Source organism: Saccostrea echinata, unplaced genomic scaffold, assembly GCF_033153115.1.
Source record: "Saccostrea echinata isolate AGI-Se365-2 ecotype Australia unplaced genomic scaffold, CSIRO_AGI_Sech_v1 ptg000056l, whole genome shotgun sequence".
Lineage (NCBI taxonomy): Eukaryota > Metazoa > Mollusca > Bivalvia > Ostreida > Ostreidae > Saccostrea > Saccostrea echinata.
Genome location: NW_026889805.1, coordinates 17,591,337 through 17,663,425, shown reverse-complemented (window position 1 = coordinate 17,663,425; position 72,089 = coordinate 17,591,337). Strand labels below are relative to the sequence as shown.

The following is a 72,089-nucleotide window of genomic DNA, read 5'->3' as shown; positions in this document are numbered from 1 at the left end:
TTGATGTTACTGGGATTTCAACAACCTCGTAAAAGTCAGTATTTCGTAAATTTTATGGTCGTTATAATGACCTTGTTAGTAAATATAACCTATAATTGGGTCGTATTTTGGCTGACTTGTTTCATTACGATTGTTAGGCCTTTGTTTTTGTACTGATAGTTCCATCTATCTGCTCGATACATAGGGCTCACGGCGGGTGTGACCAGTCAACAGGGGATGCTTACTCCTCTTAAGCACCTGATCCCACCTCTTTAATTTCCAGAGATCCGTGTTTTATGCCCTCTTCACATGTTTGTATTGTTTTTGGATTTTTTGAGATTGATCACTGTTTGTTATCTTTACCTTTTACGTTTTGGGACATGAAAATATTAGTTACAGAGTATAATTCGTATGCTTAGTCTATTCATTGATATTTTTAAGAATGCATAATTTAAATATAATAATAATAATTATGAATGCCTCAGAGATGGCTTAACATTTATTTTTTGTACCTCACGAACTATAGTTTAGGGAAAAATCTTTTTTTTAAAGATAACCAAATATAATTTTAACATACAGATTTAATACATAGAGTAACAAAAATACATGCCGTGGGTGAGTGCCAATATCTATTTCAACAACTAGTATTTCCGTGTTCTTAATTACTGTAACATTATAACACTTTCTTAAAGATTTTCTTGTCACAATTTCAAAGAAGTAAAGTACATTTTTATGACTTTCTGTGTTTCATTTCTAACGTTGACTCCATGCAGAAATAATACATTCAACATAATTATGGATTGCAATAACTCTGTGAAAATTATTTCCTTTGCAAACCAATGAAAGTTATGAATTCGTTTTAATTGATTTATCATACTGGTTGGACAACACCTTTGGACATCAAGGGACCGTTTCTATGTAGATATAATGTTGGCCACACGACATAGCTGATCGTAGTTCCCCGTTTTGTAAATTCGTTGACGTGCTCATCAATTTTACTTTGTTCCTTTGGCCACCACAACTGCATAGGTGGATCTTGAATTGCAAATAGCCAGCAAATTCGTACACAGTTCTTTATGTAAGTCATTATTTCCGGTGATTCATCCCAGTCGTTCATCTTAATTTCCCTTTCATGGTCTTGTTGAAACATCTGAAAATCAGAGATTATATATTTTTTTTTTTAACTTAAAATCATCATAGCACAGAGGGAAATTAAAAAAATTGATTTGTTTACTTATTGTTTTCAAGAAATTAAAAATGAAATTCACTTACTCCAAAGAAATTGAAAATTTAAATATTTTAACATTTGGTATACCTCTTGTATGGCAGGAATGGCGTAGACGCCTGTTTCTCGTTGTATCTGACGGATTTTTGGGCGTAGTTTTTCCTCAACATTAGGTTCTACACTGGCCTACAACAATGAACGAGATAACATAGTAGATACAGAATTCTTTCTGTGATATGGCATCTCGTAACCGTTTTACTACTAATGTTTATATTTCACAGCTTGATAAATCATTCTACATGTAATAAAAGAAACATTCTCACACCTTCAATTTCGAAAGCAAAGGCATAATTTTTAACAAAATAAAATAATGAAATGTTTCTATACATGTAAAAGACAATAAAAATTTAATGAACGTTTAATTCCATTGACTGGATGCTAGAGTTGTATTGCTCATTACATTCAATGTTAGGTGAATTCCCACGGGATATACTAGTGTTTCTCGGATTTTTTCTCTGTGCTTCCTTGCTTCTTCAAGACAAAACTCATAAGCCATCTGTAAAAAAAAATACAATAAATATATAAAAATATTCAGTAGCCAAGTACTTTATTTTAGTGTTTCTCAGAACACAGACGCCTGAAACTTATCAATAAGCTACAAAAAAACTCAAAAATCCTACCCTTTTATATGTAAAAACACTATAGAGGGGTAGAATTTTCTGATCTAAGGTTATATTTGCAACTCAATGATAAAATATCAGGTATCTGTGCTCAGAAATAGAATTGTACTCGTACCCCAATTCGTAATGGTTCTGAATCCTTCAATATTCAATATAATATTTTGAATTCTTTGGTTTAACATTTAATTTTGTGATATCATGATAATTATAATAATATGAATTATTATTATAATATCACACATATGGCTGACCTTTAACATTTTACCAAGTTTCTTTACTATATCTTCTTCGTTTCTAAGCTGCCACTTTTTGTGTAGTACGTCATAAGCACTGGTCCACTCGTTGTCGTATAGTTCCTTGAAGTACTCCGCTAGTTTAGTTGGTCTGTTAATATCACTGAGATCCGCTATAGACGGATTGTTATCCCTCAGCTTCTCCCCAGCAACCTTGCTTAACCTGTTCATGTAATTGTTATACTAACAGATATATGTTTTTAAAAATTGGCAATGTACTTACATGTATACAGATTTTTTATTTATTATTTACTAGCACTACATCAAGTGAAAACGGATCAAGACAGACAGGTAGACGTCAACATTTTTTTTTCAAATCGCCTGTTTTTCAAATTTTATTTCATACCTGTTTTTAAGTTCGTTAATTTCTATGTCTTTCCGAGCCATTTCGTTACTAGTTTTTGAAGCCGTTGATTTTGCAGATCCTTTATATTCCGGATTTGGTCTGGCTTCAGAGGATTTTGCACTCCCTTTCTGTGAGCTCTGTGTATACAAGTAGAGTATAGAAACTCAGGTATTGTACAATATATTCATACCCGACACAATCCTAAAATAATATGTATGATCAACATTGTATATTTGTACATTGAGTTACTAGTGCATTAATAAGTTAGATGTTTGTTGTTAAATTACTACTTTGTTACAAATGCATGAATTTGAGCGATATTTAATTAATATCTCTTGATATTATTTTTCTTTTTCTTTAAATATTATTATGACAATAACAATTTGTTTAGTTTTTATTATACAATTATGGACTCTTTTGGTGATGAGTACGGTTTGATATTCACCAGAAAAATATGAATATTGATTTATTGACCGTGACGAACTTATTTTACATACATGCACACGTTCATCTGAGGTTTTGACTCTTGGTTCCAAAGACTTTTCAAACTCTGATAAAACCGTTAAATATCTAGGCATGATTTCATGTTGCTTCTTAAATCTAATCAATTCTTGTGGCTTTCTGGATTCTGCCAAATCAAGGAATTTGAGTAAATCTACCTGAAACAGAACATAAAGGAATATCTTGTGAGCACGTGTAAAAAGTGATAACATGTACGAGTACTACATATATTTTATTCTTACCTGGATATAGGCAGGTATAGACGACAGTGAATGGCATATAGCCGCCAGTTCTCGCTTTGCGTACTCTACATCAGAATCACTGAAATCGCTTGCGTAATAACTTCTGTTTTCTATGCAATCCACAACTTTCTTCAAATGGCGATATTTATCCTCCATCCTTTCTCATTCAGAAACAAAAAAAAAACAACAACAAAAAACAAAAAAAACAAACAAACAAACAAAAATCAGACAAAGTGAAACAGAAAGATGTCACTTGTCGCCATTAAATACTGAATATTTTTCCAATTTTTTTTACTCTGAACTTAGGTTGTTGTTGTTTTTTTATGTGCTGCTATTTAAATCAATAGATATTCATCTTCAATTGCTATCCTCTGTTATTCCCGCATCTAGAACAATATACGGAATATCAGTTTAAGATAGATATCTGTATTGATTTATGAAGACATAAAGTTTTGTTTATCACCCGAATCAAACTTTAACGTGTTTAAAAACCAAATGCTTGTAGGTACTGGGAATGGGTAGTCTTCAAGCCGAAGGCCATTATCTTTACAACATGCCTTTTTTAATTCATAAAATATTCACTGTATAAATGCATTTAATACATAACAAAGTTTCAAACTTCTATGATATATGCATTTTAATTCATCATTTGTTATATTAATGTTAACTAGGTTAAGCTTCTTTTACAGACTTACCTGTGGTCAGAATCTACTTCCTGTTTCGGTTTCACGAAATTTTCATGACAACGGCAAACAAAAACCAAGAGGCTCTGTAAGGGGGCTTATCCATAAATAAGATACAAGTGTTATTCATTTATTAATCTATTTTTTGAAGGTTATAAATACACGTACTATATATATAAAATTATATATCATGGACTGAACTTGAAGATAAAAAAAAAAAAAAAAAAAAAAAAAAAAAAAAAAAAACAACTTGCATCTAAACTTGTATCTATAGTTTCGAAGTATATATATAATATGATACATGTACATATTAACTATGCTTCACATGTAACTATACATTTTATTTCAATTCCCATCGACAATATAATCTGAGAACGTATAGATGACGTTACAGCTTTATACTTCGTATGACTGACGAATCACAATATTAATTAGTAATTAAATTACCCCCTTTTTTCCCTCTATATGTAACTAAAAATGATATTAATTCCTTGTTACATTATATAAAAGTTACAATCATCACAAAATAATGTTACGATTTATACGTACATGATAAATTATCTAAATTCTTTATGAATTGCTTTAAAAATACTAGCATCTATTTGTGTATACAAAATAGATGCCTTTATTTTACGAGAAAAGTATATTTGCAGGGACCTATATACTAGTATATATGTCCCTTGTACGTTGGCTTTTAAGAGTCGGGCTTGGATGACACAGCAAGTGTTGTCTATATAAAGGGTCGGGTTTGTTCTTCACATTCCTTTCTGCTGAACATTTCAAAGGTAAAGACGCATATCAAATGCTTGCAAAGAATACATCTAATTTTTGCTTTGTTATTTTAAAAAATCGTATAATTTTCCATTTATGAATTGTTTTTCAACCATTTTAAAGCTTTTATTACTGTTGATGTTTATTAAATAAGGCGGATGATGTTGGATTCAAATTTTTACGAAGCAGACGACGCACACGCGGTTATGCCAAAAAATAATTAATTTACCTTTGTATTGTTATTAAATGATCAAATATTGGTTATCAACATTAATTATTGTCTTTTTGTTTCATACTGCGTCGAAATCGGAAAATGCAAACCCAGAATAGGGGAACAACAATATGGAAACTCGGTCGGACCTTTTTGTGGACACAGTGAGGATGGGCCCCAATATAAGTCAAAGAAAAGAATCGCAAATAGTCTGTGTAACAGTTGGAAAACCAGACATTGAATATATGTATCATCACAATCCAATACATCAGATACATCCACCACCTTTGAAATACATGAATCAGTTGAATGTGTACATGTATCGTGATTAATCTTTGCCATTGTAGAATGAGACCAAAATATAAGCAATAGACTGCTTATACAGTGTATAGATATTGCTTCTAAAAAAATCATTGCTTAAAGTGTTACCTTTCAAGCTTATGGTGTAGAATTTATTTCTGTTTTTTTCTAAAGAAAGGGGGGGGGGGCTTACAAAAAAAAAAAAAACAAAAAAAAACTAAAAAAAAAAAAAAAAACTATTAAGTTTCAAACAAAAGTACCAGAAAGTCAAGTTGAAAACAAAATATATTTAGATATAACTAACCAGTTAATCCTACAAAATTATGTCACAATAAAATAATCTTTCAAAATACATTCAAATCATATTATAATTTTACCATAGAATTCTCTCTAAATAAGGACAAAAGACTTGCAGTTGCCTGGAATTGTTCAAAACTAAGGTCAAAATAATTCAATAGATTTTGCGTAGATGCTATTGTTAGGTGCACATTGTACAGCAGCCTTAACTTTGCCATATGTCCGGTTATATTAGTAGAATGTTCTGGACCTATTATATATTTATATTAGCTGGTTTCTATTTGTGAGAGGATTAAATTTAGTTTTTGTATAAATTCAGGTTCTAAGTAATATAACCGATACAATGTTCTGTGTCATTGTAAAAGTAGAACTTTGTGAATATTTCAAATCCAACTATTAGGCACTACTCACAACAGGGCTCAGACTAAACAATCTTTAGTATGTGATGTATTTAAATAAAAGGGAGAATCAAACCACCTATCTTGCCCAGAGAAGAGTATTGTTATATTTATTTAAATGCTCCAGGGCTTTCCTGGATTTCAGTGCTTTGTATTCATGAAATTTTAGACTAATGTTGTGAAAATTTAGGAGGCTCTGATATATAGGTAAGTCATAAGATCAGTTGCATATCAGTAGTTATTACAGATTTACACAGCTTCCAGCTCAATATATATGACTTGAAACAGGGGGATCTTAATTGTGTGGGGTCTGGGAGCAGTAAACCCCTAGAAAGGGCCTTTCTCAAATCTCGTATCTTTAGGTGCTCTCGTTGAGGATTCTATTTGCTAGCTATTAAATTGGAAAAAATGATCTTGTAATACAAAAAGTGGGGGGGGGGGATTTATCATTGTTTAACCACATAATTTATCAATCTCATTGATAAAGTTTGAATGAAAAGGAAAATACAAAATATTTTTAGATAAACATCCATTTTCTATTACTGGAATTAGGATATCTTTATGATCCTGTAGAGTGCAAATGAAATGTTGGAAATTGCAACATCTTGTACAAGAATTTTTTTGTGATCACTTATTTATGAATACATGTACATGTATACCTTAATGACCAATTATTAAATCAAAAAAGTCAATACAGTCAAACCTCATTGTCTTGAACTTATGGGACAAGAAATAACTTTCAATTGAGATATCGGATATTTGAGATGTCAAGGGTAAAATGCTCAAGGAGTAGGTGTCAATCTGGAGTAACCATGTAATTTAAGATTTCAGTCTTCCAAATACCAGTTAAAATTACAATTACTTCTGTAAAGCAATTAAAACTTATAGAACATTCATCCGATTGTATGTTGCAAAATGAATATATGGCTTTATTTTAATTATATTTAGTTGTCTTTAGACATCAGAAGTGACCCAAAGAAAGACTTTGTCAAGTACATGTACCTTAAATTCTTAATAATGTAGCAATTATTTCTCATAAGTCCTAGAAGGATGCTTAAATTTTGTAATCTTATAGAGATAATGCTGATTGTTTGACTTCGGGCATTGGGCTTACATTTTAAGGTGTTTGGATCTGAAAACTCCTTGCAAGTTGCTTATATTTTGTAATTTTGTACATGTATATAATGCTGATTCTAAGACTTCAGGGTGTGCATTTGGTTTACATTTTTAATGAGTTTGGTTTTGTTTTTAATCAGAACACCAGAAAAATATAATTTCCTTTTTTGGATCAAGTCCATATTGATAGTAGTACTAGTTATATTCAGGCTCATTGCATATGAAAATATATCTCCAATTGGTGTCATTAATAATCAAACATCTATACCTAAAAGAATTTTATACTTTGCTATGCATTTTGTACTACACTGGAACAATATGGTCATGCAGAGCTGTATAGAGTTCTGATGCGCATACATGTGTCACAGGCATTAATAATGTTTATTGAAAGACTCTTTATCAGAGGTAAAGGAATTAGCACATAAATAAAGATTAGTTGAGTATACTAGTATGACAAGCATCTGTAATGAAATTGCAGCCTAAAAATCACAGGTTCAAATTGGCACCGTCAAAGTGCAAGATATCTTCATTGCAGCTAAACTGGTTATTGGTAAGTATAAATTTGAATAAACTTGTTACATGTATCAGGTAATGTATCTTTTTCTAGGAATATCATTAAGACCAGCATATGTTTTCAAAATATCATTATAATTGACAGTTCTACAACCATTGGTAACCATCACTAAGTAGTGTGATCTATTCTTATAATTGTGTAATCCACATTTGTGTTGGGAATCTCCCAAGAAACTACATATTTGGGTATCAATAGGATTATAGTAAGATTCAACCTTGAAAATGGGAGTTTTTGAAATGTAATTAAGGATTTCAAATAGCTCTGCTTAAATTTGCTAATTAGAGAGTGAATGTCTCACCTTCGGTGACATGAAACTTGGTTCATCAAATAGCAGCATATACATTGGCTTTCCTAGCAATTTTCATGGATCGAGAATTATGCTATATGTAATGATAATGAATGAAACTCCCCCTATTTGGTTATAAATCTCCAGATATTTGTTTTTGATGAATTACAACCTATATATAAAACTTGCCTTGGCTAATGGACAATTCAAAACAAAATTAACAAGCAATGGTAAACTTCATGTAAATGCATTGCAAGGTGGCATATACATTTGTGAGGCAGGATAGTAGGGAAGTTTCTTTCTACAAGACCAAAGCTTTATTAGGCATTGAGGGAATAGGTGAGATACATGACATTATATATATATATATGATATCATATCACAATATCAAGTCTCGTTTAAAGTCATCATTTCGTAAGTTCTATGGTCGATACAATGACCTTGTCAGCAAAAAAAAAATCTATCACTAAGTCAAATGCTGACTGATGTTTTTCATACTTCCTGGTAGTTGTTAGACCATTTATATTATTTACACACTGAATTATCGACAGATTTTTCTGTTATTTCCCTGTCATGATAAGGACACAGCAGGTGTGACCGGTCGGCAGAGGATGCTCACTCCTCCAGGGCACCTGATCCCACCTCTATGTTTCAGAGGTTTCAGAGATGTTTGCTCTGCTCCACATATTTCATTGGCAAGTTTTGATTACTTAATGTGTTATAGCACCTTTCTTAATAGAGGGAAATTCAAAATTAATTCCAAGTCTGCTGAAGGATGAACACATCCATACATCAAGATGTGTGCAAGTACCCATTGGGGAGGGGGGTCTTGGGCAGTATTGGTCGTGGAACAGTTGACTTGTTTTGCTTCCCCCAATGTGTGGGGTGACTGCAATCTGTGCCAGCTTGCAGCCATGTGGCGTCTGCGCACACCAAGTCAACTGATAACTGAATATTTGTGTGAAACTTGTACTGAACTGTCACCTTGTTGATATGCTAATGCTAGTGTAAACTAAGCTAATAAGCTTACTCTTGGTGACAGTGATATATACTTTAGAGCTGTAATATATAGTACAAGTTTGAAATATGAAAAAGTTTGATATGTGAAGTTTGAGATGTTTGATCTATGAAGTTTGAGATATTTGATATATATTATGTACAAGATTTCATATGTGAAGTTGATATGATTGATATTTGAAGTTTGAGATATGACTTTGATTTTGAACAGTTTGTATGTTGATTTTGAACAGTTTGTATGTGTGCTGACCCTCCGCGTTAAACCCGGGACGGTTGGAATTTGAAACACATGGTGTTTGAATTTGGTGGGATTGCCCACTTGAAATGGCATCCCACAATGTTTGTATTTTCTTGTGCCACGGCCAATACTCGCCACAATAAATAAGTATAAATTCTATACTGAGTTTTGTGTTATTTTCTCTGTATAAATAATGCATTTTATTTTATGGGTTGTATTCAAGCATTTTTTTTAAAAATTAACACCATCAAAAGCTAAGGAAACGGCGTCATATTAGGATGAAATTGTATCATTTTGAAGCACCATATCAACCAAAATATCAGCACCAACTCCAAGTCAATTTATTCTCTCATACCATCTAGTGATACATGAGGTTCTATGTACAATATACTAGTAAACAAAGACAGCATACAAGTGAGAATGGCGATATAATTCAAGTGTTCTTTAAATAAAAGTAAACGATGAAATTTAATTATGATATTGTCCTCTAAATTTTTTTTTCAATTTAAATATGCATATGATCATAGTCATGTTGAATATTTTATTTGCTAAGATAAAGTATATCAGGAAAGACAATATTAAGAAAATAACTGCTCACAAACGCTAAAAAAAATTATTGTACGTATTTTATAGCTAGTCTGTTGTGGCGCTCTAGGGTGATGCTATTCTATTATAATTAGGAGGTAACATTTACCAGATATATCATTTGTAGTTAAAGTGTTTATTAGAATTATTTATATTTTAAGTTGTACTAATCTATTAACGGTTCATATCTAGCCATGTACATCAGTTTACCGTCATATTGGTGATTTTGTTACTTACATCCGTCCTGTCATTGATATAGCACATTCTTATTTTCGTATTGTTTTTTGCTTTATTTCACTAAGTAATGATAAAAATCACATTTCACCATTATTAAAGATTATCATACAAACACTAGATTTACAAATTATACATATCTTAATCTTTTTATTCACAAAGAATTAAAACATAGTACATGTAAAAAAAGAATAACTTCATTAAAACAGACCATTACATGGTTTATACACAATTCATAACAGATTATTATAACAGATATGTACCAAAATAAAACAACCTTTATATTTTTATTTGTATTAAACTGTGATCACAATTCATGAACCCGCATACGTAAGCAACATTGTGATGAAAAATTTGGTCTCGATCACTACCATACTCAGCCCCGTAGGAATGAGGGTGAGGGAGGGGCATATGCTTGTAGGGCATATTTTACGATATATTTATTGTCTATTAAGTATGGTCCTTACCCTTCCATTAGAGGTAGAAAAAGTATCACAGATAATATAAAGGAGCATCTCAAACTCCAAAATAGACATAGATAATATTTATAAAGAAACATCTCAAACTCCAAAATAGTCTTTTGGCACAAAAAAACTCACGTGAAAAATTTGTACAAAACCAAGTGCATTGTAGATATTTGTGAGATCTCAAAGCTTAAGTGTATGATAATTCCAAAAAATATACGATTTTCTGTAACATGCGATACAGAAAATTTGAATAATCTGTACATCACTGTTTCTGCGCATGTCTTACAGCTTTACATCTTCTGTACATTGGTCTACATTTAAATGTATGAAGAATGCAAGCAAATCACACAACAGAGACAAGCTTTTTTTTTATTCGACCGAAAGTAAATTTCTGAGATAAATTAAAAAAAAAGATTCGTTTTTCTGATATGTTTTGTATTCACGAAGATATTCAGAATTTAAAACAAAAATATTCAAACTTTCCTTTCAAATGGATAAACGTATCCTTTGCTAACAATTGGCCCTCTGCTGTGTAAGAACAAAACAGGCCATACTGATACTTTAACAACACTACCGTTAGTTTTATATAATTTATAATAGTCTTTATTTATTGCCTCCCCCTCTGTGGCCCACGTGATCACCATAGGCGGATCCTGTATGCACATTAACCACGTGACCTCTATACAGACGTCAATGTAAGCTAGAATTGGTTTTGGTAACTGGCGTGGCTCCAGCTGGAAGTTTTTTCTCAGCATTTGTTTTTTGAAGACCTGCAGCAAAATTTTATGTTACATTTACATGCATACTCTGATTGTACTATCAATGGAGTTTATCAATTTATATGTAGCTTGTTAAGAAATAATAATGGACGATTGCTCGGTTAAACTAAAAGCGAATTTCTCTAAATGTTATCAGATTAGTTTAAATTTACGGACAATAAAGTTACCTCTTGTAACTCTGGAACAGACTTCAGACCTGCTGCTTTTCTGAATTCCTTAGAATGTCTGTTACAAACTGATCGCAGCACTTTTCCTTGGCTTTCGTCAAGACGCACATCCACTGAACCAACTGACGACGTAAGATTGGTCTAAAATATAGTACTCCAGATATTAAACAATTTTCAGTCAAATGGTATTCCTTGAGTGAAAAAAAAATGATGCACTGTTCTTAAAATTGAAAATACCTTGCTGTTTAGAAGTAAGATGCAATGCTTACTGAATTGGACATGGAATTTCCATGGAAAGACGCCGGATGTAGAATGTGTCTCTCCATTGATAGCGACAAGTCGGACAGTTGAGTCTCTGAGGCCTTTTTGCAGAAGTCATACGCATACTGAAAGTATTTATATCTCTAAATGATTTTCTATTTAAAATTTATCTAAAATTTTCGAGAAATTTGAGTAATAGGCATTATTCAAGACATTTAAATTGAATATATAATCGCAATATTTGCTTTTCGGTCCTCATTGTACGCATTAAGTGGTTTAGTTCGTTATATTACCTACCCTAAGTATTCTCAGAAGAACCCGTAGACACTCCTCCTCTGTGTACCTGAGCTGAGTCTGGAAGGCATCATAGGCATCCGACCACTCCTCGTCATACAGACTTCCGAACTTCTCCCCAATCTTTGTTGGTCTGTTCTTGTCGCTCAAGTCAGCCATGTTTGGGTTACCTGCCAGCAGCTGTTTGCTAGCAAAACTACTTAATCTGTAAAACATGCACTCTTTTCTAGTAATCAAATTTATCATTATGGAGAAAACGGCCCTCCAACATCTACACTACAGGTTTTATGTCAGATCATGAATTTAAGCACTGTTACTCTTACCTGGTTGTGAGTTCCTCTATTTGCATCTCTTGCTGTTTAATTTTTTTGTGTAGACGATCGTACTCCTCTTTGGAGATAAAGATTGACCCGGACCGATGCTGACTTTTGTAAGCCTGAGAAGAGGGAGGTCTGGAAGCAGAGGTGATGCTTCTGTTTACATAGTTATCTTTACTTGATCCTTTAGTAATGCTGTTACTGAAATCCGGTTTGTTCGCTGAAGTATTGACGGCCTTGTATAGTGGTTTAGTTATGAAGTATTCTTGATGCACGGCTTTCATTGGTCCTCCTTTATTTGGAGCGTGATGGTTTGGAGTCGGTGTTTGTGGTTTACGTTTTACAAGAAGGGATCCACTCAGATTTTGTCTTATTTGTGGTTCTCTTGGGGAGCCATCGGCCTAAAGTTTTATTCAAAATAAAGAAAATATGTGCATTAAAAGATCAGTATGAAAATGTCTCAAACTTGTACTGAATATACAAACATTTACTATCACTTTTAGTTTTCATGTATATCAGTCATGTTATTTTGTATAGGATTTGATAACTCACAGACTGCTGAATTATTTCTTCATAAGCTCTTGCAGATCGCTGTAAAGCATTCAGTTCTCTCAGAGCATCATTAGAAAGATTCTTGACAGGAGTTTCCATTGATTTTTGTATGATATGAAACAGCTGGGGTCCCCACATTTGGTCTATGTGATAAGACGCTTTTGGCTGAGATTCGGATGTTTTCTGAAACTATATGTTATCTGTATCAACTGTTGTTACATGTAAGCCACTAGCATCCAAGATTAAAGGAAAGTTATTCAGGGTCAAGTATTAGTATATACATGTACCACTCAGTTTGCATCTCTTAACGTTGAGAATTGCATTTTTTTCGTGTCGAGATTTAATATTTATTACTAGTTATATGGTTCTGTCAATTTGTTTAAACTTACAGAATAGGCACGTCCTTCTCAAATGAGTATATATGACTATTGAAAACAAGGCTTGTAGTCAAGCCAATTAAAAAGTGTCTGAGAGAAACGAACGACAACTCTGCAAGGGAGATTAATGCAGCATCCGAAGCATGGTAGCGCACATTCATGCAAATTTTGTCCATGTAGAGCTTATAGCTATTTGGACACAGACTTGCCCTAAAATTATTACATGTAACCTGGTCAATCATGCGGTATAAATGTTGATCAGATCCAGAGTCCGAAGCACTATAGTGTACTTCGCTGGATGCATCATAAAGTCAAATTTGCTCACAATACAACTTATAGTTACTTTGGAATGGATCTCATTCGTAAAATTTGGTCATTCATCCGGAAAATGTAGACCAATATATCTGAAAGTTTGGTAGTGTGCATCCCTTGATGCATTATCTAAGCTTATGTTGCGGCTTAAGATTACTATGAAATGGACCTTCAATTTCATCTGGAAAATGTAGGTCAGATCCAGCACTCGAAAAAAGGTCTGCTATTATGCGTCCCTAGGCGCTTCATTCAAGTCAGTCTGGTCTGCGTAGGAAATTAATTTATTCTGGAATTAAAACTTTAACCGAGACGCCGACGGCGGGGATACAGCTCCGTTGAAGTGAGCTAATTATTGAGCACTGAAATTTTAAATGAATTGCTCCTGATTTTAATTTAATTTGTTCATGTCGGAATTGCAAATGTATCATTTTCACTTGAAAATATACCAACTCTTTTTGGATCTAATTGTTTAAGTTTCTTTTCCAATGCCATCAGTTCTGTATATTCCATTTTGGCCATCATAATCACGCTCTGCTCGACATGCTGTCCCATTCTACTCAGCAGTTTTTCTAGGTTAGTCCTGTAATGTTCCTCCAGTCCTGGGGGCTTGATGTCCACTGTTCCTTGACCGTATACTTTCTCGAGGGATCCATGTTTTGGTTGCTTAATTATGCGACCAAATGATGACCTCACAACTAAATTGTTGAAGATAATAAGAATATGTCAAAATAAATATAGTAAGATAATAAAACGTACAGGCGAGACCATTGAACGTACGCGCTAGATACCCAGGTTGAGATGCGAATTTGAGTGAATTTAAACTTGTTTTCAGAAGAACCATATGGCAAGAGTATACATTTTAAGTTACATTATCTAAAGGAAAATCCACCCATGCGACGAATCAAATGGTTGTTTTCTATGATAATTCAATTATACAAGGTCAGGTTCTAGAGATAGAATTGTGTATGATACATGTACATCGTATCCAAAGCTTACAATCTTTGCTCAATATTCAGAGATCGCAAGCTAAAAGAGTGAATTCAATTACGCGACAGTTTACGTTAGTGATTTGATTCTACTTTCGGTTTCACTTACCTTCAGCCATTTTGGTAGAAAGATGGAAAATGAACGCTAAAAGACTCAGCCTAAGTGGTTGTCTTTTTTATGAAAAAAATTATCTAGTTTAGTAAAAAAAAAAAATGTAAAAATCCAGGTTTAAATCAAAATTGACTATTCTTCTTTTTAATTCTACAGGTAGTTAGACCTGTTAAATGTCCATTAGCTTCGATAAACAATAGGAAATCAATACATGAGGTTCTATACGGGGTTGACTCAAAAGACGATTTGTAATCTCATACACCGTGGGTGTTTTGAAGGAGGAAAATTAAACGGTAAGAAAGGTAACTCGATCGATCTAACGTACTTAATTAACTTAAAATGGTTTGAATATTTGGTATATACATGTATCTGTATCTTTATTTGTCATACAAATATTTCAACAACAAAAATCTTACTTGAATTATTTATGGCCAAAAAAAAAAAAAATAAAATAAAATAAAATAAAATAAAACAAATAAACTTTACATTACATGTTTGTGGACTGATAATGATTGGCTTCTTGTTTACTACAAGATAATAATCATTAAAGTTGCATTATGAGTCAAAACCATGTGTTTCTTTTAAGAAAATTGTATCACAAAACAAAAGATTTCTGTGAAATATGAATATAGCGAAGTTTTGACAACTCAACTGCACTGTAAAGCAAGAAAAAAAACTGCAAAATATAAGTGCCGAAAAACAAATGTTGTATCTATCGCTTTGTTTTTATCGTCAATGTAAACAATGTCAAGGTCACGCGTCCTTTATTTTTAGCGTGAAACTTGTAAACAACATTGAATTGGGGCAAGCAGAAGTAAGCAATATGTTATGATCATCTTTTTTGAAGATTGTATCAAAATTCTCAGTCATCCACATTTATATCTATGGAATTGAAACCATGGTAAATTTTTCAACTTTTTAGCGCATGCGTACAATAAAGAGGAAGAGGTGAAGCAATATTTTTGTGATGGGTTATACCAAGATTTTTTTTACTCTTATTTTCTCCATTAAATTAGATTTTTTAGGTTCTGAAACCTGTAATTTTCTGAAACCTAATATCTTCAAGAACTGAACAAAATTAGCATTTGTCATGCAAAAATTCTACTGTTGTCAATTTTCCCGTTTGTCCGTCACAGTGTCACTTTAATAAAGTAACAAGTTCATCTATCTAAATAAGAAACGATTTTGTTGGCATAGCAAAAAGGAAACATTGAAAAAAGGCGTTAAAATCTGCCTACAACGCACATTTTCTGCTGATTATATTACTTGGACTCGGAGATACATGTATTTAGAAATATGCATGTATGCTGACGTTATTCGTCTTATGTTTTGGACGAAAATTTACCAAAATAATTTCATAGAAAACTTAGACACGAAGAAAGATATCTCGATTATTTTTATCTCATCTCGATTTATATTTATACCTCATAAAACCAGATCTAAATTTACTTATATACAAAACTTTTAAACGCAAGTTGTTTAGAAAAAGGCAGTCTTTTTCCACTTTAACTTTTAAGTTATACATTGTAGCTCCGTTAATAACCAGAATCCTTTCATCTTTGATATTATGCAATAAGACCGCATCCTGGCAGATTATTATCAGCCCCTCCCTTTGACAAAGGGGGGCAATTTTATGCCCCCGTATCGAAGATTCGGGGATGTATAGTTTTTGTCCTGTCCGTCCGTCTAGCTGTCTGTTTATCTGTTTGTTTCTTTGTCCGCAAAAACTTTAACATTGCTCATAACTTTTGATTGGTTGGAGAAATAGCTGAGCTTTCATATTTCACATGTGTATTCCTTGTGACAAGACCTTTCTTTGGGTACCATCATATTTGACCTTTTGACCTTTGAGTTTGACCCAGTTTTACAAAATTTTACCCAACTTTAAGCTTGGCCATAACTTTTGAACAGTTGGTGCTAGGGCTTTCATACTTCACATGTGTATTTCTTGTGACAAAACCTTTCTTTGGATACCAACAATTTTGACCCTTTGACCTTGACCTAGGAGTTTGACCTACTTTTGAAAAACTTTAACTTTGGCCATAACTTTTGAATAATTGATGCTAGGGCTTTCATACTTCACATGTGTAATCCTTATGACTAGTCCTTTCTTTGGATGCCAACAAACATATAGTCATATTTATAGGAAGCATCCTCAGGACGTGTAGATTGAAGTTAATTCAAATTATGACCCCCGGGGGAAGGATTGATCCACTATGGGCGGTCAAAGTTTTACACTTATATATATATATATATATATATATATATATATATATATATATATATATATATATATATATATATATATATATATATATATATATATATATATATATATCTTTAATAATCCTTTTCTCAAGAACAGCAAATCCATGGTTAGCCATGCCTGTACTTATATGGAAGTATCCTCGGATAGTGCATAATCAAGTCTGTTTAAATCATGACCCCACAATGGACGATCAAAATTTTACAAAGAAAAATCTTTTTCTCAAGAATAACAAAACCATGCTTAATCATATTTATATGTAAGTATCTTCAGGTAGTATAGATTCAAGTTTGTTCAAATTATGACCTTCGGATAGGGTGGGTTCAACGGGGGAAATCAAAGTTTTACATGGGAATATATAGGAAAAACTCTAAAAATCTTCTCAAGAACAGCAAAGTCATGATTATATAGCAATATTTTGTACGGAAGCATCCTCAGGTTGTGTAGATTCGATTTAATTCAAATCATGACTTCGGGGGTAGGGTGGGGTCACAATACATGTATGTTATCAAAGTTTTACATAGGAATATATGACTGGGAATTCTGCTGATGAAGAACACCAGGGCCATAGTGGCTCATGTGAGCTTATGGTCCATGGGCCTTTTAACCCAGCATTTTGATGCATGATATGAAAGTGTGTCATTAAGGCGTTTTGTACGTACGTGTATAGCTGTAACCTTTGAACTCAAAGAAAAACTACTTGCTTTTGGGCCTGGAAAACACTTTCGGGATAGATTCCTTTAATTTTTTAGTATAGCTTATTAGGAAATTTGCACATATGAACGTTATAACAGATATATGAATGTGTCCATTACCATTATTATGTTATATTTATTACCGACCTTTGAATCAAAACCAAGAGAGGACAAATGTTTTTCTGTACTGTGGAAAAAATTCTCTCTATCATTTACATTTGCGAGTGGAAAAAGAACACAAATCAAAACAAAAATTCGTAATTGATGCAAAAAATCTGTAACTCAAACAGAGCCTTATATGTATGGCATGTCAAACGTTGCAATATTCGATCTTTTCCATTTGCATTGTATAATTTTCCATTTGTATTGTATAATTTTTATTTGTATTGTATAATTTTCTATTTGTATTGTATAATTTTTCATTTGTATTGTATAATTTTTATTTGTATTCTATAATTTTCTATTTGTATTGTATAATTTTCATTTGTATTGTATAATTTTTATTTGTATTGTATAATTTTCCATTTGCATTGTATAATTTCTTATTTGTATTGTAAAATTTCTTATTTGTATGCGATAATTTTTCATTTGTATTGTATCCGCGGACTGTTTATTTGTTTCGTTACGAAGGATTTCATTGGTCAAGTTTCAGCCTGTATCGGGTTGAAGATGTTCCGGATGCTCAAAGCAAACTGGGCTCATATGTATTTGCTTGATTGATTGATTGATTATTGTTTAACGCCGAGTCGGTAATATTTCAGCCATATTTCGGCGGCATGTGTATTTGCGTGCATGTTAGACGGTCATTGGATTCTAAAAAGGGAGCGCTGGTAGATGGCAAATAAATAATCTGTCCTTAGAAATGCTGACTGAGAAAATAAATAAATTGACCTTGAGTGGTGGTAACTACCCCCACCCCCCAAAAAACTGAGTTTTCGGGTTTGGGCGGATTTTCTTCTTTTTGTTTTTCTCCTTGTCTCTGGTCATATTGGAAATAAATATTCTCTCCTGCGAGAGAATGAAAATAAATAATCGGATTCGACACCCCCCGAGAATCAAATGGTCGTCCCTTAGCATGCACCGCAAATAGAGGAGCCGAGTGTGTGTTTGTAGAGAGTGCGCGATCGGAATTGTGGGGAGGGTACCAGACTAAGTTTGTGATGGGCACCTGAGACCTTTATACAGACTAAATTTTATGACCAATGACATCCTTCGTAACGAAATAAATAAACAATCCTCGGATACAATACAAATGAAAAATTATCGCATACAAATAAGAAATTATACAATACAAATAAGAAATTATACAATGCAAATGGAAAATATAGAATACAAATGAAAAATTATACAATACAAATAAAAATTATACAATACAAATAAAAATTGTACAATACAAATGGAAAGTTATACAATACAAATGGAAAAGATCGAATATTGCAACGTTTGACATGCCATATATATGTGACTTTCCAAATCCAAAAAAAACCCCAAGTAAATTAAAAATAAATCCTTTTTATTGATAAATAATATGATTAAAACTATTTTTTAATTTTTTTTCACCATTTACAATTTTTCCAAGAATCTTGTATACTAAGCGTTGATAAAGGTGTATGTGGGACCGTAGCGGGAGCGACGAATTGCTTCTCTCATTGAGAAGCACTAGCCAAACTGAAGTAGACAGATAATGTAAACAGAAAATAATTATTTCTCACCTAAAATGCATGTGTAACACATTTTTTTTTATCACCGAAAGGCTTAATGTGATTGGTTGAGAGATACATGTAAGAAAAACAATCAAGATTGTATTTTTTTCCGAAAGACGTCGCTGCAGTCAACGTGCACGTAAGATATCGAATGAAATTTGTCGGGGGTCCAACGGCAACGACTTGAGTATTTTTAGCCGGCTATTGTTAGCCAGTTCAAACAGGAAGTGATTGAACAGACCCGCCAAATTAAATTAACGTGTAAAAAAGTAGTACTTACTCTCAGCCGCCGAAGAGACATAAAAACGTTTTATATAACAACCAAAATAAACATCAATAGTAAATATTTTGAAAATTTCAGTCTTTTGTAAAACAGAATACTTCACTGTAAGTTTTTTTTTTTTAAGGTCAATGTTGTCCTATCATGATTCTCTAAATGATTATACGAAAAAAAAACAGGGGCAGGAAACCAGGCTATAATCCATTTGTTTACTTTCGGTGTTGTCAGGTTAACTCTGACCCTGATTAATTAGGACCGTGATATAAGGTTCCCAAAAAACTTTGATATATTACTTACATTTATATTGATTTTTTTTTTAAATAAAGTATTCATGAATTTTGAAATCATTTTCAATAAGATGTCACTGAAGTTCTTATAATCGGATTTATGTAGTGAATACGTTATAAATCCATTTATCACAGCGCCCCACGTGGAAGGATGCGCGCGCAATATATGCGCAAGAATTTGTACATTCCATTCTCACACCATTTCCAAATGTTGCACGTTTAGGGTTTGCTGTGAATTTTTAAGAAAATTTAGAATATTGCACAATGACATTGTCAAAAGACTGTGGTGTACAAAGACGAGGTTTTTCTGATTGTTTGCACTAATTGTACCGTTAGTGTACTGGCTTCAACATGCTAGAGTTTTTGACTTCGCGCCGAAGGGCTGTAAGGAGCGTATGGACGTTAGCCGAGGCTCTTACTTGTAGGAGTATTGTTGCTGTAAATATTGACAAAGATGTCCACAACATCTATAGTCGCCAAAGCCAAACAAGGCATTACAAAATGGAGAGAGAGAATAACGTCAATACCAGCAATGAGGAGGACATGCATAATACTACTACACACAGCACAAACGGTATGTCATCTTGTATGCCTACATCAATTATTAGTATAATGTTTTCACTGTTGTATCAATTACATTTTTTAAAAAAAAAAAATGCACAAGAAAATACTAAATGTTCAGTTAATCGATCATTCTGTTAAAATCAGTGGGAAAAGGCAAAGAATAAGCTAATCATTACAATTGGTTTTATTGTATTTAGTAGAATCTAAATTTAAGCACACCCCTTCAACCACAGAGTTTAGAGCAATATAAATATAATTATGCACACGTTAAGATTGGGTTCCATAAAACTCCCATTGACTTGAATTAATTTAACCTCATACTCTTAAGATCACGCACTCGGCATCGTCGGTCATTGTTCCGATGTTGTAAGCGCCCGAGTATATACTTCATGGAGCCTTAATGTTATCGATATATGAGGCTATAATAATAAGACTAATTTATTTATTCACCAATCAATGAGCTTTGAAAGGGGGGCATATATATATATATAATTTATAAAAACAATACAATTACGTTTATAGCAAGTAATGGCTGCATTACGTGCAATATTAACCTGATCCTCACTTGTAATATTTAACTGTCCTCGCTAGCATCCCTCATACAATTGAAAGACTAGTGTTTTGATGCCAAATATCGTTACTTATTGTGTATATATGTGCACATTGTTATAAAATATGTATTTTAAGCTTGTCTTCCCTTCGATTAACATCTTCGTGTCCGTCCTCAACAAATCAGCAACCCCGGCCTGGGGAAACACTTTTTGAAACAGAAAACCTTAAATTTCGTTACTCCTAGGCATTCAATTAATAAACATCGGTCATTCTTTAGTAATATTAAACTACTTCCAATATTTATGCATGTCATGTTCCACCAAAGCAAGAATTAGGCGATGAGTTGAGAAATGGTTTTAATTTAATTTAGGGCGCATGGAGTGAAGAGCAAATTAATTAATTAATTAATTGAAATTAATTTCAGTAGATCTGTATCAAGACAAACTCAGTATATGTTGCTGAGTGAAATAGCTATGGGCGAATGGCTGTTCCTTTTTCCTTAACACCTCTATCAAAACTAGGCCCATAAATCATGGAGGGGGATCAATATCCACATAACAATAAACCCAAAAATTTTATAGATTGAGGGCCATAATCGGTATGATAGCACCATTGATAAGATCTTTACCTGGCAAAATGGATACAAAAAACAAAAAAAAAAAAAAACAAACAAACAAAAAAAAAAATCGTTTTTAGACTTTTGTCTAGAAAACCAGATGATTTTTTGCGTACTTGGCTTCGAATAACTACTATGTCAAACGCCTTCCATTTGTTGTTACACATCGTCACAAATAAATAAATAAATGAAGTGATTAATAAATTAATTAAACACAAATGAAATATTATCTTTTTTCAATCGTCAGGTCACAACCTGGTTCGAAATATGAAACGCATTTATTTATCTTGATGTCTTTCTGTTTTGCAAGTTCAGCTCACGCTAACATTTGCTCAAAATTGATGACACGTTTGGCGATTTTGGTCAGCATTGGGAATTCTTCAATGCGTTGAACATTTGTTCCCGTCATAAAAATTAATTCATCTGGGTTTGGAAATTGATACATGTCAAGTTTGTATTCTGACGAAAAGCTAATTAAACCTAAGATTTTGCTGATAGGAAGGGCCAATAAATCTTAAAAGTCACTTCAAATGAAATGCAATTCTTTCAGTGCCGTCTTACCGCGCTGTTACCAGCGTTCCCAGGATGCAATGATTGGCATAAAAAATGCAGCAACTTTTCATTTGTATAAAGACCATTTGTTTTTATGTCATTTAAATTTTGAATCACTTTATATTTATTTCTTTACGATATGGCTGATTAAGCAGTAATGTTCTTTAGCTGAGCGCGGTAAGCGCAGACGGAAGGCATACTGGCTGCGGGAAAGCCAGCATATCATTATACACCTATAATTGTGGTAAAGTTATTTTGGTTACGATTAGATCACACAACTTTATAAACAGACGTCAAAATATGTAAGATCTATACAGTTTGATTTGGTGTTTAGTATATTTATAAATGACTTATACACGTTTTTAGATTTTACCTTATTAAATTGAGATCTCCATCTTAGAATTACTTGATCACACTCACATGTTATCATCACGGAAGTACTATTTCATTTATCAATATTACTTACATATACAGTGTCAAATTTTACAATATACAAATACATGTATAGATTATTTAGTATGTATACACATAAATTGTTTGTACTGTTTGTAATTGTGGAAATCATGCTTGTTGTTTGTGATGCCTGATAGGGCCCTGATTTGGAAATAAAGAATCTTATCTACCATACTACCATCATCAATAAATAAATAAATAAATAAATAGATAAATAAATAAATAAATAAATAAATAAATAAATAAATAAATAGTGTATTCCATCTCATGTTCTCATTAATGTTAATATGTATCCAACAGTAGATAATTAACTATCATTTTTATACTAAGCACTTTAAGTTTAAACTCGGCACTGCATAAGTACAACCTCGTTATATAAAACGAGTACTTTCATCACATAGACGTTAAACTGCAAGGGGGAGGGGGGGGGGGGCAGTAGGGTAAAGAGACACAGTTACTCTCTGTATTGTTAATTATTAGTCATGCACCATTGTTTACGAATCAGAGCAAACATTCCTGGTAATTTATTATTTATATTAACCTTAAACTAGATGTGTTGCGTCTCAATATAAATATACGCACTATACATGTAAATTATATTCTTTTAGAACTTGAAAAGCTACTTACTTTCATGCGAATCAATTCAATTATTTGGAAGAGAACAATTTAAATGTTATCATTCATAGATTATAAACCCTGCAGTTCAATAGAATAAGAAAGACATTTGAACTTTTTCTCTAGATATTTGGTTCATCTGTTCATTTTAATCACAGGCTTCTATAGCAGTAGATTTTAGTATGTTGTAACAAAGCAAGAGAGGAATGTGCTAGAATGGTAGAATGGGGTTTCTAATCCGATATTCTATTGCGGGGCAAATGACCTTGGCTGTGTAAAGATATGCATTGTTAAAACTGCCGAATCCTTAAATAGTTCAGTAAAGTTAACTATAGGGTCGTTTCCAGATGTGATGGGAAGTTCGATCAGGAAAAAGATCGCAAAAGTAATTAACTCAGTTACCAAGCATAATTAATCTAGTTACAACAGAGGATATTTCATATATACAATTCGTCTGGCAGTAAGCTAAAATTTTTAAAAGCGGGCTTAAAAACATAGTGAACTGCCAACTTGATTTAATATTATCATTTATAGTAGTAGTAGTATCATTGATATATATTGTGGGGGTCACGGCTGGTTTTGTGAGTAGAGTGTTAAGCTACCCCCACGTTTGTGGCGGCGTGCATATTACATGAGTAACTATGCACGTTTGGCGGATTTAGCTTAACACAATTCATCTCGACTAGCGCCGCTGTGAACAGGGCGCGGCTGCAACATAATTATTTTGACAACTGGTCAATGGAAAACAATTGACAGAACATTGATTAATTGAAATATTGTTTGGCTTAAACATAAACTTACTACAATTCATTGAATTGAGTGAGTATTGATTGATTGAACATTGATTGATTGAACATTGATTGATTGAATATTGAAACATTGATTGATTGAACATTGATTGATTGAATATTGATTGATTGATTGAATATTGATTGATATTATTGAAAATGGATTGATTCATTGGACTGAAACTTTTTGATTGATTCAACTGAATATTCATTAATTGATTGGATATTCATTAATTGAATTGATAAATTTATTGATTGATTGATTGATTGAACTTGATATTGATTGATTCAATTGAATATTGATTGATTGATTGAATATTGTTTTATAAGGCTGGCGCACCGCAAAATTTGGAAAGCAAACGCCAGTCTTATAGTGTAAAAAATGACATGTGTACAGTTAATATTGATTGATTGATTGATTGATTGTTTGATTGTTTGCTTTGATTGGAGGTGTGCCAAAAACCAATTGGGTCGGCACCCACTGAACACATGTATCTTAAATAATTGATCTGCAACCAGCCGTGGCCATATGATGCCAAACTTAATAAATAGATAATTAAGAAATGGTGTCACTTGTTTTTTAGTGGTAGTCTGTGATAATCGGATTTATGTAGTGAATACGTTATAAATCCATTTATCACAGCGCCCCACGTGGAAGGATGCGCGCGCAATATATGCGCAAGAATTTGTACATTCCATTCTCACACCATTTCCAAATGTTGCACGTTTAGGGTTTGCTGTGAATTTTTAAGAAAATTTACCCGCCCTTCCACACCCCATATTACTTTGAGTTGTTTTCTGCGCCGAGTTCTTTTCATTTCAGAGAAAGAGGCATAAGGAGCCAAGCTGTCAATCATTCTAAGACCTTGCCTTAGTCACGACCGGCCAAAGCTGCCATTCCTTGCCATACAATGATGAATGCTATCGTGATGGACACTTCCAGGTACGAGAAGGAAGGACTTCGCTCACCCAATCGTATTGGCTTATTGACTCTAAACAGGGTGAAGCTGCAACACGATAACTATCGATCAAGGACTAGACAACACCCATCGTCACGGCTGGTCATCTTATTATGCGGACAATATTGTCTCTGTAATTGACAGAGCGAAGAGCCAGTTGGAGAGATACATCGAATAGCGCTTAACACAAATCATCTTGACACGCGTCGCTGTTAACAGGGCGCAGCTGCAACTTGATTATGTGGATGACTTATCGATGGAAAACAATTAATTGACTTGATAATTAACACAGAACATTGATTAATTTATTGAAATATTGTTTGGCTTAAACATAAACTTACTACAATTCATTGAATTGAGTGAGTATTGATTGATTGAACATTGATTGATTGAACATTGATTGATTGAATATTGAAACATTGATTGATTGAACATTGATTGATTGAATATTGATTGATTGATTGAATATTGATTGATATTATTGAAAATGGATTGATTCATTGGACTGAAACTTTTTGATTGATTCAACTGAATATTCATTAATTGATTGGATATTCATTAATTGAATTGATAAATTTATTGATTGATTGATTGATTGAACTTGATATTGATTGATTCAATTGAATATTGATTGATTGATTGAATATTGTTTTATAAGGCTGGCGCACCGCAAAATTTGGAAAGCAAACGCCAGTCTTATAGTGTAAAAAATGACATGTGTACAGTTAATATTGATTGATTGATTGATTGATTGTTTGATTGTTTGCTTTGATTGGAGGTGTGCCAAAAACCAATTGGGTCGGCACCCACTGAACACATGTATCTTAAATAATTGATCTGCAACCAGCCGTGGCCATATGATGCCAAACTTAATAAATAGATAATTAAGAAATGGTGTCACTTGTTTTTTAGTGGTAGTCTGTGATAATTTTTCTTTCTGGTTAATTAGCCGCTAGCAATAAAGTTTTTCTCTATGTTTATAGCTATGTTCGCGATTTTTTTAATCGGTTCCATTTAGCTCGAGATAACGAAGTTTGACTCTCATTCGTACCTGTAAATAAATGTTCATATGAACAACTTATTTTTTTTAAAGGGGTAATTTGAAGAATTTAATAGATTAATGAGAATCTGTACGATGTTACAATATGGTTAACTTTCGTTCGAAACACCATTTTGGTCCAAAATGATCAGATTCTGTCATGAGCAAATTTACTACACACCGCTAATTGGAACTCTTCTAACAAGGTGGTATTGTCATTTTTCATTAAAGTTTGTATGTAAATGTATATACTCAGTATAATATAGAAACACATTTTAAACTAGGTCCAAGGACTAAAATGTGCGTTTCTGGTTAAAAAAAAAAGAAGAAATTATTATAAGAAAATAATTATTATCATATACAGTTGAACTTCGTTATCTCGCACAATGACATCTCGAATTATACTGATATGTTGAAGTATTTTAAAGTCTCATCCACTTATTCTTTAAGTAATTTACATTCCATAAATCTACTTGGATACCTCGAAGTTTTTTTCGGGCCCATCGAGTTCTAGATAACGCGGTTTGTCTGTATTTTTAGCATGTAAGTAAAACAGTTTCTGATTGACGTGGATAGAATTTTCAGAGTGCCTTTTCATCTTTCAATCTAATAGCTATGTTGCAACCATAAAAATGGTTCAAACGTCAATGTTTAGTGCGTAGTTTTTTGAACGCCAATTTCAAGTTTAACACCAGTTAAAGGAGTTCAGTATTTCAGAAAATCTCTGAATGAAGGAAATTTGACGAGAAATATTCTACTTTGATGTGCTCTTATTTATTACCAATTTCATGGAAATATACAAAATATGCTATTAATGAAAATGTATCGACTTCTAAGTTTGTATCCTACAATACCCCTTCTCCTCAATTTATGGAGCAATTAATGACGAACCGTCCATAACTGACAATTCTAAATGAACGAAATCAACGTATCCATGAAACAAAATTGAATTTTTAGTTTCTTTTTCCCCCTTTTTCTGGTTGATGTGCACTTAAGCTAATAGATTCAATCGAAAAGTTTTTAAAATCATTTTTAAATAATATTTTTCATGCTTTAAATACTGCTTTCATATTATGCATTTGTTAGCAAATTATTTATGCTTTCCATAAAAATGCATTTTTTCAGTTGACACTGAATAATACAGCAGATACAACCGTAAACCACGAATCTGCCTTACCATTCAACTATTCGCTTAATACAGCATCTGCTTGTAGCAGCTGTTAAATACACAAGATATAAAGGGTGAAACGTCAGCATACATGTATTTTCAAGCAGATTCTCTAAATTCATCAAAAAAATAAATGAATCACAAGGATGGTCTGATTATAGGAACGTAGTCGTGCACTCATATTCAGCTCTCATTTGCACCTGTTATTGAAGTATCCATGGATTCCATATAAATCAAAGGTGTCTAACGGGAAAAGGTACGTATTGAAGCAAGTAGAAAAATTAAAAGGTCATGCACAATCATTAGGTTATTGTGGACTTAATAGTAATGCCTGCGTTTTGTATACTTGAGCAAACACGCTACTGATAAAAGAAGTGGCTTATAATTATTTGCACCCATCATTAAAAATCCACTAAGTTCGTACAAAAATACAGCCACGGAGCACAAATTACCACATAATTTTAGTTCTTCTCGTTTCTGCAGAAAAAATAGTACATTGAATGTATATTATGCATTATATTACCTATTTTCTGTAATTGCCTTTCGTGATCTAGATAAATTGGGATTTGTATATAACAAATTTTAGAATTAACCCGACCGGGTGTAATTACACTTGAAAAAATGAATTAAAGTGTTACAATTATGATTTTAATAACCGCGTGTCATAATTATATACTTTAAATGTCAAATGTAATAAAATAAACATACTCGTGTCTCCCAGCTATCCTCTTACCGACATAATCAGGATTTTTTTTTTTCGTAGTTTGGCTACAACAAAAAGAAATTTACGGTCTTAGCGTGGGCTAATTGCTGCAGTCGGCAAAACGCAGAACTTCTAAATAGGCAAGAAGACAAGATAGTCATCGGTGTAAAATATCACCTCAAAACTGATTTTTGAACAAAATGATTTACCTGTCTTTTCTTAAGACTTCTTTTTCAACTTTATGAATTAAATTAAAATCAGTGGTTTTAAGAGCCAAGGATGCAACCGTTAATAAACATCGAACGGCGCAGGGGGTCTGGGACACAGGGAGAACCTTAATGATCTAAAAAGAAAGAGGTTAGATCGTTTATATTTCTTTTCTAAAATTTTATGAGATTCTTTTATGAAATTTTTTGTGAGGGTTAAGAAAATGGTCTCTAGATTAAATTATTTATTCTTGATAAGACCCCTTGGGTATTTTGTTATTTGAAATGTAAAATAGGGATAACGCTTCTTTTCGATTTAAAGAATCGATTTAAAAACTTGATTTATAGGTATGCAATATTCAATTATATCCCTATCAATTACAATAAACCAATCTCTCATTTTTTTAATCGCTAGAGCTTGTCAAAAATCCTTTGAGAGAGAGAGAGAGAGAGATGTTTCAAGATTAACATTTCAGATAGATTCAAACAGTGTGCAGGTAATACAAGTATAATTGAAGTCAAAAGAATTTAAAAAAAGTTTTGGGTATTAAAAAAAAGTATACGTAAACGTATATATATTTTTTACATAGATATGATAATGTACTAGATTCCATCTGTAAACAAAGTCTGATTTAGTTTTGATTTTTTTCTCCACTTATTTGTATTGATTCAGAATTTAAGTTCACGAAACATTTAATACAAGTTGAAATACAATGCAGAGTGAACCATTATATGAAAAATGAAATCAAAAGTTAATTTTCCCCATACTGAAAGAATGATAAACTTCTTTCAAACAGGTTAAGTCATAGATGGAAGCAATAATTGCATTTGACTGAATGCATTTTAGTAAATGTTCCACATCAAATAATTATCATATAGCGTCATGCGCAACATCATCAAAGGCCTTATAATAGCAGCAAAAAAAGAAAATCATGAATTATGGATTTTTCTACTGCTCGATTAATTTTATTTAAAAGCCGTGTGACTTGGTGTGTTTCTATTGGGTTCTAGTCTATAAGGAAGGCGGAGCCTCGGAAGTAAACAGGTCACTTTTAAAAATTAAACCTTTTAAATAACACACTGAAGCTACTTATCAGATGATAGCGTGAAAAAGACGTCCGATTTTCCTGCTAACTGAAAAAGAAAAAAACACGACGAGTGCTATGTTTTGTTTCTAGTGAAAATGATTAAGCATTATTTTACGGATAGTCAAGTTTGCAGAATTTATCTGGAGGGAATCGGACAAAAGGTGTGAGAATCCCCCAGACTCGGGACGATTACGTCGGATTAGGACAAATCTAAAGAACATCGATCGAAAAACATTGATCAACTCCGCTACAGATCTATACCATTTTTAATTACAAACGGATTAAAGCGTCAAAAGATGATTTATTTAGGCATGGAAATGAGATTATTTCTTGTAAACGAAATAAATTGACTCGTATTGCGGTTCTTCATTAATTCTGCGTCTATTCCACGAGATTGGACATTACGGGTGCCAGCTATTGATGTGTAACGTAAACGGTTAGTTCAATTTATTGGAACCTCGACTGTTTCTGAATATGATAAGAGACACTTGGAGCTTCATCGTCTTTCATAACAGGTGTGCATCGTGATACTCGAGTCTGCAGGTTTATGTTCGGCAACATGAAAGGTTTTCTGTGCTACATATTGGTGTTGCTTTTTCTAGAAGTGCACGGTTTGGAAGTGACTTACGATCTTGCAGAAGAATCGGGAAGTCGAGTGCTGGTTGGAAATATAGCAGCTGATTCTGGGCTAGCTAACAATGTCAACAGTCTAACATACAGTCTCCTACAGGCAGGATACCCTGCGGCAAGGTCATTCATTATTACAGAGACTCAGGGTGAACTGTACACAAACGCAACGATAGATCGCGACAGCATTTGTGAATTTCAAGATCAATGTGTGCTCAATCTGGTAGCTGTTGCCTCCAATTCTGATACTGGAGATTTCCACAAGATTAAAATATACGTCAATGTTATAGATATAAATGACAACTCTCCTATATTTCCAAAGACCGTTGTCAGTTTTCAAATAATAGAAGACACCGCTATCAATTTTACGTATTCTCTAGAAGGCGCCGTGGATTTAGATACCGGTATCAACTCGGTGAAAAGGTACGAAATCCCACTGCACGATTCACCATTTCAAGCTGTGGCAGACAAATTTCCTGATGGTCGTTCCATGTTAAAACTCATCCTCAAACAAACATTAGATCGCGAAACAAACCCTACTCATCAGTTTCGAGTGCTGGCTTATGACGGTGGGAGTCCACCAAACACAGGTACACTGACGGTGAACATTTCAGTGGGGGATATCAATGATAATTATCCGATATTCTCTAAACCCTCTTATAACGTTACTATAATGGATGACCTTCCAGAAGACTCTTTGGTAGTGAAAACTTTTGCAAGAGATAAAGACGAAGGACCCAACGGGGAAGTGCAATACAGACTACAAGTGCGCCAATCTGAGGACATATTTCAAACTTTTTACATGAATTCAACATCGGGCGAGATCTTTCTCAAGAAATCGCTCATATCCGGTTCTCAAGAAAGCTATAAGATTCTTATAGAGGCAATTGACAAGGGCAATCAGCCCCTGATATCAAAATCACAAGTCTTTGTGCGCGTGCAAGATAATCACAATAACTTTCCGGTGATCAATGTCAATGTTTTATCTGGAACTGATACTGCTGAGGTCTCAGAACACGCCAGTCAGGGGACCGTGGTGGCACATATAGCAGTTAAAGACCCCGATACAGGGGCAAATGGTCTAGTAACTTGTGATGTTATCAGTCAGTATTTTAAAATTCAAAAGTTCGAAGAAAACGAGTATAAAGTCGTGGTCTTTGCGTCATTAAATCGGGAAATGAGGGATAGTTATGAAGTGACTGTGAGTTGTAACGACGCCGGCAGCCCACCCAGAGAAACTAATTCAACTTTCCCCGTCATTGTTGTAGATGAAAATGACAGTCCTCCAAGATTTGACAGACAAATATATTATGCGACTATATCTGAAAATAATAATGTAAATATCAGTCTACTCACAGTGTCTGCAACAGATGATGATATTGGGGTTAACGCAGAAATTAAATTTTCTGTATCAAATGAAGTGAAAGACGATATAAACATCAATGAAAATACTGGAGTTTTGATTTTAAACAAAGCATTAGATAGAGAACAGCAAAGTCAGATATCATTTTATGTTTTTGCGACTGACTCTGGAAATGTTCCATTAACCGGAACTGCTACAGTGATAATCACAGTCAAAGACGAGAACGATAATACACCAACGTATCCGGAGGACGTCTGGAAATTCGCAGTACCAGAAAATTTAGCTGCGCCCAAAGTAATAGGATTCGTTACAGCATTTGACAAGGACGAGGGAATCAATTCAGAAGTGAGGCATTATCTGATGTCGTCCAATGGTCACGAGTCTCCTCCCTTCGAGATGAAAGAAAACGGAACCGTGATGGTAACCCGATCCCTCGATCGTGAAACTGTTGCTTTGTATGACTTACAAATAATGGCTATGGACAAAGGATCCCCTGCAAGGACGGGGTATGCTTTCCTAAAGATCACTGTGGAGGATAAGAACGACAATAAACCTGTGTTCACCTTCCCCAGCGAAGCAAATCGCTCCATCACAGTTCCATTATCAACCGCCAAAAACAAGGAGGTGGCTACTTTAGCCGCCAATGACAAAGATGTAGATATGAATGCACAATTGAAATACTATACAGATGATCAAAACATGACTGAAATTTTTATTATAAACAGTGCAAGCGGCGAAGTTATACTCGCGCGCTCATTAGACTCGGATGACCTTGGCCTGTATGTGTTTAAGGTCAAAGTTCAAGATTCAGGGGATGAACATTTAACTGCAGAAGAAACTTTACTCATAAATGTGATAGCAGACTCGGTTGCAGACGATTCCAATTTTTCTCGATATTATGTGATAGCTATCAGTATGTCGACAGTGACATTTGTGTTAGCCATTGTGATAATAGTAGCTATATATTTGTTACGAAAAGTTGATAATAAACGGAGGAGATATGATAGTGGTCACTCGTCTATTACCATAGTAACCAAGGAAGCGGAGAACCCGGATGTGTATGAAAACTCGCCACCTCTCCATAAAGAGGTCTTTTATCCACCTGGGTACGACCTGGGCAGCCGACAATTCTTCCCCATTGATCGATCAATTTCAGTCCAGGTATAACGATGATAATCAAATCAACATTTGATATTGCAATTTATTTCTCATCATTTCAGTTGATTTTCCTCCTCTTTTTTCCTCAAATTTTCTTAATAATCTGACTTGTCTCTCATTCAATTTTATTCGTTTCTTTTTAGTTGATTTATTCATTATAGATAATATCAAGTAATTGTTGCTACCTTGAAGTTTGCTCTTTGGTTTTCCCCCTTTTGATATTTATCCTATCACTTTACCCGAGTTTTAAATGGACAAAAAGAAATGCTGTAAGTTTGTGTGTAGTTTATTCACAACATGTCAGTTCTGCAATGGATGCCACTCACGCAAGCATTAGGGACAAGCTCTATAGACCAATATGACGACGTTATACTGCTTAGGGTTAATTTAGCGGGGTGTTCGTTTAGTGGTCACCTTGGGAGCCTGCTGTCGCGTTTGTCCAAACGGAGCCTTTCAGTTCAATTAATAGTGATGTAATTATCAGTTAAGTCAACACGAAAAAGCCCTGTCCAATCAAATAAAAATTATTCTTTATCCTGATTTTAATCTTTGCCGTTTTCTTAGTGACGCATAGAAAAATGACACTTTGAAAAGATTTCAGTTCCTGTCGATTCAAAGAAAACATTCACTTTCAACCTATTATATCTCGTAATCTTTGTATTCACAACATTAATATGGTTCGGCACCAAGAAATCTGTTTTAAATCTTATTAAGTTGTATTGAAATTTTTTTTTATTGCTACGACTAGATTTTCTCAAAATGTGCTGTACTTTTACAATGGTAATAAACAATGTCTCCTGATTAACTTTAAAAAAAATTAAGAAATCAATAATTCAAAATTAGATGTTTTCTTTCTATATTTTCCTTAAATGTCCAGGTACTATTGGATTGGAAAGAATATGCTTTTTTAACAGAATTTAAGAATTTGAGTCTAATTGTCTATCGATCTGCGACACAAGACACTATTAAATTCAAATTAACGTCAAAAGGAGCATTTAAAAATAATAAAATATATCTTCTATTACAAGTATGAATAACTGTGCAATTCGCCTCGTCATGTAATTATCTTCTCGAATATTTTCAAGAATGAGCACGAAAACTTTTTTCATTAAGTAAATTGCGTCTGTCATAATCCATGAGTTTAAAAAAATGTAAAAAATATTTTAAAAAATAAACAGTATAATATATTTTATTCATTCCTATTGTGTTGTGTAGATTCCACCAACAATTCCGGAAGCGGACCCTCTTCCCAAAATTCCGAGTGACCCGACTTTATGGGAAGGATGTGAAAGCGTGAACGAAAACGAGAGAAACAGGAACCAACTAATGACCCTACAATACCACCAATCCCTGATGAGGATACAGAGCGTCAAACGCTCAAATTCGGTATAAAGTTCTCATCTTCTGAAGTAGATCATCTCACACAAACCAAAATAATATTTTCTTTGAGTAATATAATTTAATTTCTTAAAATTGTTCGAGACAAAAGGTAATCACTATAATATATTTTAAGTAAAACTACTTACATGTATATTTTAGGCAAAAATAGTAAAGGAGGAGGATCGTTGATTTTACAGAAAATTCATTGGCTGACAAAAAAATAAATTATTTCTATACAACATTATTGTAACATTTATTGAGACTAGCATTTTTGTAAATGCCTGCGAACATTCTGCAGAATTGCATAAAGTTTTTAACTAAACAATTAATAATTCTGTTATTTTAAGCTATGCTTTAGTATGAAACATTCAGTGATTTATTCGCATTTAACACCGTTTACAAAAGCTTAATTTTTTCAAAAGCAAAATCTGAGGGTAAATATTAATTGACACGGAATTATTTATCTTGATCTTGCGGTTTCCGGATATTTGCAATTAGTGTTAGAGTTGTTTGTGAATTTGATTAGACTTATTTCAAGAGAGCCAAAGTTTTAAGCGAACAAAACAAATTGAATATCATGCCCGTAGCGGATTTTGGTAATGGATGTATGTTTATTTTATTTTAACACATGCATTAAGTTTATGAACACGATATGAATATCATTTAAATTTTGAATTAGACAATGGATCCAATACTGCGGGTACTCGATATACAATATTTTTCATCTTGTAGTGCAAATACTATTTTTTCATGGTTCAATCTATTGTTAATCTTATCCGTGACCTTAATCTATTTTGTATTTCTTTTTGTAGACAATTTGACGGATTGGCAGTTGAACCACAGAAAGTTTTAATTAGATATACCTTTTCGCTTTGGGCTGCTCTTTCACAAGAAACAAACTAACAGTGAATACATTAACAAGGAGATTACTTGACTGTGTAAATATGGCGAGAAACTGAGAAAAATCTCACTGTAAATATTGATTCACCTGTTTTTACAAACTGATACCAAAGTTATACAGGGAACAAAAGCTTCTTATGCGGATGAAAACGGAAGCCGATCTTGTGTAAGCACGCGACGAATCAGGCCGATGAAGGACGAATAATGACGAATCAACACAGCCTGGAGATACCGCAGCCAGCATTAATCGTAAGTTTACAAGGATTGTGAATTTTAAGTGCAAAGTGAAAACGCTTTTAAGGGATAATCGCTGAGGTCTGTGTCAACCTTTTTACTCTTTGGAATTAACATGAAGGAACTCAAGTGTTAAGTAAATCACACTTGATCGCAAAAACATAAACGACACGAATTTAGACCATATTTAAAAACAAAAATACATGTTAACACATGCCTTTGCATTGAAAATTACTTCTGTTTGAAATTACTTCAACATTTGTAATAAGTCCTTGGTTGTTCATTAAATTGCCCAAGGAAAGTTTTGATGTAAATTCAGAACCTTTCATACACTTCAAGGGTACTAATTAAATACTTCAGAATTTAATTTCCCCCTTTTATTCATGTAAGAGATCAGTTAATGGTAAATAAAATGTATAGTAAAGCTCGAATGGTAGGTGATTGTTAAGATTTCATTTTGTTGGTTTTTTCATCATGATTATACTCATTATTGTATTGAATGTTTAAAACAAGTGTTGTTTTCAGAAATTGTCATCTGATATTAATCTGTTGTCATAAACCCCAAACTTTCAATAAATATTGGCTTAAAAGCGTGCATTTAACCCATTTATACAATACTAAATACAATTGCTAGACTTATTTCGGCGATTTAATTCCCTTTCTTTTTAAATATTCTACAAGTCCCCTGGTTCGTTGGTGTACTTATTGACACGAAATTAATTTCACTGAACTTTTATTCAACTGCCAATCTAAGTGGTATTATATTAAGCATGTTTTTTTTTTCTCCTACAGGTCGAACGGATGAAAATGGCAAATGTATCCCGAAGTTCTAAATCTTCGAAAAGCCCCCGTATTGACAATTTTGGCTTTCAGTGCAGCAAGCAAATGAAGCAAGTTTCCAGTAACTAGACCATTATCTTTTCCGTTTACTTGTAAATGATGTGCCAAAGGCTCAGGGTTAACCCCTTAATGGATGGAAATAGAGATTTTATTGCAATAATTGAGACATTTTTCATGAAATTACGTTTGTTTGTATGATAGGGCGAGATTTAAAATTTTGATTACTTATTGTATTGTTATGTTAATATGGTGCTACAAGATGTTATGAAATTAGATTAAACATTAAAAAAATGTCTGTCTGATGCTTTTTGTTAGAGTCTATATGAACTACATCAGGTTAGTGTATTCCTAGACTCTACGTTAATGAAAAAGACATATGCATTGCACAAAATGACACTCCCATCGCACTCCTTGTCACTGAGAGTTCTAGACTGCGCGCCAAATTAGGTCCACCAAATTATGGATACTATTGAATATCCAAATTCTTTCAATCTGTGGTTTAATGACAGAAATAGTTATAAGGACCATGATTTCTATACATGGACATCAGAAAATGTTCTGTTAGCTATAAAGGCTGTCTTTAGTTCGACTGAACATTTAACATACTAAATGTACATTTCCTAAAACCAACAACTTTAAATGAACATGAAATATTACTGTGTATTCTCTGAAAAGGTTGTAATTATCTAGCAAATGAGCACGAACACGCTAGCTCGTAAAAACTGTTTTATTCCGCTCAATACAAGTGGTACAAAAGCGTGCTCATTACACTGATTAGTGAACAGGTTCGGTGGTCTTTTCACTGCTTGATCTCTGAAAATTCTGTGACATTAGCCTGAGATGAATTACAGAGTAGACAGTAAAAGAAAACGTCGGCCCCGTAGGCTTGTTATTTTTTTCGCGTAATGTACATTCTCAAGTAACCGTATATTTCTTGTATTGATACCTTTAAAAATCTTGAAATAAACAGCTTAATGGGAACTGATCAGATGGTTTATGCAATTTCAAGTTCATTTTGAGAAGATAACCCAATGACTCGATTTAGAATTTGAATATAAAACTTGATATCCGGTTTTGTATTTCGAACATTTTTAAACTCATTCTTAGAACACAACATGTGACAAAAACGCTTTTTTTATTGCTTTTTCAAAGGCCTTTTTTGGCAAAATCATACAAATTTTCCGTTATATTGAAATACAAGATATAACAAATATGGATACGCTGTAAACAGCAGGTGTAACAGACACTTACGTTACTGTGTGTCCTTTTACGCAAATATTTACTTCTGGAATACTGTTTCAGAATTTCCATGCATAATACATTATTAAACGATCTAATAGCATCAGAAGTCAAAACAGGGAGTTTATGACTTCCAACAAAAGGTATAATGACCATGTTTAACGAATGGGATTTTTATTTAGTGTGAATAGTCACTGATTGATAAAATAATAGCTACATCTTGTAGAAGATGAACTGGTTTCTGCATGGTATTGGTTTTCTATACAGTGCTCAACATGAGGTCAGTTTGATGTGGAACTCTTGGACAGTAAGTGTCCTCGGGAGTTTTTGATGTTGACCGAGGACTGATGACCGTCGCAGATAGTGCCATGATATCTGTACCAAACACGTTTTAATGTTTGACCATCGACGCTATCAGGAATAAATTGAATTTATTACGGTGTTTAATACTGTGTGGCGGGCGCCCTATCAAACAGCAATTTACTTTTCAGCGTTAATGGCGCGGCACGCTCCGAGTGTCGCCAAAAGTTGCTCGAAAAGTTTTGTTGTAAATTATAGATTTGATGTGTAAACGGGGGAAATATGTTTGTTTGATTATAAGAGTCAAGATTTAAATGCGCAAATGGTATTTTATCAGTTCAACATTTAAATTTTTAAAACATGTGCTTAGAATTCAGGAACATCCCTGTGATTTGTGTACTTGCAATGTAAATATTAGGGTGTACGAATCATCATATGAAAACACACCTACATTACCTATAATTACCTTTACAAAATTTTTAAACATAATCTCAGCTTTGAAAAATAATTACGTGGATGCAACTAATATATTTTGCGTATATTCTTTGAATTTTAATTTTTTTTTTTTTTTTGCAAACAAAGGCTTGCTTCATTGACGACCTAGTTTCTCAACCACCTGTAAGATGGTACAATGTATAACCCATTTCATCGAAATTGTATTCTACATGGGGTAAATAGTAAGCCTACGGACAAAGTGCTTCCAAACTTGTGTCAACAGACAACATTTCTTATTATTTCCCCTTTTTTTGTATTACAAGAGTCTTTACACTCCCCAAAATCTGTTAATCTTTGTTAAAAAGAGATGTTGAAAAGCGCATTGTTTGCTTTCCACTGCAGGGCTGACAATTCAGAATACTGTCGAAGTAAAATATTATACAGAAATTGAGTGATTTAGACTTCAGATGTTGCTCAGAGAAGTGCTCAATTGAACCTAAATAGAAAAAGGGTGTCTCTTTTATCTTTTCTTTCTGACGAACCAACACAAGGCTAGATTATGTATGAGAACTTGTTTATTTTAACTCTGTTTTTTGTTGACTTCCATTGGCAAGAAACCAGATATTTGAGAGAAGATTTTAAAAAAGAGTAATACACTTCAGAACTCTCCGTCAAAACTTTTATGTAATTATGTAATTTTAAAACCCACAATCTCAAATGCACGGCTATGAATTATGCTAATCAAAACTTATATCCTTGTGAATATTGCATTTCATGTACATAAGAAATTAAAATTTCCTCAGACCCGGAAAATGAAAACTCAGTCATCTGATTGTTTAGATTTCTTCCTTTTGAAAAAAAGCAAATATTTCCTATATCATTAATCATTTAAAATGCAGAATAAAGAAAAAAATAATTAGAGGGAATTAAGGACTCTCTCTCTCTCTCTTACATTACAAGCATTACAAAATGTAAATTTTCACACACACACACCCTCTCTCCCTCACACACACACAATGGTTATAGAAATTGGTTTTTGGTCTCCAGAGAAACAATCTGCCCTTTGAATCAAATTGAAACTCGATTTCCTATAAAGCCATTTCAAAGTGCAGTGGGTTTGTGTAAAGTGTTTACTTCGATCATATTAAGGTCCAAACTGGATGAAAATGTGCTGAATTACATTTACAAGTAAAAATAATTAGCAATTAACACAAGTTGTGTACACTGTTATGTTGTAATTTTTAAATTTTAGCGGGTGGTAGAAAGTACAAAAATGAAAATATGAAAATTTTTCATAATAATATTTTAACATTTACTACCAATAAATTAAAAAATATGTAATTATTTGACCATTATTTATTAATGGATAATTTATTTATTGAGAGGGTGGTAGTATAGAAAAAAATGCAGTTTTGAAGTTATTTCATAGAATCATTTCTTCATGCACGTATGTGTTTATTTATTAAATTTATTCATTTTATAAAGCATTTTATCACATGACTGTTTACTCCTTTATACAGTGGATATAGCTCAAAGGAAATTGTTTTTATATCCACGACTGTGTCAGACGTCGCAATAGTTTTTTTTTAATTTAATCAAGTCAAATATTGTGGATTTATAAAATCATATAAAAGAGTGTAAAACATGGGATAGCTAAGTGGAAAAACATGTGATAAAAAGAATCTCCCATGGTTTGTGGTTAGATATAAGTTTTTATCCAATGAGTTGTGTGTGTTTTATCCCCTCGCCAAGGCTCGGAGATAAAAACACATAACTCGTCGGATAAAAAAATCATATCCAACCACAAACCATGGGAGATCCTATATATATAAAGTTATACGAGTAGATATAAACGTCGATTACATGCACGGATCTAGAGGGGATCGGGGGTTCCGCCCCCCCCCCCCCTCCCCCCCCCCCCCCCCGGAATTAGTGGAGTTGTTAAATGTACGTAGTAAAGTAACTAAAAATGCCCCCCCCCCCCCCGAAAACGCGGACCTTTCGTAAGATGGTGGGAAGAGTCCTACATATGAAGTGGAACCCCCACCCTTTCCCCTGGAAGAAATCCTGGATCTGGATCAGATTGCCAATGGTTATATCTAAGGTAGATAATGTATTTCTTGGAGCAACGTTTCTTTTCTTACCTTTTCTTTCCCTGAGAGTTATCTCGCATGCTATTTGTTATTACTCAAAGTCTTTTAGAATATAAGGAAAGTATAAAGAACTGCGAAAGATAGTATTGTTCTCCCGCCTACCTCCAAGTCAATTTTCAAAAGTTAAGATATTCGAATGATTTTAATATTTATATTGATATTTATATGGATTTTCATAAAACATCACTTCTTTGGGAAAACAACGAGAGATAACTCTAAAATTTTGGTAAAACTCGTGTTTTTCACTATAGAAATCAAAGGAAAACGGAAAATATTTTTAAAACATCTTTCCCCCCCGTGAAACAAAAATTCCTTTTTACGGGTAATATGGACTGCCATTTCACACACTCATACCAAAGCTTTTTGTGTTTCACGGGGGGAACATATGTTTATATACAAAAAACGACAAAAATGCTTATTTTTTTCAGCAATTTCCAAGTGCTTTACAACTGAAACATTATATTTTACTAATAAATATGCTTAATTTTGTATGCATAAAACATAAGAAAAAGATCTAAGAAACATTAATTCATATCCAAGACTATTTCAGAATATGGTGATGCTTTATAGCCCGATTTCAGTGGAAAATATCGTCTACCCCCCTTATTTCAAGAGCTGGAATTAGGGATATTTTACTATTTAGCACTGGAATTAAAATAATTCATCAGTTACCATTGAACTGTTCTTTGTATTAAACAAAGATTTTATGGCCAAATTGTCATCAATATTGAATTAAATGGTTGTAAAATGTAGGCGGGAATCGGGAGTTACCGTGCGTAGTTCTTGCTGAAACTCAACTAATACAAATGTTGATGGCGTACACTAGTAGAGAATTCTGTTTTAGACACCGCTTGCACATTTTTAGACAAAATCTGCTTTTTAATATACGAGCTTTAGGTCTTTTTAAAGGCTACAGAGAATGGACGTCTCTTCACTTTTGTTCAAACATTTATTAAACATTCTGGTAGATTTATCTTGTTAGTATTGACAATTACATACATTAGTATATGTACATGTACAAAATCACATGTATCTATATATCTACAAAATGCACCGATTTAAATTACATACAGGGAGAGGGCGTATAGTAAGTTTTCAGAACGTGTGCCAAATCTCTTTGTAATTATGAATTACAATAATATATGTTCAAACCAAAAGGCTTAGCTACCTTTGTAGGAATTTCAGAGGACCAAAGACCACAACATTTATTCGAATACTACACAAAAGGTTGTACATCACATTATTTTAAAATTGTAACTTTGGTGTTCTTACTAATGTCTCAATTCTCAGATAGGAACCCACGAATTATTTCCAATAATACTTTTCAACAAAAAGAACATAGACTCTATAATGTGAGATTTTTTGCAGTAAGTTTTGATATTTTGTGTCATGTTAGCTTTAAAACACTTACATTAATATCTAAAACCTAGAAATAGCGAATTACAACAAATAGTATATTTTAATTTTAGTGTCTTTTAGTGTAGCAGCGCGACACGTAGAGATCACTTTATCCAGCGTCTGTCTATCTGTCTGTCTGTCAAACGTTATATCTCAAGGAATGTAAGAGATTTCACATGAAAAAAAAAACCCCGTCGTAATCGGTATTCCACAATGCATCGCGTAGACTGACGACTGTTGTAAAATCTTTTTGGACGATTGGTGGAAACTGTATTAATACTAAAATGATGAATGATCATTTCTTATAATTTCAATTTCATTATCCATTTGAGGATTAGGGAAGTATCTTTCATTGTCAGATTCTATTGTAGTCTTACTATACATGGATGTTTTTTTTTCTTTGCAGATAAATGAACTATAACGCTAGTAGCAAATAAACAGCTGACCATTAGATTTATTTACATCTTTTACGAAGCTATAAAGCAGGCTACACTGCGTTCCTTGGAACACTCTAGATGTTTTACTGCCTGTTTACATCCCCTTCAGAAGTTTGGAAGAGTATATTATAACTGAATTCTTGTTCCTTTTCATCAGTTCCGAAATCTTTTAGTCTTCGAATGAACCAAATGAATAAGGAATTCAATATACATGTACTGACCAAGTACATGCAATCACTTTATAAAAAGAAAGCATGTATGAGCTTAGTTTACAGCATTACAAAATTTATAGAAATTTCAATGGAAATAATCACACGTTTGCCCTTTTCGAATGAGCCTCATGTAAAATTATTCGCAAAAAATTACTGATTATATGTCCTCTTAAGACTTTATCAAAATATAGTTTGAATCGAACTTTTGAACAATTTTGGTCACACTCAACGTCACACTCGATGCACTCAATGTCACTCAAAGATATCCAAGAACTGGCCGCGGTCAGCTACAATGTGTATGGTTTTTATCCCTGCTGTGGCCCTACCTTAGACCTTCATTTTGATTCAACTTATTAAGGATCTGCTATTTTAAAGAATAAATTTATATTATTCCCATGAAAAAATATTTCCTCACTCTTTGTGGGCCCGCCGTAGATCTGATGGTTTCGATGTGAGTAGAATCAACACCTACACAGACATTAATGTATGTTGTACGTGTACGTGACTTAGTATTTGACAATTTTGACCCTGTTCTTCTTGAGAGAAAACAAATTCGAGAAAACAAATTAAAAACGCTCCTGTATTTTCCTATACGCAAACTTTATCTCCCTTTATGGCTCCATCCTAGCCCTGGGAGTTAGGAATTTAACAAACTTGAACCAAAACCAATGGAATGCTTTCATATCATTTTGACTATTATATGTAGTTCTGTTGTTCTTGAGGGTATATTTTACGTTTTTCCTGATCTGTTCCTATTTAGATCTTTGACTTCTTTTTGCAGTCCCATACAAGTCTAATTGACTAATCATTATTGTGGCCTCACCCTGTTACCTAAGATTTTTTTTATTTCATATCTTATATACATATACCATCTGAAGAAACATATTTACAAGACACCCCCCCCCATTATTATTCTTTAACCCTGGTACCATTATTTGTACAAATTTGTATTCGATTGTATTCGAAAAGGGAGGTTTTGTCTTTTTTTAGATGACCCTATCCTATTGTCTAGTCATAACACCAGATTTTCTATTTTAATAAAAATTTGTGGGAAGACACTATTTTTACTATTTCTTAATGATCCCCCTTGAATGGACATCTGTTCTTATTCGTACAGATAAGGTTTTTTGTCATCAAAGGACACTTTGAATTTGTTTGGGATAGGCTCAGTGGTTCTATAAAGGTCAGAATTAATGTAAAAAGTTAACATTTCATCAGAAGTCAGACGATCAGATTTTTTTTTTTTGGGGGGGGGGGGTAAGGCGAGCTTAAAAAACACAAGCAATAGTTCTTTTCGCTGTCATTCTTTATGTGTGTATTAGATAAGTTGTGCATGGACTTTTTTTTTTTAATTAGAAGTGTATAACTCAAACTGAAATCATGCTTTGGTATGAGCTGGGAAATCAAAATTAATTGGATGAGTTGGGATATTTGTCATTAACCCCCCCCCCCCCGCCCCCAACCAATTAGAATAAAACGACTCGAACCTTACAAAATATGCAAAATGGCATGTTACAAGAGAATTAATGGGTCTAGGATGTAGCTGACTGGGTAACCAAACTTTATTCGCAAGCGATTTTTTACAAATGAAGTACATTACAGTGTATAATTTCAAAATTCAGTTTTTTTTTTCATATAATCGCCTTAAAGTGCAATCAAAATAAAATGCATATAAATTTGTCCATATTAAAGAGGTTTAGCACACCTATGTGTACGTACGCTTACATGTACGTGTAATTATTGTAATTATACGTGAAGATTATAAGTTAGAATGACACGTACATGTTTACATTGCATGTTCTATTCTTGTTTAGAAATGGTAAACCTCGAGTGTACTACGAAATTCATATATCCCACGCACATGCACCTTGATCATAAATATATCATGTACAGTTGTACATGTATATAAAATATATCATTTGTAATATCCTATAAAATCAAGTGCCCTTGTTTTATTATCTTTTTATATACAATTCAAAATAAAATTTGTGCAATTCTAAAAGTTCTAATTCTATTACACTTCAATAGATATTTTTGTTTAATTCCCTGGATAATAAAATGTATTTTTACTTCTATACATAACGGATTCGTTGACATTTTACGAAACGCGAATGTTGAGTGTTCCTTTTCAACGTACTGGTCATTTCTGGTATAAATTTGGTTATCATGGCCCTATTATATCTTTATGGCTTAACGCCTCAATCTGCGATTCAATTTTCACATTCATGGGCAAAATAACGCATCCCTTTTGCCATTTTACGGACATTATCCACGGATAATGGCGACTGAATATGGAAATAGAAATGGCCAGTATCAAATTAATTTCACAGTCTCTTTCAGTTGCGTGTCACATGGCTGTTTTAATGCATGCAAATTCACTCTTATCTCGAAGAGCAAATCTGCAATTTTCCCCTCTATCTGGAATAAACAGACGCCAATCTAATATTCCTCGAAGGACTCTGTGTCGGGATCGTAAAATGAAATAAATTCGTTTTGTGAGATTGACGTGATGTTATTCCAAGATATGAACCACGTGCCCCTCAAACTCCTTCTTTAGTAAATAAAAAGGCTGTCCATAATCAATGTATGAAAGAGCCACTTTGAAAATCTGAAATTAGAGAAATCAGATTTTAATGCATTTATTATTTGCCTTATATTGTATAATACCGAGTAACGGCATTGTCGATGACAAGTATGGAAACTTGTTAAGTTTACATGAATTATGCAGAAGTGTTACATACATGTAGATGTAGATGAAAAAACAATATTAGCCTAATGTATTTATTCACGATCATTCGGTGCATTTGCAATGAATTTAAAGAATACAAACGTCACTTTATGTATGCTCACTTTTTATTAATGGTAACTGCTTTGGGGTTTCAATTTCAGAAGATCTGGGGAAAACACAAAAGAATATTACGACTCCTGATAAAACAGACAGTTTGTCATCCGGTTCTTCCTTTGTCTTCTGGTGGATTATATTGAAGAAATACCATCTGCCTTTGCCCTGAGACAGGACTTAGTTCCATTAAAAACGCATTAGATTCTATCGTTTTAAATGACACAGAACAAATGATATGGAATCTTACATACTTTCAACTGTATGCTTGGAGAAGTGCATCTCTACTTTCAATCATGGAAGATTCTCGCCATGTGATGTAATTTTTAGAATAAAGTGATAAGACTATGACTTTATTTCTATAAGATTTCAGTAACGTACTGTTGTCTTTTTCACATTCCGCATGTGTATAGATTCTTACTTCTGTGTTTTAATGTAGGAAATAAGTTGATGTACCACGGCCATTTTTTACCATGCAAAGTAACCTCTCCTACTTCAGTTACCATTTTAAAGCCGGAATACAAGAATAACTTTTCACTTCATTACGTAAATCGAGTGAAGAATGATTGATTTTTTTTATTTAGATGAACTTTTTGTGGATTAACATCGGAAAAAAGCTATCTAATATAAAGCATCACTCCAGTGTATATGTCACAGAAAATATCAGTCACGTTAAATAGGCCAATGGGAGCAAATCAAAGGCCCCTGTGAACTCCAGCCACTTTATTTTTATGCAATTTACTGATTAAACTAAAAAAATAATATACAGAAGTCATGTTCCTTTCCTCATCAATGTGCATTTTATGAACTTTATCTATATTTTAAGCTAATATTCTAGATGTAAGAGATAATCTTGTACGTACGGCACTGCTGGCTGTTTTTGATGCAGTTATTGTAATTAATTCCGCTACGTTATAAATCATATTAACCCAGAGGACAAGCTTGTTACGGTATCCAATATTAATTTAATTACACAGCAGTGGGATATTATTTACTATCATTATAAACATCAATTCGAAAAATAGATGTTTTGATCACGGCAATGAGGTTCCTAATGAATTCCCATTGGGGTGACGGTGGCACCGGGATATTGAATAGGGTTGCCTTTGATTTGAATTCAGCGAGAAAATACATTAAAAGCTACCATATGATCAGTAAATACATTATCAATGACAGCTGTCTAAAACTGAGTAAGAAAAAAAGGAATAAAAAAAAACCCACTTCGGTATTTCCCGCCAAAATTACGCCTAGTCTACCTGTTGGCATGGATACCCAGCAGATGACACGTGCAATTCCCCATCGGGAAGGGAAATTGGAAAGAAATACACAGCGTCAAAAACGAGTTTTATCTATTTTCCTGCGATGAACATGAATTTGCGGCTTAATGTGTCCGATAAAAATATCCAAGGGTTACATTTTATGATTTTAAATTGCGTTAATGAAAAATTGGTTGCGAATATCTTGACTTTAAAAGCCATGAAACAACTTTCGTGTATATTGTAATGAAACTTGAGCTTTTCATATTTTTAATTCAATTCATTTTCTTTATGTATATATGTTAAATATGTGATTTTAAAATATTGAACAATGAATAATATTAATTTTATCAATAATTAATACTAGAGTTTCTCAATTACAATATATTTGTGGTTTTTTTTGGAGGCCATGTATTCCAACAATCCTTTGGAATTCTAATAAAGCAAAATTTATTAAAAAACTTCTACATGAAAAGAAGTCTATTGTTGTAGCCTTCAATTCAACATTATATCAACGACGTTTTATCAATAAAAATATTTATTTTCATTCCTACGTTGATTTGATATATCCCTTTAATCTCGAAACAAAAAATACCACAAAGGTTGACACATCTTTTACATATTTCCGTATTATACATATTTTACATTATACATGTATTATACACATTATTATATATACATATTACGTTTGGATATTTATTAGAGAAAGGCATGGATGGCGAACTGATATAATTTACTTTATGATAAACGTGATAACTTCAAGATTTCTATCGTCAATTTCCCTTATTATTTCTATAGAGGATATTCAATGTTTTGTAGTTGGATATGGATTTTATTTCACGAGTGGGACAGGATTTTTTTTTTTAATATTTTCACGAGTGCAACTTTATCAACTTTATTCTGTTCATTGATTTCCCTTTGCCTCTGTCTTTTCTTAACACAGTGTCATAGGCTGTGACATCATAGTTGAGTGGTTGAGACATAATAGCTTAGCAATTGTGAGATTGAAAATATTGTAACATAGCAACGTATTTGGGAAGAAATTGGCAGTTTTAGTCTCTATCAAGATGATCTAGTTACTATCTTTATCTTATGACAGGCCAGAAATGATTTTTTTACTAACTTTGATATCCATTCACACTGTGACAGAATATCACTTTGGTATCCTTTCACACTGTGACAGAATATCACTTTCATTCAATAAATAAATCACAGTATTTCACTGTTGAAAATGTAATAATTAGCAATATACCATTATCACCTGCATGTTATTTTTACATTGAATTTCCCACGGATTTTTTTCCGTTTACCCGATCATGAAAAGGGGCACACGGAAGTGCGACCGGTCGACAGGGAATGCTTACTCCTCCATGGCAACTGATCCCACCTCAGTTTTCAGAGGTCCGTGTTGGCTCTGCTCAAAATTTTATCTCTTAAATGGACTTTTGAGCATGATCACTGCTCGTTATCTTCACATTTTATTACATAAAAATTACAAAAATAGCCATTTGATTTTTAAAATTTTAATAAATTATTTATCAATTTATTCTGTTCATGATTTTCTTAAACTTTGAAAAATTCATAGATTAATGTTCCATGCAATTCCTCTAATCCTCTTTTGCAAGTCTAAGAGCAAAATATGGAATATGGATAGTCTCGTTTACTTTTTCACTTTGTCAAATCAGTTTTCTTTCTTTTGACGTTCATTTTATCAGAGACAAAGAGACATAAGTAACAGCTGTTATACATGTATTATTTATGTCACTGAATTTATAATCTTCTGAGGTACATCTAAATTTCACTCCAATAAAAATGTAGTCGTAAGAATTATCGTCATTAACACTGATCACACATGTATTCTTATAAATTAACCACTTCTACTCTTAAGATATTTTCTACATTGACATGTATACAATAACAAGATGAACATGTCAAATACTAAGTTTTAAGTTATATTAATTTCACTGTATTACGTTGTCGTTAACCTTAGATTTTTAAACAGATGAAACTTTTTTTAATTCTCATTTTCAGTTAATTAAGGAATGAATTCATTAGCTACCCTAGTTATACTGGTATAACCTGGGTTGGGACAGAGAAAAAAAAGAGAAATTTGACACTCAATGGAACAGGTGGAACCAACTATTTCTGTAACTCTCTCTCCTGTAAGTCTATATTTACACAATTCTATTATAGAAGAAAAATGGATATTTTGTGTAAAATGTGTTGAAAAAATAATTTTAAATTATAATACGAGGGTTGTTCGGAAAGTTTGTGGACTTCTGTCATATCTTTTTTATTTAACGTCATATTATATCCAAATTTGGTAGAAATATTTTAACAATAAATTCAAATGATTTGTATTGAAAAATTTTAAAATATTTTGATTTTATTTTAAACTTATTAAGAGTTAAAAACTGCAAAAATTGGCTCGCGGAGCAAGTCAAAATTTAGTAATTTACAAACATTACACTAATTAATTTCTGTAGTCATATCCTCTGTAAAATGGCTGAAAATGAAAATAAATCTAGACCATCAAATTAAGAATTGTTACGTGGTTTCATATTCCAAATTATGACTTAATAGTTTACTTCATGGAAAAGAAATCAATTTCTGAAGATAAGTAGTTCTCCTTGAAGAAGGCGAAAAAGGTTTCGTCGTAGAACGTCACGGAGCAGCACTTTACGATACAATTTTCTGTTGTACTCTGGAAAACGTCAGAATAAAATCTGAAAATGTTGTAAGAAACATGAAATATCTCAAAAGCGGGTCATGCATATGTGTGTGTAAATGGCCCAGGCGGTATTTGAATAAAAGAGACTCTCTATCAGACGAGGACGATCTGTAAGAAAACGGATTATCTGTAAAGAATCAACCCAAAAACGTTCAACTAGTAACGTCTTGGAAAGAAAAAGGTATTTCACGGTTGCTGGTCTTGTGAAAGCATAGTTAAGCGGTAAAAAAAGAAAACATTGACAATCAAAATTATGCTACTGGAAAAATTGTTAACAAAATGAATTTCAAATGATAGAGAAACGTTTTAAATGAGTAGATATTGGACCAGACTGTGTGAAATGTATAGGGGGAATATTTTGAGAACCTCATGATGCTATATTTTTGACGTTATAATATTATCTAGTTTGCTCTGGGGTTACCAAACATGCTGACTTTAAAATAAAGTAAATTGATTTCTATTAAATCGAATGGAATGAAACTTCACACATCAACAAAATAAATATTTTTACATATGATAATATGCTTATATTAAATTTCTTGAAAGTAGTATAACGAGGATTGACATTGTCCACGAACTTTTCGAACAACCCTCGTAATACAGCTCTACAGACCAACCACTTGCTTTCTGGACTTCATCAGAAGTGTTTTAAAATGAGGATACCGTCAGAATGTGTTAATAAAACGGGGCTTTGTTAAAATCACTATGTAGTGTTGATGTTATGTCATCTGTAATAAGAGTGAACTGGGATACAAATGGTAAAAGAAAAATTCAAAACATGTAGTCAGTTCCGTATATATTGTAGCCATTGAAACTAAAAATATGAATTCCATCCTCTTTGTTACCAATGCACAGCTTGGATTCATATTCTCATGCATGTCCACGTATAAGTCCATTTTCAATCAAATCAAACATTGTTTTATATAATTTTATTAGTGTTCATTGACATTTCTATGTACATATACATAATACTGAATAAATAAAATATGTATTATCTCCTTTTTCCTGAAATGAAAGACACTGGCAAAATAACGCATGTTCATGTACATCTTTAGATGATTGGTCAAATTCATTGATGACCCTCCTTCGTTTCCGGTTCGATACCCAGTCACGTGCATTCCGATTCCGCATCCGACCACATGACCGTCGTTGACCAACAAAGAACGTCGGTCGTGAGGTAGATAACGGGTGCACACCTGAAAAGAGCACAAAAGATCACACATATTAGTACACTCATGCATAATTTCATTCGTATTGATGTGTGTTTCATCGAATTCAGATTCAGTGATGCAATTATGTACAAAAGAAACATTAAGAATCTTCGACGGCCGTATTGAATTGCGGGAAATAATGCCGGTAGACATCATCAATCACAAGACATGCACGTCTAGTCTTCTGAGCGATTGTCTGGATTACCTCTAACCCTTTTAACTTCAACTAACATCTCTTTATCACAACACAGTTATTAAATAGCTCTCAAGAAAATATCAATAGTCGACTTTTTAAGAAAAAAAGTCTATTGAAAAAGAAGTCTTTTGTCTTCCATTTTGACTCCTCCCCTCGGGGTTTTTTCAATTGTGTTTTATAAACAGATATTGATTTCATCTGAAGACAGGAGAGCTTTGAGATTGAGATGATTCCACAAAACCATGTCAGTTATTCTAAATATTACATCTTTGTGCAGGTAGAAAAAAATGTCCGGGATTTCTAATTTATAGTCTCAGCATTCAGACGTGTTAATAACAAAAATTCAATACAGATGCAGATTGGACACCTTCATTATTTTTTTTTTTCAAGTCAAGTATAATTCTTACCTTGATTATATGTTGCTGGCTGTCGGCAAGGATCGATGTTTAATACATATTATCCTGGTTTGGATGGTAATTTTTCCTATACGCTTCCACGTCTCAGTATTTCTAGGTGATTTGTTGTCATATCGATGTTTATTTTTTTGTAAACATTTTCCCAATTTTTCAGTTTTGAAGCAATCCACACTTCTGCGGAATGGGAACTGCTTTGTTACATACAGATAACTAATGCTGATCCATACAATGTATAAATATTTTTTAAAAAGTTTTTTTGATGCTACACTTTAAATAAACACTTTTTTTCCAAAAATAAAAAAAAATCAGAAAAATCCAATGTCCAAGCAGCCGTCATATCATCTACAAAATTCAAAAAAGAAAATCATGTAGAAAACACAATCAAAATAAAAATCAAAGGCTGTCGGACGCTGGGAATTTGAATATCTGTTATTTTTGAAGAAAAATGGAAGCATGCTTTGAATATTAGTACTTCCACACTGACAAATTAATCGGTTTCCAAAATCTTAGCAAAATATCCACATTCAGCATTTTTAAAGATTAGAAAACCAATAAAACCATGTAGGTATTTTGATTTAGAAGCACACTTTGTGAATATTCAATTTTAATGAACATTTGGACATTTTATCTTGTTAATGCGAGTACATATAGTTTAGAAATGTTTAAGGTTTATAAATTGCATATGGAATAAAAATTTTACTAAGTGCATGTTATAATAAAACTAAAATGGGGATATATTCATGCAAATCTGCCAAATCAGAAATCGTGTATGACAAATTACATTTGTTTATTTTCAGTTATGTAAATGTGACAGATGTTGAAACCTTTATGATTTCACCTGTCTTTGCTAGTAACCTGGTATCTCCTTCACACTTTTGACCTGTCAAACTACATTTACCAAGTAAATATGAACCTAAATCGACCGGCAGATAAAAATTGTTTTCAGTGGTTATGGGCTGGACAAAATGGGATTATATTTCGATATGCCTCGGTCGATTAATGGACATTTGTTTGGAGAGGCGAAAATGATTTAAAAATCAGAAAGGATGGCACTTCACCAAACAAAAGTGCTAAACGGTCTACAAAATGGTTCGATAAAGGAATCCAATTTCTTTCTTTATTGGCTTTTATGAGGAATTATTTTTTTTATATTTCGGCCTATCTCGTTAGGATTAAGGTACCCTTTACCATGTAGACTAGGGATTATAAATGTTTTACATGTTCTGCTACTTCAAAGTGTTGTCTAATTTGTTCTAGTTCCATTTCACAACCGAATATCATGCACCAATTTAAGCAATAAGCACTCAATAACTAAGAATTCGAATTTACTCTTCTTGTTCTTTTGAACATATTGTCAATAAAGAGCTATTAATTTAATTTCATGTTTACATTTTAAATGTTCTTTTCCAGTGTTAACTGATTCCGATAATGACTTATGAAAATATTTTGATATTGAATATCAATGTTTGAATAACACTGACAGAAAGTGGTGGAGAGCTGTAATTAACCCTGACTGAGTGGCTAAACTGTTTTCTTACCACGTCAGAGTTCGGTGTCCACTGCGTATTCTCGCTGTCAGATGCCCATTCTATTTGGTTCTTGCTATAAAGGTTCGGAATCTGCCTTTTCCTCTGTAATGAGGAATAGAGGTCATTATTTGGGTAAAAGGTTTCCCCAGCTTCGCTTGCAGCCCAGTCCCAAATAACTACGTCATCAGATACAACTTCCGGCTCTTGGGGACTTCTACTCAACTGAAAAAAAATTATTTTGAACCATTAAACTTATTTATCCAATAGAGTACAAATGAGTTGACCTTTAGTGCATAGTACAAAATTAAACAATTAACAAACTAATTTTTGAACAACAAACATTAGTAAAAGGTAGCAAGGGACACTGCATAGGAACAATTTAATTTTGTTGTATTTCTCATACAAATTTCATTTGATATAATTAGGACTATTCCTGAAAATACAAAAAATGTTAAAATCTAAAACAGTGACACGTGCAAATAAAATTTGGTTGCATGATCTTTAACGATTAAACATTAAATGAATCGTAGGGCTTAAAAAAACAAATTTTGCTCAGCTGGTAAATCATTCATGGTACTTTGCTGAAATACTGGAATACAAACCAGACTTGCAGACCATAGAAAGAAAAATGTGGAACCAAAGTTTACAACCAGTCGTTGTATTCAGGGCATATTGGCTGTTCACGAGCTTGAATTTCATGGACCGGCTCCATTAACAACAGAAAATCGAAGTTGAAAAACTGATTTTAAATATTTATTTATGTACTGTCGGAAATGTATCATTTGTGTCCATTTTGATAACGATTTAAAAATATTCTAATGATTTGTTTAGGTTTAAAGGCAATGACAAATGTTAAAGAATTGACTGAAAAGGCAGAATTGGATTGCAAACAATTCAGAAAAAAACTGTAAAATCTTTATAATAGATATTTTATTCCCTTTCGTTTGCTAATTTTCTGTTATATCACCAGGTGGCAAGTTATTGTACCAAAATAATGAAAGGCCTTTGTAACAGATTTTCTTGATACAAGTCATGTTCGCCAATAGGTTTTGGCAAATCGGCAATTCATGTACTCTGTGTATTTTACACAATCTCTCTATATGAACCTAATTAGTGGAGTATTTGTTCAGGGGCTGGTTTATAATTCACTGGGCGCGATAAAACACATCCTTGTTAGTGCGGACAAGTCTTGGCGCTTGCGTCGGACGCAACTTCACGTGATGTTTTTACGACTCATCACATGGTGCCTTGTAGTTCCGCAAAATAGATAATCCTTGTAAAACACGCTGTAACAACACGTGCTCGCCATTAACTCTCACCAGCTTTCTAATGACTTATTAATTACAATATTCGATTTCAGAGGTTGTCTTTTTTCGAAGGATTTTGCGTGTGTCACATTATGAGAATGCGAATTAGCGTGAAATGCGTGCGGCTGATCGAATCGAAATGCGCAGGCACCCAGGAAAGAGATAATACAAATATCCACCTGCTGAGTGAGAATGCACTTTCAATAACGTTCTGTTTGTGCCAATGAAAAATTACTTATTTTAAAAAAAATCAATTTGACAGGAAAAAAATAAGTGGGAAAGACCTAAAGTTCTTCGGGAACAAATATAGCCGCTTCGAGTCACGAAAAGTATTTGGTAAATGGGGGTTTGTATCGGTTGACACATATTGAAACCAATACTTGGTGTGCATGTTTAAGTAAAGTTTTTACACTCTATGCCTCTTGCATGTCGTACATTCTTAAGGGTTTTTGACACTTTTTTGACACCACTCAATAATTTAACATTAAATTAACAAAGATATAAGTAAGAAGCCAGCAAAATCCTTTTAATTTCATTTGTAATTATTGTTACGAGATATTGATTCTGTATTAAATGGTTTAAGTTATATTATTTTTTTCTCATATTGAGTGATACGAAGATAATATTCCACAATACGCTTTAATGATAAGAAAGGATTTCCCCAAGTCAATAGAATTTTACACTTCAGTTGTAATTCTATGGCGAACCAGTTTAACACACACGATGGTTGATCATGTGGAATGGAATAATACATGTAGCTAACATGAGAGAAAAAAAGAAGACATACATTAAAGGAACCCAGTGGCTTAATCAATGAACGATGTTCAATTCTTCATTTCTTTTTATGGCAAGACCCAGTATTCAGTATTTAGATAAGCCTTTTGATCCTATTTTGTATGTAGAATTTTATAACACAGAATGTGGAGTTTATTTTCTGCTTTGAAGTATAAGTACAAAGTGTACAGAGACCAAAATAAAAGTAGAGGATAAATATAATAAAAAGTTCCATTAAATCAAGATACATTTATTATTACTCTCTGAACTAACAACTGAAATAATTTTCAGCTTAAAGTAAGCTATGGCGCTGAAGAGTTTAAAACCGGCTGAAAGATCCGTGTCAAAACGCAACAGCGCAGCATGAAACTTTCTTGAATTTGCCGGAAAGGATTTTATTTTGTTGACAACTTTCTTAAAACTTCGACATTTGAATGTTTTTGTTGCTTAAATACACATAACGAACTCTCATTCGGTACTCTGTCGAATATACATGTAGAATTTCTCCGTATATTTTAAGATACTTATGTACTATAATATCCGATTACATCGTAATCCGACGTCATAAATCGCATTTGACACAAAAACTCTTAACAAGATTTTTGCAAACATCATTATCCAATTCCTGAAAGTGTTCTTTTATTTAATTCAATTTATACTGACTTTTTTTTGTGGCGATAAATGCTTGAGAAAATCCCAAGGTAGTCAATACCTTTAAATTAACTTTTAACTCCATGAATAGCAGCATGGCATTCAGGGTGACAAAATGCACTAATAAATGATATATTGGTTCTTATCGTCCAATTTTATTTGATGTTTTTGTGTGTAGATTGTGAGAGATAATGTATGGCATACAAAAGGGTATTATACAAAGCTTCTCTCGGGTACAAGTTCCTGGGAACTTAGCCTTACATTTATTTCTAAAATTTTGTTTACAAAAATTTTGTGCTTTTTAATTTAGTGCAATAATAAATTTTCTCAAGCCGACATTTGAATGCTAAAATTGTGCTTCAAATTTATGTACAATTTTTTAAATCAAATCTCATTTACCCTTATTACCCTTAAACAAGAAAACCGGAATTCCAGGCGTTAGTCATTACCTTTTGAAGATCATCAATGTCTTGATTAAACGTACAGTATATCCTTTACTCTGCCTCGCCTTTCTTAACAAATATGAGATTTGTTATCGACTTATATCATTCAAAAACCATGTTTAAACATGGGTTGGGACTCATCTGGGTACATGATTTCTTTTTCCTTCCTTACATTTTGATTAGAAATTTTCAAAATCGTCTTTTCTACATAGAGAGAGAGAGAGAGAGAGAGAGATTTTAACCATTCTGTCTCTGTTTTTCCTCACCTTTTCTCTACCTTTTGACGTTTCTTGAAAGGAAACCTGTTTTTCGCGTGGTTTCCATGCTGGTTTTGCGACACTTGGTTGAATGTATGTCTTGCTGAACCTGTCGTTCATCCGGATTTCGCTGTGACTAAGGTCTGTTTCCAACGTCGAATTTGACGTCACACTTCCGTTGGAAGTGTCGGCTTTCTGGCGGTCCCGTCTTCTGACATAACAGATGGCAAGGATGATGATAGCAGACAACACGACAGTCACACAGCCGATAGCTATGGCGATTGCATAATATTTTATGGACTCCTCCTTCGGCAGTCGGTGGGCAGAGTTTGATTGTGTAGAAATTTTAATTCCAAACGCCCTGATGGCTTCCCTTGAAGGTTTGCCATTATCACGGGCAATAATGAAGAAGTTCAGGACACCAACATCGCTGATTCTTAAGTCGCGCCTTAATGACAGCTGACCAGAGCTGTTTTGAAGAGAAAATATGTCAGTGGTGACATTGTCCCCATCAAGAATATAATTAACTCGAGAATTGTCCCCCTCGTCTTGGTCCGTGGCTTGTATGTTCATAATTACGCTATTTTCTGTTGAAGTATAAGGAATCTCCAAAAATGGAGTGTCGATAGAAGGAAATTGGATTACTGGCGTGTTATCATTGACATCTTGTACATGAATCGTAAGGTTAACAGTAGAATTAAGGGAAGGGGATCCATGATCATAAGCTACGAGCTTTATCCGATACCTATCAGTTTCTTCTCTGTTTAATAATCCAGAAGTGAAAATAGATCCGTTTGCAAGGAACATGAAAGGTAAAGAATTGTCCCCGCCGATTGATGAAGAAGAGAGGGAAATTTTTCCATTCAAACCAGTGTCATAGTCAAAAACGCCTAATGACCCTATCATCGTGTTAACTGAAATGTCTTCAGGAACCCAGTATTCAAGCTTTTTGGATTGGAAAATTGGCTTATTGTCGTTGATATCAGCAACGCTAATTTTAAATATTGCACTTCCAGTTAATAATGGCGAGCCATTATCAGTAGCCCTGATTTGAAGTTCAATTTCTGGCGACGTTTCTCTGTCTAACGAATGATTAAGAAATATTGCACCACTTTCTTTATCAATATCAAACCACCGAGAAAAAATTGTGCTATTTTCAATGCTGTATGAAATGTTTTTGGTATTATCTGCATCTTGAGCCTGAACTTGGCCTACGTTAATGGGGATTGGGTTATTTTCTGTGACTGTCATTTCATAAACACTTTTGGTGAATAATGGCGGATTGTCGTTCGAATCTAATACATGAACAGTAAACTCTGTAGTCACATTAAGGGGAGGGGAACCAGAATCACTACATCTTATAATAACCTGATGCACTGACTTCTTTTCTCTATCTAATGCTTTATCTAAAACTACATTAAATTCAGCACTGTTGTCGTATTTTTTTAATTTAAAATTGTCATCGTTTATTGCACATTCCACTTGGCCATTAGGACCAGTATCTGGGTCCTTCACAGAAATTAAAGCTAAAACGGTTCCTATTGCGGAGTTTTCAAACATATCTAGAGAGCTTCCACCGCTAGGAAAAATATTGAGTATAACTTGAGGGGCAGTGTTTTGTGTATCTAAAACGGTGACAAATACGGGCACCTGCGAGATTAAAGGATTTGTGGCATTGTCAGAAGCCTCCACAATGATTTCATAGTTTGCTTTTCTTTCCTCTATTAAATTTTTGATTACTTTTAATTCCCCTGTTGTTGCTTCTACTTTGAAGGTTCTGTGAATGATATCAGCTTGATGGTCGCTTAATCTGTAGATTACATGGCCGTTCTCACCTGAGTCCTTGTCTGTTGCACTGACCCTCAGTACTCTCGTTAGAGGCACTACATCCTCCGGGATAGAAATATTGTACATTGTCCTCTCAAATACTGGGGGATTATCATTGATATCACCAATAACAATGTTTAAGGTCAGTGTACCCGTTTTGGCCGGCTGTCCGCCGTCTTCGGCAAGAATAAGAAGGTTGTAATTATTCTTAGTTTCTCGATCTAATTTTCCTGTAACGATTAATTGCAACTGAGATCTTCCATTAGCATAATATTCTGCTGTTAAGTTAAAAGGAACTTTTTCTGGCAATAATCGATACTTCTGAATGCCGTTACTTCCGGAGTCCAGATCCTCGGCACCCATAAGCGGCGTTGCTGCCCCCAGAACGGATGCCTCGGAGACAATTTGCTGCACAACCGGATTTGGAAACTTCGGAGCATTGTCATTTATGTCGTTCACTGTGACTGATATGGAAACTTTATGAAAAAAGGAACCACTACCCAAGGACTGAGCAATAACGTCAAATTTAAGAACACAAGTGGTTAAATATTTGCAGACCACATCTCTGTCAATTGATTTACTAGCGAACAATGCACTGGTCTTGTCGTTGATTGTGAACCAATTTGCGTCCTTGTTACCGGTGTAAAGTATGTTGTATTGAACATCTGGAACATCAGTCGTACTTACGAGGTCTTTTAAGCTTGCATCCTCTGCCACTTTTCCTAGAAAATAATCAGGTTGATTTTCTTCTTCTATAGAATAAAACACTTCTCTAGAGGACACGCATGTGCTCAGAGCTAACAAGACCTGAACGAGGCTGAGGAGGATCATTATTAGACTTCATATCCATGGAAAATTTTCCCAACTTCTGACTCCAGTCCCTTTTTCGACTTCTGCAAAACAGACATGATTCTTTACACTCATTCACACCATTAACTTGTTCAAAAAAGGGATTATTTACACTTTGAAAATTTTCAATGCACAATTTGAAAATTATTGTGAATATATTTGAGAAATAAAAAATTTAACAAAGAAAGGACCATGATACCTGCATGGATCGCTGAGTGTTATCCATAAACTGTCGTCTGCTTACACTTGACTTGCGATGACTTTCATTTGTAGATCTTCGAGGTGTTGAATAGGTACATTATTATTCCATTTCATTACATTTGTCAGGCAATAAATGCACGGTTATCCCTACATGCTTAGAACCTCTGAATATACACGAGTCCTAGTCGCTTTTGTTCTTAGTAATCATATAGACAAATATTAGTGTGTCTTCACCTACTTGCAATGGTTAGACGACCGGTGTATATAAGGCCTATACTGACGGTCTCTCTTTTTACACAAGCCCTTTAATAATCGTTTTTGTGTCAGAGGCGAATTTTAGACAAAAACCATCATACATTGTGTGTTCTTCATTCCAGTAAATATTTACACAATATCACATGAATTATGTCCGACTCTTCAAAAAAATATAAAAGCATTAATTTGTTTCCCACAAAATAGACGAGTATGGTGAGTAACTCCGCCCATTATTATCATACCAACCAATGAGTGTGACTGTTATATTGATGTTGTAGCAAGGGCAGCGGTCTGTATAATAGAATTTTGAAATTGAAAGGAAGTGTACTGAGACACGACTCTGAAATGGGGTGTTTTATAAGGTATAAAGAGCACTCGTCATTAGCGGCGATTTATGTATGTAAATAATACCTTTGTGGACGTCCGAAATCACTGTGTGGCTATCGACTGAAAGTCTTAATTCGAAAATTAATCATCTTTTCCTAGATTTTTATCACAGATTTTAATGGGAACTCGACACATTCAAAAGGAAGTAATTGTATACTTTAATTGGTATTGATTATCAAATAACGTGATAAATATACAATTCAGAATTTTTGTTTTTCCTGCCTCTCGGGGAAGTATTTTTCTTTTCATTTTTATACAGGGATTTTATATCTGAAAGAATCTAAGTGTGAAGTAGACTTAGCACGTATTGATTGAAGGCTGCATACTATCTTCTTTGGGGGCCTTGCATTTCAAAAATCAATGTAAATGCAGTAGCAGTTATGTGTATACATTGATTAATATAGGATGATTGTAACTGAGCGCATGTATAGGAAAATATAATAACTTTCGGTACATGTACTTCAATGAAAAGAAAAAACTCACAATATTCACAAGGAAAATAGTTATAGAATTGTAAGCACGATGTTTCTGAACAGCAAATAGATGTTTAATCTGAAATTTAATAAGAAGGGTGATGCCTATTCAGGACATTTCATTTATTCAGAATTTTAATTTTTCTTTTTTAACTATTTTATATATTTATCATGAAGTCATCGCAGATGTCTGCTTCTATGCAACTGTCCATGATTTGCCCAGATGTACTTATACAAGAGGATCCAAAACATGCATCATTAGATTCACCTGTCTTCAGCACGCAATAGGCCCCCATTAACGTTAATCCGTTACGAGATATATTAACTCTGGTTCATTAATCAAGATGTCGTTACGAAAGAACAATGGGATTATCCGACCCCATTGTATCTGGGTTTAACTAATTCCCGTAAACAACTCCATGCGTCAGGATGTCAAATATTTAGTCATCATATTTACACGAAAGTGCTTCTGAATTTTGACGTGTTATCACTATAAAACTCACCGTAACAAATTGCTATGCATTCTATGTGTGAACCTTTGCCACTGTGTTTTGCAACTCGGAGTCTGTCGTGAGAATTTAAGACTTAATTTAGAAAGGATTATAGCATTGTCAAAGTTCTACAGAAACTGATCATGAGATGAGAGAATAAGACAATTTGAAAAAGCACTTATTATAAAATAATTATAATTAATAAACAAGTAAATGAATTGTTTGAATAGAAATTGAAAGATTAACCAGAGTAAGTCTTTCAGAAAAATTATGTGTATCCTTATTTTTTCGATGGCTGCGACATCCATAATAATTGATTAATATATGATAATGAATTTTATTATATAGTCTATAAATAGCCCCTATATAATCTATACAAACGCAAACGGTTCATAACACTACATATTCACTGGTTTTGAAGCCGTATTCACCGGAGGGTCAGTGCGCGTGCAGCGGCATTGTGACGTCACAATCAATACCCAAACGTTGAAAACAATATGGTTACAACGGCCGGAGCCAGCTGTGTGTCTGAGCAGGAAAAATGTTAGGCAAGCCTATCGCATGATTATTTTTCCAAACATTTCGATATCTTACACACAGCGAAATGAAATCACGAAAGTTATAAGTTGTAATCTGCTTTTTTTTTTTTATTGTTATTATTTTACGACAGAGGTTCGTTAATGAAAAAAAGGTATCGGCATGCAGCCTCCAATGTCTTATTTATTCAAATCCGGACTATATAATAAAACAATTATGGACTCTTTTACTGGTGAATATGGTTTGTTATTCACCAGAAAAATATCATTGTATAATATTCCATATTATTGTATTATTAAATCATATATAAACAGTAAGTGTACAAGCATGATTTTGAAAAAAATCTCTCTTATCTACATGTCTAAAGTAGAATTGATGACTTCGATTTTCTCTTTTCCAGATGACCGAGACATGACAATTTATTCAGTATGCATGTATTACCTCTAAAATCAATAATGTATCAAAATCTTTAATTTTATATATTCTTATATGTTATCTGATGGTGGATTTTTTTTTGCGACTGTATGGAAAGGATAACTTGGCGATTAATATGACTGTGAAAATAACGAAATCGGACATGAAATTTGTCTAGAGGAAATATGAAAGATATCTTTTCTAAAGAATCAGTACCCTGCATTATATAGACTTGTCGATACATCACTCAGCCTATAGTGAACAAGGGTTGCCTTTTTACGGATGTTAAGCTAGGAACATCTAAGACAAAGAAAAGGAAGCAATCAAAGACTAGTGCTGTAAATTCTTTATAAGGTGGTTGGTAGATTATCTTACTATATTGATTCAGGGGTGAACTACGGAGTGCCCTCGTGTCACATTTTATGTTTTACATAACAAACCTATAATCCGCCGTAACGCCTAATGTAGAACTCCACAATGCTCTCCGCTTATAGAAATTGGACATGAATAATATTTATATTCTGGGGATTGGGGCCACGAACTCGAGCTGGTCACAGACGACTTTTTGTCGAGAAAGGACTGTGTGTAATCTTATTACAAAGTCGATAGTATTTGTCACTAACACGATAATCTGATTACAAAATAACTGTTTGGCCGATAATCCCCATCCAAAATTACAATCCTACTTTTATTCGCTTTTTGAGTTCCCCAGAAAGGATCTTAGAAAGAAAACAACTTCAGGTTGTCCGAAGTTTATAAACATATTTAGCAATGCTTATGCTATAAGTCAGTATCATGTTCTATATATATATATATATATATATATATATATATATATATATATATATATATATATATATATATATAACTCTGATTTAAGGACTAGGGAGACCAGACCATTATATATGGCTTAAGGAGACAATATACAAATTTTTTAAATTTGCTTTTTTCTAAAAAGAAATACCAGATCAAAGATCTATAGAACACCATTTAGTCGACTCTTGCTTTATTTTTTCATAATAAATGCCTCCTAAAAATATATGAAAAAAATGGTCTCCTTAATATTTTATGTTTCTCTCATATGACTTAAGGAGACCAGTGTATATTTTTTATAAATATAACTTGTGGTTTAAGTAGACCATTTTTCTTTCATAGTAATTTCACTTATTATGCATTAATAAACATATTGTTTCCAACCAGAATAGTTGCGGATGGTCATTAGTCAAGGTCAGCAGAAAGATATTTGTGCTAATGTGACTCAACATGATCAGTACAAAACTTTGAATTAAACTAAAGTCATTGCACAAGTGACTTAAATAGAGAGTAGTTGCCCCAGTGGCGCAGCGGTTAGAGCGTCTGCTCTAGAGTAGCAAAGTAAGGAGTTGATCCTTACGTCGCAGGTTCAAATCCCACTGTGGGATGGGGAGACCGGTCCTTCAGATGAGACCGTATAAATCGAGGTCCTGTGTCGCAGAAGGTGCTGGCACGAAAAAAATCCCTCGATGCTCAATGGCCGTAAGTGCCGATATAGGACAAAATTTGCAGATCTCCACCGGCATGTGGTGGTGTCTCCATTTGAGTGAAAAAATCTTGAGAGGAATGTTAAACAACATACAATCAATCAATATATAGAGAGTATAAGCCCAGAGTAGCTTGTTCTGATATCCACATTTAACTCTCAATGCTGTCGCCCACGTGGTGCAGTGGAAAGAGCCAATGCTCTAGAGTCGTGGAGTTAGTTGATCCTTTTCTCACATGTTTGAATCCCACTGTGGGACGTAGAGACCGGTCCTTCGTACAAACAGAGGTCCAGTGTCGCAGTAGATGCTGGCATGAAAAAGATCCCTCACTGCCCATTGGCCCTGAGTGCCGAGCATAGCTCATTTGCAGCTCTCCATCGGCAAGTGTTGGCATCTCCATATGAGTGAAAAATTCTCCAGAGGGACGTTAAACAACAAACAAACTCTCAATGCCCAAAACAGTTTAACCTAAATGTGAATGCAGACATAGATTATTCTTTAGACCAAGTATAGTATACTCCATATTGTTTTGTTGAGGACACAAAGTTCACAGTGGACATCAAGTAGTTTTTCCTGCTATTTTTACCAAGCTTCTTTTAAACCATATAGTCACTTAGTGCATTCGCTTTCCAACTAATTGATGAAGTTCTGACCTATGCCTATATTTGTTTAAATTCTTTCTGATTTAAGAATACATTTGACCAGTTGAAACCAAGAGTACATGTACTACATAAAATTTCAAGGTTGTGATTAAGATTCAGTAAAAGTTATGCCCCATCCAGTATAGCAATATGTGGATGCCATGTTCAATATACATATTTGCTATCATTAAACTTGCAGAGACCATGAATCAAAATAATTCAAATGCTTAAAAATCATTTTATTTTTACTGCTAGTCAAAATACAGTCACTCAAGCATATCCTTTGTTAATTTGAAAAAAAAATGATAGTTTAACATTTATTATTAATACCATACCAAAGCACAAGATAGTGCACTTCTTACATAATCCAATGATTCATGCTGTGATTTTACCTATTTAGATGTTTCTTATTTACAGTTCAGTATACATGATATACCAGTACAATGTGACACTAACCTAGTATCAGTTAAATGGATCATTACTATTCTGTTTTTAAGAAGTTTGCAGGGTAAAAAGTATAATAAAATAAAAATGTTGATACATTTATTGATTGCATATGCTAAAAACTTTTATAAAATATCAAACATTGTATCATAACAGCTTTTACAAATGAATTCAATACATTCAAAGGTACAAAAATCAAATTATTTTCATCCACAGTTTTAACATATTCAGTTGAACAACAGCTACATCTATTATATAAAATGTATGGTAGTTGGCACTGATGGTATATATATCCTGAGCAAAGAAAAAACATACCTAATCAAAGAATACAAAGCTCACTTCTATAAATGTTATCTACTAGTAAGGCAAAGTCTCACTCAACAAACACTCTGGTAATGTATATCACCTGGATCCAAAATCTATGCAAGTTGGTCTGGGTTAGATTTAACTGCTCAATAACCCTGAAAATGTATGTTACATCCAGCATCAGAAGCAGGATACATCATCTATGTTTACTGATCACCAAAGAGTATATTGTTACTTTGAATGAACCTTCTCTAAAAAACTGGTCATTAATCCAGAAAATCTAAGTCAAATCAAGGATTGGTACCCTGAAACATTTACATGTACATACATCATCTTTGCAGGTTTGTTCAACATAGAGTTTATAATTACATGAGAATAGGACTGCTCAAAACACTTAATCTTGTGGAGTCCCCCATGTGGCGCAAAGGATAGAGTTTGTAATCTAGAGTCACGAGTAAGGATTTAATCCTTAAGTCTCAGGTTCAAATCCACTGGGGATGTGGAGACCAGTCCTTCAGATTAGACCATATAAACCTAGCAGTTGATGTGGGCACAAAAAAGATCCCTTACTGCTCAAGGCCCTGAGTGCAAAGTATAGGTCAAATTTTGCAGCTCTCCACCAGCAAGGAGTGGCATCTCCATATGGATGAAAAATTCTTGAGAGGGATGTTAAACAACAAACAAACAAAAACAAAAAAAACACATGAGGAAAATGTAGATCAGGTCAAGCATCTGAAGTAAATCTGTTAATGTGCTTTAATCCATGCAAGTTTGTCCAGGTAGAGCTTAGGAATGAACCTTGCTCCTTAAATTTTAACTGGGATGACAATGCTAGGTATATAATAAGAACTCATCTAGACTGTCCAGAAAAGCTAAAAAATATTTAGCAATTTCTTACTTGCATGATTTAAAAAAATCTGCAATCTAACATTATTTCAAAAAAAATTCAACACATTTTCTAATTTTCAACAAATTCAATGCACTATGAGACGATTTAACATTTCTTAACCACATACACTGTACTTAAAGTGCAATATACATGCATTATACTATATGTTAAATCTTTACAGTTTTCTTCAAGTACTCTAATAGTATATGAAATATGAAGATTACCAACAGTGATCAAGCTTTAAAGTCCATTGAAACAATACATAATTAGAGCAGAGCAAACACAGACCTCTAAAAACACCAGGTGCAATGGAGGAGAAAGCATTTCCTGCCATGTGCTCCTTGACATGACTGGGCAAATGGAAAAATCCACAAACAATTCAGTGTAAACAATTTTGATGAAAAACATTAGTCAACATTCAACTTAATGATCGATTGAATTTGCTATAACAATTAATTTACACGTAAGTGTACACACATGTATGCATACTAGATGAATTATTTCACAATATCCAAAATTGGACAATAATAGTTTCTAATCTAGCTAGACAACAGGAAATTTTCATTATTACTTACATTACATGAAACTATTGAAGTCTGTGAGCTACAAATTATATCTAAAAATTATACACATTTTAACAAGTGTTTACAGTTTAGTGTATTTATTATACACAAATGATGACTTAGTAATTATGACATACAAATAAAGTCCACAGATTGACTTCCAGATTTCAGCTCAAAGGCTTGAAAATTTTTAGTGGCTCTTTCATCATTTTTTTTTTCCACTGAATATTTTCATTTTTATTTTCAAGACGCTGTTTTTGTTGAGGTCTTTTAGCAGTTTGATGCAATCCAAGAACTCCAAGGGCAATTTAAGAACTCCTGAATTTCTTTCTTACCTGGAAAAAAATAAAAATTTAAAAGTTTAAAATATATTCAGCTTACATGAAGAAAACTAGTAAAACTAGTGATAATGTAATAGACCTTTCAGATGTTCCAAAGCAGCTACATGTATCTAATTAAAAAATATAAAGTTTGAAGTATTTAGAGTCACCTGTACTCTTAACATGGGATATATGTATTTGACAGACAGATGAATGAATAGACTGATCACTATAGAGCACCTTAGTCTTTTTTCAATAATCTTTATATTAGTGAAAATCAAATAGGAACTAGAGTGTTTCAAGGAATGTATATGTCACCTGCTAGGTATCGTCATAGAGGTAAATAAATCTAAGAGTGGTCAGCTATTAATTTAATATTAGCATGGAGGTTCAAGCATTTGCCTGCAAGGAAAAAAAAGGATCCAAAAGTAAAAGACTGGGATAGAATCTGGCAATCAAAGAAAATATGGTTCCCCAGTCCTTAAATGAATAATTTAATTGAAATTATGAGGAATAACTATTTATCATTTTATTAATACACATGTAGGTGCTTCCAACAATCCTCGGAGGAAAGGAATTTCAGACTGTCTTTACTTTTATTGTCACTTTGTCAGTCAACACGATTCATTGTGGAATACTGATCCCAATGTATTTTCATAGTATTTAAATATAAGTTTGTGTGGTAACTGAATTTCATACAGTTTCAAAGTATAGTATCATGAGCTCAAAAACATATATAAATGCTAATTATCAAAACCCTGCCTCTCAAAATTTTGGAGATATAAGGTGTGACAGACGGACAGACAGACACCAGGTAAAGTGATCTCTAAGTGTCGTTCTGCTCTGCAGTTGACACAAAAATGAAAGTTAGTCAATTTTTGACCATGTATATCACTTCAGTGATGAAAGGAATGCTGAAGTGGTAAGTCTATCCAATTATTTGAAAATACGGCAACCCCATTGGTCAGAATATAATACATATGCTGTCCAGCCTTAATTTCATTGGCATAAAGCAGCACAAAACACGATTTGATTGGATGGTGCAACTTGTTTTTCTAGGGGGCGCTGTTGCAACCCTGGAAAAGAAAACAGGACTGGGGCTTGCCCCTAGGGGAACTTACTGACCGGAAGTAAACAAACAACAGAAATAGCAATACATTAGAAATATGTCCATAGGACATGTATGCCTGCTGAGTGTATAGTAATGCAACATGAAATTTTGTGTGTGTTAGTGTATGAAGTTTGATGAGAATATCTTGAAAAGTTTCTTTAAAATTGAAATTGAAATCTAAAAAAAAATGGATATAGATGATAAATTCTCACCAAATTAAGTATAGATGCATAGCCTTAGATATCAATATTTTAAATGGTTTTAAAACCATGCAAAATGCAAATTGAAGGAAAGTGAGGTCAAGGTCACAGGAAAGGTCAAAAGTTTTTGAAATATTTGAATAGGTCTTACTAATTATATATGTATCAGCATATTAAGTTTGATAAAAAATATCTTGAATGATTTCTTTAAAACTGAGCTAGTCACAAGCGTGGCGCCATGGTTAGAGCGTCTGCTCTAGAGTCGCGAAGTAAGGAGTTGATCCTTATGTCGCAGGTTTGAATCCCACTGTGGGACATGGAGACCAGTCCTTCGGATGAGACCTTATAAACCAAGGTCCCGTGTCACAGTAGGTGCTGGCATGAAAAAGACCCCTCACTGCTCAATGGCCATGAGTGCAGAGTATAGGACAGAATTTGCAGCTTTCCACTGGCAAGTGGTGGCGTCTCCATATGAGTGTAAAATTCTCGAGAGGGCCTGCAGATTACCTGTAATGATTGCGCAGCTATGTTTAGGCTTCCCGAAGCTTTAAAATGGGCTCAAAACATAATATGTCATTGCGAGGTTGGTTTTAGTTTTAATTTAAAAGTATTGAACTTAAGTACTTCCAATTTATATAGAGGATTTCCTCGGCTATGTATTAACATATTTGTTATGATATCACATGACTTTGCTGATCACGTGACGGTCATTTATAATTTTTTGAAGGGTTTCATATAAATCGCTTCGGCGCAGTTGATTTACACAATAATTATTAACATTTTGTTATAAAAATAAGCTCATCGTATCCTTGTGTATCCGAAATGTGCTTGGGAAAAGTCATAGTATTACTTAGATACAAAATATTTCCAGAGAAATTCAACTTACCTACAAATTTGAGGGTATTTTCCACACAATATCGTAATCTGTATTAAAACAAAGCCAACACACATTTTTCCCAAGCAAGATTCAGTTAGAGAACAACCTCTTCTTACAGATTTCAACAAAAATTCTCAGATTAATCCTCATTCTTCACCTGCGCCAGACTCTTTTATACACACTAAATAAATTCTACCTCCAACCACGGGTATAAAACAGAGTACATTTCAAAAGTATATTTTTCATAAGTGTTTTGAACATGCTGAATTTCAATCAAGGGTAGGTAAGTGGTGTATTTTTAAAATATTCTGACATATACGACTTAAAAAAACCTTTAACGATCCGTGAATTTTGCAATAGCTACCTAGCATTTTACATGCAGTTTCAAATAAAGTGTAAAGTTCATGACACTCTCCCCGTCATAACACCTCAAGATTTCAGTGACTTGACGTCATTTTCCATTATGACGTCATATTTTGGTAGTTCAGAGATGTGAAGGCACAGAGTGCACTGTGATATTCTACGGGAAGCCTAACCTACCTGCGTGACCAAAATCCCTACTAGGCTTTAAACTCTTCATTCTTGACCTGTATTTCGTCAAATAAGATTTTTCCAGTTAATTAAGGTAAAATTACTAATTGTTAAAACTGTAAATGATTTTTTTTTTTTTTTTTTTTTAACCTGAGCCAGATTTTTACTTTTCTAAAAAGTGTCTGTATTTGACTGTTGGTTCCACCTATCTCAAGGAAATGATCTGTAAAAGCTAGTAAATGTTAGAAATCATAATCTGTTCTCTATCTACTATAATCATGAGAAAAGGTGTTGAAAATTAACAGACGGAGATAAAATCAGCAGTCATATTAAAGGCTTTTTTCAATAATCAATTTATTAGTGAAAATCATAAAAGTATTAGGCAAAAAGGAAAAATAAATGTTGTCATTAATTAACCTTGCATATCTCTACAATTTTCTGATAAGAAAATTATACCCGGTGGATGCAATATAATCACCCTTTGCCTGCCCCTAAATTAAATTATGAAATTTTGATAGATTTTGATCTAGTAAGCAATTATTTAAAACAAGGTTCTTTTAGAGGTGCCTAGGGTCGAAATTCATAGAAAAAAAACTACAAAAAACGTGAAAACCTATTTCTATCATACTGGTTTATATTTATTACAAATGTCCTCATAGTCAGCATAGATTAGAACGATAGACCGCAGACTCTCACCATGAACATTTTTAGTGTCCTGGTTCGAAACCATTTGTTGGCACATTTTTATTTTTTCAAACTTTTTACCTGTATAAACACTAAAGAACGAGTGCACTTATGGGCCCCGGTAAAATGTGACAAAATGAAGAATTAAATTAAGCATAATTTTCCATCTCAGATCATTAATTGATATCTAAACCATAAGATTCAACAAATTTTATCGCTGAAATTCATGAATATACAAAGAGCAAAGCCATACAATGTGGTAGGGGTCAGCCGACATTCGTGATTTTTTATAGTAAATCGAGGACGGTCATTCATTTCAAAGCTTTTGTTTATTGTCAGCCTAACATTGTACAAACTTGTGCGATTGACAAAAAATGCATTATACATTTATAAAACTTGTGTGAAAGTAGGAAATTTGTACATGATTAGGCTTGTACTTAAAATATTAAAAATGTATGAAAAGTTCAATGTTTTTCCTATAACAAGCAAGAGCTATTTACCTGTATGACCTATGTTGAACCCACCCGTGGAATAAATTATTTAAAATACTGGTAGTCACGTGAGTTCTACCCAGGTAAACATTCCTCAAAGATGCTCACTGTAAAACATAACCACGTTTTGTATCATTATATCGAAGTCAAGCCGCATAGAGAAGTTTGTATGTATTTGGTTTTAGGAACACGGGATGGTTAGGAGAGTTTAGTGTCGTTAAAATGTCATCATAAATAAAAGTGTCAAACATTTTTAACATTCATGCAAGACAATGGTACTGGTATTGAAAGCCACCTAAATACACTTTTTTTCATTTTAAAATTTAAAGGAACTAATGTTAATAGTTATTGTATTATTTCAAACGCAAGCATGCAAATTTCTTAGTTTGATCACTATGGATACAGGTATCTATACAACTTCATTCGATTTTTTTCTCGGGTAAAATAGCACAAGAAGTATCATTCGGCAAAAGTGGATGCTCTTGTGTATCGAATCAACTGAGAGATATAAACCCCGTATGCAGGTGATGAAGGTATATTGCTGAATAAGTAAGGGAAGTTGACGATTGAAAAGTTAAAGTCATCACGTTTATCATAAAGCTTGGTTGTTAGATTACCATTAATGTAGAACTAAAGCAATACATGAGAAACAAGAAACTACACACATGTGACCTAAAGTCAGTGAGCGGAACATATATCGGTAAGCTTTTTCTAAAGACTGAAACCAATATTGGTCCTATAGGTCATCTCATATTTTTAACTAGAAGTGTTCCTTTGATATACTATATTTTACTTAATTTCTATAGACTAATACTATACCCTGAAAAAAAAAGGAGGAAAACAGGAACTACCTGTTTAAATGACCCCGACCACCTAGGTTAATCTAAAGTTTGTCCCTGCCTACCTGAAAAACAGACTGCCTCGGGCAGTCAGTAATTTCCAACTCTGGTTATGAGATGCTAAATGTTTAATATTTACAATTAAATGCTTATATTTACATTTTTAAATTCATGATAGATTGAGAAAGTCGATAAAATCATTTCTATATTAAGTCTGTATACTGTATAGGGGGAAAATAACTTGCGGTGTTAATATTCGCTATATTCACGGTGTGAATAAATCCGTGAATTCAAGAAACAGTGAATAAGTTTTCAATAACCTACATGTTATATTTGGAAATTTGAGAATAGACTACGATATCATAGGTAAATATACGTGCAGTGCATGGTCATTTTAGTAATTACGAATCGTACTTGTCATTCAATTATTTTAATTAAAATGCTTGACATTAATTTGGATCACCCAGCAGATAATAACCTGTATTTGTTTAAAAAAAAACAAACTGTTTTAATAGCCAACGCTACGTGTTTCATCAATCAAAACACTAGGGTCATGGGTTTTGAATACCCGTACATAACTATGTTACGACGTGTATTTGTTACCTGCATTATCATGTTTTTATCGACATTTTGGTTTTAAAAAATCATTCAAATAACTATTGAACTTGCTGATGTATATATAAATCTACCCTGTTGTTCGTGAAGTGAATACATAACGCTGATTAATGCCTTCTAGCTATGCTATGGATTAAACGGATATAGACATTGAAGGGAGGTACATGTAACCTTAGTTATATACCGATTCTGCGAATTCAACAAACCGCGATCGTGTCAGAGGAGAGAAAAACATGAAAATTACAACCCCTGAAATTAATCCCCTATACAGTACTTCAACCGAGAAATTAGTTGAAACTGGTTCCAGAAAAGAAGCTGAAAATGTTCAATAGTTTACAGACAATACTTGACACATGATGACTGAACAAGAACAGATAGCAATAAGTAATTTAAATGACTCAGGTGAATTATAACCTGTTCAATCTTAGATCCATCTTTTTTCTAATACGAGGGTTGATCCAAAAGTTCATGGAATTTAATTATTTCTAAAATTTTATTGTGATTTGATGAAAGCAAACAATAGGCATATTTATAATATAGAGTCATTATGCAACAATACTGGAAAATTTCACCACGTTCCAATTACCAATAAGGTCACATGAGCTTTCTGAACACTGATAGTTGTAAAATCCGGGGGAGACTTCGACGTAACATCAAGTTAAGTATGTCATGTCATGTTATAGGAGCATCTCACCCTCATGTTCAATTCAACTAAGTAATTCTACAGAATATTCTGCCTTTTTCTCTTTTTTTCTCTCAAGAAAAGCCTGGGTATCCACCAATCGACTTACCTTTATATTACACTCATATTTCAAAAATACTCCCCATCTTTCCATATGATGTTCCAATTTCAGTAGCAAAGTCAAGCACAGTACGTCAGTGGTCAACATCCATCAACGCTTAATTTGTCTACGAGAAAAACACACCCTCCAAAAGCAGCCACACCTTTAATCAACCTCCATGGAAGTTCTATTGTTCTTAAATTTCTCACGCCACTGGAAAATCAGTTGCTAAATGCATTTTTCTCCAGCCTGTATCAGTAGTATACCCCTTTAAGTCAGAGTGTTCCTAAGATTTTAACAAAACTTATAACTTGACTGAAATGTGACGTTCTCTAACAATTAAAAGATGAACAAGAAATCATCAACTAATAATCTAAATATCAAGTTAAATCAGTAAAACTCTCACAGACAGGTATATTAGT

The 72,089-nt window shown here is 33.4% G+C and overlaps 4 protein-coding genes across 4 annotated transcripts; 1 reads left to right on the top strand and 3 right to left on the bottom strand.

Moving 5' to 3' along the window:
* Positions 1-592: 592 nt before the first annotated feature.
* Positions 593-3,437, bottom strand: LOC133173650 (uncharacterized). Its single transcript, XM_061308637.1, has 7 exons — positions 3,267-3,437; positions 3,021-3,182; positions 2,524-2,660; positions 2,136-2,340; positions 1,665-1,760; positions 1,295-1,390; positions 593-1,129 (listed from the first exon to the last, which is right to left on the bottom strand). The coding sequence occupies exons 1-7, from the start codon at positions 3,420-3,422 to the stop codon at positions 851-853; spliced, it is 1,131 nt and encodes a 376-aa protein (XP_061164621.1). The 5' UTR covers positions 3,423-3,437; the 3' UTR covers positions 593-850.
* Positions 3,438-10,826: 7,389 nt separating this feature from the next.
* On the bottom strand, positions 10,827-14,607 carry LOC133173478 (uncharacterized). Its single transcript, XM_061308463.1, has 8 exons — positions 14,598-14,607; positions 13,953-14,212; positions 12,814-13,002; positions 12,268-12,662; positions 11,948-12,149; positions 11,659-11,775; positions 11,390-11,530; positions 10,827-11,213 (listed from the first exon to the last, which is right to left on the bottom strand). Exons 1-8 carry the CDS (start codon positions 14,605-14,607, stop codon positions 10,917-10,919), a joined length of 1,611 nt encoding a protein of 536 aa, XP_061164447.1. The 3' UTR covers positions 10,827-10,916.
* A 14,517-nt stretch (positions 14,608-29,124) lies between these two features.
* LOC133173170 (protocadherin-11 X-linked-like) lies at positions 29,125-35,913 on the top strand. Its single transcript, XM_061308120.1, has 4 exons — positions 29,125-32,285; positions 33,498-33,668; positions 34,475-34,811; positions 35,589-35,913. Exons 1-3 carry the CDS (start codon positions 29,682-29,684, stop codon positions 34,481-34,483), a joined length of 2,784 nt encoding a protein of 927 aa, XP_061164104.1. The 5' UTR covers positions 29,125-29,681; the 3' UTR covers positions 34,484-34,811; positions 35,589-35,913.
* A 13,666-nt stretch (positions 35,914-49,579) lies between these two features.
* On the bottom strand, positions 49,580-58,536 carry LOC133173169 (protocadherin-9-like). Its single transcript, XM_061308119.1, has 5 exons — positions 58,296-58,536; positions 55,430-58,140; positions 51,998-52,210; positions 50,451-50,801; positions 49,580-49,832 (listed from the first exon to the last, which is right to left on the bottom strand). The coding sequence occupies exons 2-4, from the start codon at positions 58,076-58,078 to the stop codon at positions 50,793-50,795; spliced, it is 2,871 nt and encodes a 956-aa protein (XP_061164103.1). The 5' UTR covers positions 58,079-58,140; positions 58,296-58,536; the 3' UTR covers positions 49,580-49,832; positions 50,451-50,792.
* Between the last annotated feature and the right edge of the window lie 13,553 nt (positions 58,537-72,089).

Bases quoted from the DNA above. Each gene is read 5' to 3' on its own strand.
- LOC133173169 (XM_061308119.1), bottom strand. From the start codon at position 58,078: ATGATCCTCCTCAGCCTCGTTCAGGTCTTGTTAGCTCTGAGCACATGC. The intron at 52,211-55,429 runs GTGAGGAAAAAC...ATTTTTTTTCAG, and splicing joins CGTCAAAAGGTAGAGAAAAG to TTGAGTAGAAGTCCCCAAGA.
- LOC133173478 (XM_061308463.1), bottom strand. The intron at 13,003-13,952 runs GTTGGTATATTT...GATAACATATAG, and splicing joins AACAATTAGATCCAAAAAGA to TTTCAGAAAACATCCGAATC. The intron at 11,214-11,389 runs GTAACTTTATTG...ATTTTGCTGCAG, and splicing joins CTGTTCCAGAGTTACAAGAG to GTCTTCAAAAAACAAATGCT.
- LOC133173650 (XM_061308637.1), bottom strand. From the start codon at position 3,422: ATGGAGGATAAATATCGCCATTTGAAGAAAGTTGTGGATTGCATAGAA. The intron at 2,661-3,020 runs GTATGTAAAATA...TTGTATACACAG, and splicing joins CCTCAGATGAACGTGTGCAT to AGCTCACAGAAAGGGAGTGC. The intron at 2,341-2,523 runs GTATGAAATAAA...TTACATGAACAG, and splicing joins ATTAACGAACTTAAAAACAG to GTTAAGCAAGGTTGCTGGGG.
- LOC133173170 (XM_061308120.1), top strand. From the start codon at position 29,682: ATGTTCGGCAACATGAAAGGTTTTCTGTGCTACATATTGGTGTTGCTT. The intron at 32,286-33,497 runs GTATAACGATGA...TGTGTTGTGTAG, and splicing joins ATCGATCAATTTCAGTCCAG to ATTCCACCAACAATTCCGGA.